This window comes from Chlorocebus sabaeus, chromosome 25 (assembly GCF_047675955.1).
Source record: "Chlorocebus sabaeus isolate Y175 chromosome 25, mChlSab1.0.hap1, whole genome shotgun sequence".
Lineage (NCBI taxonomy): Eukaryota > Metazoa > Chordata > Mammalia > Primates > Cercopithecidae > Chlorocebus > Chlorocebus sabaeus.
Window position 1 is genome coordinate 86,385,431 of NC_132928.1, and position 72,089 is coordinate 86,457,519.

At 39.5% G+C, this 72,089-nt stretch overlaps 4 protein-coding genes across 4 annotated transcripts; all 4 read left to right on the forward strand.

The window, feature by feature from the left end:
• Positions 1–8,811: 8,811 nt before the first annotated feature.
• LOC103230983 (olfactory receptor 2T27) lies at positions 8,812–14,590 on the forward strand. Its single transcript, XM_073011443.1, has 3 exons — positions 8,812–8,894; positions 12,655–12,800; positions 13,293–14,590. Exon 3 carries the CDS (start codon positions 13,297–13,299, stop codon positions 14,248–14,250), a length of 954 nt encoding a protein of 317 aa, XP_072867544.1. The 5' UTR covers positions 8,812–8,894; positions 12,655–12,800; positions 13,293–13,296; the 3' UTR covers positions 14,251–14,590.
• Positions 14,591–24,094: 9,504 nt separating this feature from the next.
• LOC103247756 (olfactory receptor 2T2-like) lies at positions 24,095–25,061 on the forward strand. The gene is given in 3 exon segments (XM_073011412.1): positions 24,095–24,581; positions 24,583–24,624; positions 24,626–25,061. Coding segments are annotated over 3 exon segments (954 nt in total). The 5' UTR covers positions 24,095–24,105.
• Positions 25,062–55,839: 30,778 nt separating this feature from the next.
• On the forward strand, positions 55,840–57,052 carry LOC140710221 (olfactory receptor 2T10-like). The gene is given in 3 exon segments (XM_073011444.1): positions 55,840–56,191; positions 56,379–56,447; positions 56,450–57,052. Coding segments are annotated over 3 exon segments (951 nt in total). The 5' UTR covers positions 55,840–55,912.
• An 11,844-nt stretch (positions 57,053–68,896) lies between these two features.
• Positions 68,897–69,835, forward strand: LOC103230975 (olfactory receptor 2T5). The gene has a single exon (XM_037986139.2). It carries the CDS (start codon positions 68,906–68,908, stop codon positions 69,833–69,835), a length of 930 nt encoding a protein of 309 aa, XP_037842067.2. The 5' UTR covers positions 68,897–68,905.
• The last annotated feature ends 2,254 nt before the right edge of the window (positions 69,836–72,089 follow it).

Consider the following 72,089-nt stretch of genomic DNA (forward strand, 5'->3'; position numbering starts at 1 on the left):
ACAACGTCATCGATAGTCTAGATCTCTTTGGAAGGATAACATTGGAGCAGTCTTGAGGAGATAAAGAATTTAGCCCTGTAGATAGTGTTGGGGTGGGAGGGATCCCACGTAGAGGAAAAAAAAAACAAAAACAAAAAACTAGTAGGACAGCCCCGAAGTGAGAGTGTACACAGCTTATTCAAAGAGTGACAAGAAGCCAGGATGACTGGAGCAGTGAGGGAAACAATGGTACGTGCAGACATCTATGTCTGGTAATGGGGAGGGGAGAATCGAAAGGGCCCCTTATAGCTTACTGTAAGAATTTTAGATTTTACTCCCAATAAACGGTGAGCTACAATGGGGTTTTAATCACCAAAGTGGCATGATCTGATGTTTCTTCAACTGCTGCTTTAGAAATAAGCCTTAGAGGATTTAGGTGAAGCAGGAACATACCGTAGAAATGGTTGGAACCTAGGTGTATTCTGAAGGTAGAGCCAACAGGATTCCTTTACTAGTTGGATATTGGTTTCAAGGGAAAGAGAAGCACCAGGGGCAACTCTAAGGGCTTGGATTGAGCGACTGAAATTGGGGACCTCCTACTAGGGGGGCTAAGGAAAGACACAACTGCAGGAAGTTTAGGGGGGGAAGAAAGAAGCACAGATCCGTTCAGTTTGGTGAATGCCAAGTTTGTTTTGAACTGAAGTCATTAATATATAGATATTATATAGATACATGGTTATAGCTAAGAACCCCAATGAGCTTGACAGAGAAAAGGTACAGAGAAAAAAAAAAAAAGAAGAGGACCAGTAACTGAGCTAGGATCCCTCCAGTACTAAGTGAACCTGGGGAAATGACACAAGGAGAAAAAAAATTAAAAGGAAAAACAAAACAGTGGGTTAGGAAACTCAATCACAGTTTGATGGACTTGAAGACAGATGAAAATGCAACAAAACAAAACACACATCTTCAGTTGAGGGAATAGACAGTTATATCAAAACAAGGAAAAAACCAGACAAACAAAACTGTGTTGATGGCCCTAGTACAATAAGGCCTGAAAGGTTTGATTTATCCACATAAAGATCATTGAAATGAGAGGTAAATATCCTGAATAGAGAGGACAGTGGAGGAACTGGGGAGACTAAAAACAGGCAAAGCTTTTGGAGAATGTGACTATAAAGGAGCAGAGATGTCATTGCAGATCTGGGAAAAATAAATTCATCAAGTTGTATTGGGAAAACTGTTTGTTCATATGGAAAATGGAACATTTGCCTAAGGTCACATACTGTACCACAAATATGTTTTAGGTGAGTTAAAAACTAAAAGGTGAAGAAAGGAAAAATAAACTATGAGCTTTTACAAGATAAGATAGGATAATATTTTCTTGACTTTAAGTTATGAACACATTGCTTAAGACACAAAAAGAACTAATATAAAGTAAAATATTGGTAATTCGATTTACAAATGAACAATTTAAACACTTGGATAGGTCACAAACTAGCAGATGTGTAACAAAACTGAAAACAAAATATCCAGCACATGTATAAAAAAATTCTTATGTGTCTATAACAAAAGGCCAAAATTTGATAGCAAATGGGAAAAATACTTGAATAAAAACAAATGTATCTGTCTCAACTTATTAAAGATACCATTCAACAGAATTTCAAAATTATTTTTGAATTTCAAAATTATTTTTGAAATTCAAAAGAATTAAAATCATGAACTCAGAAAATTGTGCAACAGTATTCATAGCTCCATTATTTACAATAGCCAAAAGGTTGTGTCCATCAATAGACAAATACATAAGCAAAATGTGATGTATACAAACAATGTGACACTATTCCACCTTCAAAAGGAATGAAACTCTGATATTTTCTGCCACATGAACGAACCTTGAAAATGTTATGTGAAGTGAAATAAGCATAAAGGCAAACATTGTATGATTCCATTCATATGAGATTCCCTGTTGGAGGCCTAAAGAGTGAGGGTCATCATCGACTCAGGATACCACGGGAGGCTAAGTAAGCCACAAAACTGCTTCTCATAAATGCAGAATGTTGGCAAACGGACAAACCGCGTTTGCTGCGCAGAGGTTATACTGAGGGCAGCCACGCTCCAGGCACAAGTGTTTGTCATTAGGTACGTCTGAAAGTCTGATGGCAATAATGTGAACCTGTGATCTATCACGTGGCTGACCAATCGTGACGTCCTCCTCCCTGCTCTTTCTACTCAATAAATACGGAGGGTTGTAGACGCTCGGGTGGCTGCCCTTGCTCACTCGAAGCTGGGATCTCTCTTCTTCCTTCAAGCTTAGCCTTTCCTTCAGATAGTTGTCTTTTGTCTTTTGTTACCATTTCCTACGTTCATTTCTCGTTTCAGTCCTGTAATGACAGTCTCAAGCGGTAACAGTAACTGCTGTAGTGATGGTCTCAAGTAGTAATAGTACGGGTCTGTCACAAGTGGTGCCTGAGCAAGGGACATCCAGGGACAAGCAGAGGCCTGAAGGGACCTGAAGAGGCCTGGAGGGACAAATAGAGATAAGTAGGGATAAAGACAGGAACTAGCAGGGACCATGGGGGACAGATAAGGATAACGACTAGCAGGGACTTGCAGGGACAGACAGGGTCCTATAGGGACTTGAACGAGGAAGGTCGGCTGGAACTTTTTTGTTGCTAAAACCAACCAGATGAACGAGAAAACCCCATTACAAGTCTGCCAGCAGCAACATATGGCCAGTGCTCTCAAAAGGTACTGGTCAGTGCGCCTAGAGGTATGAAGAACGGGGAGTTCTTGAATCAGGGTAACATGGGGAAGAATTTGGTTATTTTTTTCTTTTGTTTGGAGTTTGGTGCATGCCATCTTGTTTCAGGGCCTGAGAATTTATTCCCCACTTACAGCACCTATCAAAAGTGGTAGACGAGAGGGAGAATGAAAACTGGCTTGTGCCATCTTCTGTGGCTACAGAAAGGCTGACTTTGACTGTGGCTCATGAGAATACGAATGTGGGTTGTGAACGTGCAGTGGCACCTGTGAGGTCTGCAGGAAGTTGAGGTTTTCTTAGAACTTGTCAAGATGTGGGAACTCGGCCTCATTGCTTTACAATGTTGACTCCGGCAATGGCTAATTCTGGTAGTTGACGGATCTGAAAGGAGCCCAGGGTTGAGCCCAGGAGTGGGAAAATGTAAGTGTAGAAAAATCGGACGTTTCAGAAAATGCCGCCAGACCTCTGGGCGGAAGGGATCTCAACAGTTCTCGCTACAGAAAAAGCACCAGGACGTTGCCCTTGTTGCCATTAGGGAAATCATTGGGCTAATCAGTCCCACTGAAGATTTCATCATAAACGGCAACCCCTGTTGGGAAACAAGCAGGCCTGGACCTGGGCACCTCGAACAAGGGGGCGTCCCCAGGTTAGGCCACAACGCCCTTTCAGGGGGGCGGTTCCCGAGGTGCCTTGACTCCCCCTCAAACACCTGGAAGCACAGGATTAGATCCGCCAAAGAATGAGTTAAGTTAGAGAACACACTTGACACTGGCATTTCGGGACCTTTGCCAACAGGATAGATGGGATTTTAGGCAAAAGTCATGTGAACTTTCAGGGCCTTCCTGAAGTCCCAGGAGTTCTTGCTCTGGGTTATGGAGAAATTCGGGTAGTGGTAACGTCACAAGCTCTCTGGGTTTTTAACCAGGAGAATATATTACACAACTGTTGCTTATTCCCTGTAAATCGTGCCCTTCTCTACGTAAGAAGCGAGGTGGTCAGGGATTTAGAAGCACACGTAGGAGAAAGATTTGTTTATCACAACTCAGAGCGTCTAATAGACCCGCCTGTGTAAGTGCGAATTGAAGGTTTCAGGACAGCTTTTTTGCTGTACTGTTGCATGAGAAGGATAAGTCTCAATTTGTTTTGTTTTCTCTGTGCCTTCTGTTCATCGGAAAAAGCTTGTCTTTCGTTATCAACAAAGTTTTACCCCCCAGCAATTCTGCAAAGAGGCAGAAGCTGAGCTGCAGCTTGTGGAGTGGATGCTTCAGCAAGGGCATTGCCTCCCGGCTGCAGCCACAGAAACCTTTGCTTCTGTAGATTTACTACTAACGTGGGGACAAGCGTGGTGTGCCTGTGTCTTTACAGGAGATGAACAAACCGTGTGGGTGTCCTCGGGCCCGAGGACTGACCGGAGTCACGCTGACATCAACTCCCATGATACAGGGACAGATCTTATTCAATTGAAAAAACAAAAAGGAAAGGTTGGAAGCCAAAAGGAAGGGTCGTGATCAAGTCAGTAACTCGGTATACTCCGGAGGCTGAGTAAGCAGCAAAACTGCTTCTCATAAAGGCAGAATATTGGCAAACTGACAAACTGTGATTGCCACGCAAAGGTTATGCTGAGGGCAGTCACGCCCCAGGCCACAAGTGTTATTAGTACATCTGAAAGTCTGATGGCAATAATGTGAACCTGTGATCAATCACACAGCTCACCAGTGGTGACGGCCTCCTCCCTGCTATTGCTACTCAATAAATAGAGGCCTGAGAGGCTGGGGCGGCTGCCCTTGCTCACTCAAAGCTGGGATCTCTCTTCCCTCAAGCTAGCTTTTCCTTGAAAGTTTTTTAAAATACCATTCCTACGTTCATTTGTTTCAGTCCTGTAATGATGGTCTCAAGCAGTAACAGTAACTGCTGCAGTGATGGTCTCAAGTAGTAATAGTACAAGTCTGTCACAAGTGGTGCCTGAGCAGGGACATCCAGGGACAAGCAGAGGCCTGGAGGGACAAAGAGATAAGTAGGGATAGAGACAGAGTGTGCATAGGGAAAGGTAGGAACTGGCCAGGGACCATGGGGGACAGATAGGGATAAGACCAGCAGAGTCTAGTAGAAACTTGCAAGGACAGACAGGGTCCTATAGGGACTTGAACGAGGAAGGTCTAGAACAGAAAACAAACCAACCAGACGAACGAGAAACCCCATTACAAGTCTGCCAGCAGCAACATATGGCCAGTGCTCTAAAAAGGTACTGGTCAGTGCCCCTAGAGGTATGAAGAATGTTGTGGGAGGTTTTTGAATCAGGGTAACATGGGGGAATTTTTTTTCCCCTTTTGTTTGGAATTTGGTGCTTACCATCTCGGCCTGAGAACTTTTTGCCCCAGTCACAGCACCTATGAAAAGTGGTAGACGAGAGAGGGAGAATGAAAATTGGCTTGTGCCATCTTCTGTGGCTACAGAAAGGCTCACTGATTATGGCTCATGAGAATATGAATGTGGGTTGTGAACGTGCAGTGGCACCTGTGAGGTGTGCAGGAAGTTTAGGTTTTCTTAGAACTTGTTAAGATGTGGGAGCTCAGCCTCATTGTTTTACAGTGTTGACTCCGGCAATAGCTAATTTTGGTAGTTGACAGATCTGAAAGGGAGCCCAGGGTTGAGCTCTGAAGTGAGAAACTAAGTGTAGAAAAATCGGACATTTCAGAACAGAATGCCGCCAGACATCTGGGCCGAAAGAATCTCACAGCAGTTCTCACTACAGAAAAAGTACCAGGACGTTGCCCTTGTTTGCCATTAGGGAAATCATTGGGCTAATCAGTCCCACTCAAAATTTCATCAAAACGACACCTCCTGTTGGGAAACAAGCGGGCCTGGACCTGGGCACCTGGAAGAAGGGGCGTCCCCAGGCCAGGCCACGACTCCGTTTTGGGGGGGTCTCCGGAGGTGCCTTAACTCCCCCTCAAACACCTGGAAACGCAGGATTAGATCCCCCAAAGAACGGGTTATGTTTGGAGGAAACAAACTTGATTGACACTGGCATTTGGGGACCTTTGCCAACAGGAAGATGGGATTAATTTTAGGCGAAAGTCATGTGAACTTGCGGGGACATTCCTGAAGTCCCAGGAGTTCTTGCTCCGGGTTATGGAAAATTTCAGGTGTAGTGGTAGGCCAGGGATTTAAAAGCATGACTAGGAGAAAGATTTATCACAACCCATAGCGTCTTAATGGACCCGCCTGTGTAAGTGCGAATTGAAGGTTCAGGACGGCTTTTTTGCTGTACTGTTTCGTGAGAAGGATAAGCCTCAATTTGTTTGTTTTCTCTGCCTTCTGTTCATCAGAAAAAGCTGCTTTCATTATCAATAGAAAGTTTTACCCGCAGCAATTCTGCAGAGGCAGAAGCTGAGTTGCAGCTCGTGGAGCGGATGCTTCATCCAGGGCGTTGCCTCCCGGCTGCAGCCACAGAAACCTTTGCTTCTGTAGATTTACTACTAACGGGGGGACAAGGGCTGCCTGTGTCTTTACAGGAGACGAACAAACCATGTGGTGGGTGTGTGTTCAGGCCCGAGGACTGACCGGAGTCACGCTGACATCAACCCCCATAATACAGGGACAGATCTTATCCAATTCAAAAAACAGGAAAGGTTGGAGACAGAAAGAGGGTTGTGATCAACTCAGTTATACCCTTGGAGGCTGAGTAAGCAGCAAAACTGCTTCTCACAAATGCAGAATGTTGGCAAACGGACAAACTGCGATTGCCACGCAGGTTATGCTGAGGGCAGTCACGCCCCAGGCACCAGTGTTTATTATGTACGTCTGAAAGTCTGATGGCAATAATGTGAACCTGCCATCAATCACACAGCTGACCAGTCATGACGGCCTCCTCCCTGCTCTTAATAAATGCGGAGGCCTGAGAAGCTCGGGCGGCTGCCCTTGCTCACTCGAAGCTGGGAACTCTCTCCTTCCCCAAGCTGGCCTTGCCTTAGAAGTTCTATTTTTTTCTCACCATTTCTATGTTCATCCCTTGTTCAGTCCTGTTGTAATGACGGTCTGGAGCAGTAACAGTAACCGCTGTAGTGATGGTCTCGAGTAGTAGTTGGACAAGTTTGCTACAGTACCTAGAATAGGAAAATCCAAGAAACAAAATAGAATTAGATGTTACCAGAGACTTAAGAAAAGGAGAAAGTTAATGTTAATGGGTGTACAGAGGATTTGTTTGTGATGAGAAAGTTCTGGAGATGGTGTGGAGATGGTTGTCAACCTAAAGGAAAAAACCTGAGGCAAAATCAACGTAAGTAGGGTTTACTTGGGCCAAGACTGAGAAACACAATCTGAGAGATTCTCGTAGCCCTAAATAAATGCTCCAACTAACAGCAGTTATGGGGCGTTTAAGGGAGGAAAGAAGTTCTAAAGCCGACGTGAGCTATTGATCAGCTATACCTTGTGTTTATATCTCAAATTCCCGGAACATGAAGATAATTGGTAAAGGTCACATTGTACAACTTGTAACATTTTAGGTAATTAATCAGCTAGTCTGGAAACCACGGTGGATAAAAGTATAAAATTCCTTTAAACAACCCCCCAGGCTTGTGCCTTTGAGCTGGGCTGGGTAGGGAAGTTATTCTCATGCTCGCATGTCTCAGCCTAAAACATTTTGCAAAGCTCATTCTTCAGACTGCTTGCAATCATTTTTCTTAGTTTCAAATATTTTCTAAAGTCAACTCTTGGTGGGAGGAAAGCTAAGGGGCAGGTCATACAAAAGTAATTTAACAGTGGTTTTCTCAGATTGGACCTCAATCCTAAACAAAGTGGAAGACAATTTTATAAAGTACCAAATTTTTAAAATTTTCAACCAACCATACTAGGATTGAACCATCTCTTGCTATAGAAAATATCTTGGAGTACATAGTATGTAGCCATTTGGGGGAAAAAATGGGAACTGGTGTAGGTCAACCAGTTTAAGATAGTGTTATATATTTGTGGTACTCATCAGCTTCTTAAAGGTGTAATTTGTTTTCACTGAGGAGTATTATACCCGTGCAATCGTGATTGTTGTAGCCTTTTAAGCCCCAGATTGCATAAGCTTCAGTCTCAGAAAACCTGAATTCCAACCCTCACTAATCTTAAACACCAGTGAGGTAAATAATGAATTGCATGAAAGCCAAGATCATGCAGGCATAGATTGCAGCACAGCAAGACTGCAGGGTCTGGGATTCCCCCTCCCCTCCCCCACCAGGAATTGGTGTGGGCCCTTGTGAGAGTACTGGAATGAGGAAAGGTCTTTATTTTGAAGTAACTCAGATCAGCTTATTTTACTAATCTGTGTATATATTTTTAAATGCTTGCAATGCTGAAAGTTTTCTTACGTATTACAAGTTACAAGAAAGACAGGATGATGACATATTACTTGAGAGAGATGGGGAATGGCCCAAAATGCAAGACTACTAATACTTAGAAATCCAGTGTTTCTATTTCAAGAGAAATGCCTAAAAGTTGGAAGTATGGGAAAAACTTTCAGAACAATGTCATGAACGAAGTAAAAGCAATTTCATTGCAGCTGCCTGCAACCTAACTTTATCTGGGTGTTTAATTTGTAAATTGAGGTTACATTTTTCTTAAGGTGAGTTTTGTCACATTTGCATGAACGGTGTAAATTGCAGGCTAGGGACAAGGACCCCAGAGACATACTGACGTCAATTATCTCCTGAACGGGAGTACTAGCCATCGCCATGATGCAAGCTCTCCTGTGTAAGTCGCTGGATCTCTATCTTAGCAGCCTGCATATAACGTAGCTGCTGTCAACTTTGCATTAGTATTAGGCATTTACAGATTCAGGCTGGTCTGTTGCTAGATCTTCAAAGTTTTCACCTATCACTGTATTCTAAAACCTTAAAATAGTTAGGGACTGACCCTTATCTTTCTGCCAACAAGATGTAATTCCATGCCTTATCCACTGTACCTTGTTTGAATTCAGACACTCCCTGCCTGCACTCTTCTGTTTCAGCTCAGAAAACAAGTTTGAAATACAGAATATAGAATAATGTATGCCTCTTAGTTCCCCACACTTACTACATAAAAGGAAATGCTGAACAACTGTTTACTACCTTAGTTCTGTAAGGTTTTTCTCTAAATATTCAGATCATCGTGTTTGGGGAAGATACTGTGTAAGGTAAGTTTGCAGTCTTGATGCTGATCAATCGCAGGATGCTTCAGATTCTGGACTAGAAAGTTGGTTCAAATCAAATACTGGAGAAGGCTGAAGCTGATAGGTCTGACTTTGAACTGTAGATACTTGTGGATAGTGCTACTCTTAAATAATTTGATCCTGTTCTGTTATAGACGCGGTTATCTTTTGTGTACATCAGAATGTAGCAGATTACTTGGGAATTCCAGACAGATTTGTAATTCCAACAAAGTGTTTATTGCAACATATATTCACCTATACAATTTTAACATCTTTATAAAGAGCTTATCTAATTTGTAGTATGCCACCTTCTTAGGCACCTCATAAGTATCTAAAAAAGGTTTAGGAAGACCCTCCCTATCCTCCAAGAAACCATTGCCCCATACTTAGAAATTCCCAGAGGCTGAAAGAGAACAGAATGTAAGTGGCTTGCCAGACATCCAGAAGCTTATCAATGATGAAGATGGGATTACAAACCCGGCTTTCTGATTAAAAATTGTGTTTAATGTTCACAATGCTACATAGCAAATGCCAAGAATAAAGTTTCAAGGGTAGGAATAGACAGGGGAAGAACTCAGTTCAACTTCTCTAGAGACTGAAGGTGATCATGCCCTTGGTCTGCTTCAAGACAATCTCTCGGCCTTAAAACTTGACCGTTCTAAAGATTCCCCAAATTGATCTTAATTTAGAAAATGTGTTTTCCACAACTAGAAGTGACACTTCATGTGAAGATACTTCTGGGGAGGAAACATAATGAATCTCATTATACAGAGAATTTAATGTCTTAGTCTGGGTCACCATTGCCCTGTTCTGATCTCTCAAGATATTTTTTATGCCTGTTGTCCTCATCTCCTGTCTAGCTTAGCCTTTTAGCACTCAAACATATTCTGAGTTAGATGGTCACCAAGAATTGTTGCCAATCTGATGCCGAGCAAGAGTCGGACAGAATGACAACAAAAATGAAAAAGTAGAAGAAACTTGGCTACCTGCTGTTGGATCTGCTATTTGAGAGAAACATGGACAGCAGAGGGTGAGATCCCCAAAATTAATTGTTGCTGCTATTACTATCTTGCTTAAGGCTAACCTGGCGCTCACTTATTTAGTACCTACTTATACCGGAATTTACGCACGCGACGAGGGTGTTCCCACATCCACAAGGAGAACTGTTGGAACTTAGGTCATTCCTGCTCATCACACTTGGACTCGTGCTTATTTGAACTACAATTAGATACTCACCGGCATGATCTTAAGGTACAAATTCATGATGATTGGATTGACCTCATAAACCAATAGTTGCATAATTTTTAATGTCTAGACCAAAGATTTTAAATGCATAAAAATATGCATTTTAAAAATTCAAGTAAAATTGTACACATCACATACCTGGATGGAAAATATTTTTAAATTCGGCATACAGAATGATAAATGTCTTGAAATATTTCAAAACTTTTTGGCCTAAACATCAAAGTTACAATTGTAAGTAACCTTGGGGGCAAAATAGCTGCACTAAATAGTACATCAGAATATCACTAAATATTAAACAATGTTCTTCTATAGAAGACACTAATTTTAACAAATCACCTATATAGAAATGGTCATGAAAAATAGACAAAAATATGTTCAATTTTCTTAGTAATCAAAGAAATCCCTATTAACGTGAGTTTAGATACTAGTGCTAAACACGGGCAAGCACAATGCGGCCGCCAAGTGTGCTCTATTACTGTTAAGCATCTAACGATTTGGTGATGGGCTTCTAAAGCATCGTACACTGTTCTCCATGAGCTACACCGGAGAATCAACCTCACAATATTGTATATTATAAGCAAACTTGGTTTACATTCATGTTTCTAAGTTGAGTGTCATATTCAGTCACAGCAATAGTCTGTATAAAGACTATGTGGGAAAGGTGCTAAATATTAAGTATATATATAGTTAGAAGTTTACTAAAGCTTGAAATTATGCATAGACATAAAAAGTTATTACATGGGGGCATGGAGTAACCCAGTTGATTCCTTTTTTCTTTCCCAAGTATTAAATGTTATACTGGGTAATTTTTAAAATACAGGTAATGAATCGACACTGACAAGAGTGGAAGATGGTTTTAAAATCTGAGTGGTTACGGAGCCACTCACATCTCCCCTTTCCCTTTGTGAAGAAAGCTGGGGAGATCCTCGGGGTCTCATTAACAAGTTTCAGGGCCAGGAGTATTCATGGTCAGGGTTTGGGACACAGCTGCCCTGATAAGCATATTTTTGGACCCATTTTTTCCTCTTGAGCTGTAATATTCCCAGTGGACCAATAGCAGTCGCTGTGGCTGGTCTCCAGTGGGTTCCACCATTCTCTGAATTTACTGTGAAGTAACAAGCATAGCCCTCCAAGGATCTTGTTCTTAGTAAATTGTGGACAACCAGGTCTGGGTTGAGCATTTACCTCTCCATCATATGAATTGCTGCTAAATGTTTGCCTTTAATTTCCCCAATGGTTTAACACGGTTAAAAAAAAAAGCTTGTGGAAAGCTCTGGCATAAAGCTTGGTAACATTTCAAGAATGAGAACTGAAAAATGCATAAGGATATAATGTGGGTTTCATCAGTAAAAATCTGGCTGAGAACTTAATTTTCATTTTCCATCTGTCCATTGTGGCCTGGTTGTGGTGGAATGTACCGAGGAGCCCTGGTGTGAGTTTCCTGTCTACCAGCCAGTGGGCTGCAGCTTCCATCATTTTTATTGTCCTTTCTTCACATGCCAAATAAGTCAAAACTACAGAGGTCTTCAAACCATTCTGAAAGTGCACCTGTGGTCACACATACTACATACATTTACATGCCTTGATTCTAGGCTTCCTGAAGACAGATGATGTCTTACATTCTTTCAGGTCCTTTTGGAATACCAAACTTTGGCTTACCCAGTGTGCCTCTCGGGAACGTTTGTGGGAGGAATGAATTGATGTCTACTTTGTCCTGTTGGAGAACAGCATAGAACAATTACACTGTCACTGTTTGAAGAGAACCATGTTCCTCTGGGGAAGTTTCCTTAAGCCTCGTTTTTCAACTGTAGAATGGTCTAGTATCTTACAAGGTTGTTCAGAAATGTGAAATTTATGAATTGGTTATGACTATTTGCAGGTGAATGCACACACAAGTAGACGTTTTTCTAGTTTGGTGTCGCACCTGAATTTGGCTCAATTCTAATTTGGGTTGCTTAATTCTGGAGGACTTGTTTGGATGAAGGTACTTGGAGCCGTTGTATTCTCAGAAAGGGGTGATACCTCTAGACCAGTGCTGTCTCGTAGAAACCCTAAGGGAGCCACAGATAATTCTAAATTTTCTAGTAACCACATCAAAAATGTAAAATAAGTGAATTTTAATCTATATCCAAATGTATCTAAAACATTTACCACATAATCAATATGAAGTTTTAAGGAGCTGTGCTGCGTATATTAACAAGATTTGGAATTCTTAGTGTAACTTGTACTGACGGCACATCTTGACTTGGAGCATCATGTCTCGGGCTCCACGGCTTCCTGAGACTCATGGCTCCACACTGGACAGTGCAGCTCCGTATGATGCAGAGAAGCTATCCACATACCGCATTTAGGGACACATGAGTTAAGATTGATATGGATACACATGCATAATCTAACTTCGAGCTTGAGATCTCTTTTGGGATACACTATCTCTAATATTCATAAAATGTTTATACTACCATTTAACTTACTTGTTAACGAGTCGTATGTTAACCAGTAGTTTTCTGCTGCAAGAAGAAAGCAAACACGGCTTGACCCTAAACATTTTCTCCCGTGATTTCTTCCTATGAATTCTTGAATGACTTCTCATAACTCAGCTCTTTTTATTCAATGCAGGCTCGTTTTCAAATATGCTGCCTGATAGAAGTTGAGCACTCGCATTTGACAATGTACAAACGTGTCCAGAATGGTAGAAATTAAGTCAGATCAATGCAGTTATTCAATAGGCAACATATGTACTCTTGGTGATATTCAAACTGTGAACTCGAATCTAGTATAAGGAGAACAGTCTAGGACGGGGACAATCCTCCTTTCCTCCCACCACCCTCTCCTATTCAATCAGGCTGGTTCCTCAAGTGCATCCCCCCGATGTAAGGTGGTACTCGAAAGATAGAAGTGAATGTGGTCATGAACAGAAAGATTGTTTCATCATGAACTCTAAATAGTAGTCACCAAATCAAGAAAATCATCCTGAACTATGATATGAGATGTAGCACAATCCTGCTCAGGCAGCTCTCAGGAAATTGTTATGAGCTTCAGGAAGATGACTTGACCTTAATTTGTTCATGACTGCTTCATAATGTTTTAGGTAAATCAGATACCTTTCCAACTTTATCATGTCTCTTGTGTACCCTACAGAGCTATGGAGTGGGGCAATTATTCCGTGTATGCCGACTTCACCCTCTTGGGTTTGTTCAGCAACGCCCGTTTCCCCTGGCTTCTCTTTGCCCTCGTTCTCCTGGTCTTTGTGACCTCTGTAGCCAGCAACATGGCCATGATCATTCTCATCCACATAGACTCCCGCCTCCACACCCCCATGTACTTCCTGCTCAGCCAGCTCTCCCTCATGGACATCCTGTACATTTCCACCATTGTGCCCAAAATGCTGGTGGACCAGGTGATGAGCCAGAGAGCCATTTCCTTTGCAGGATGCACTGCCCAACACTTCCTCTACCTGACCTTAGCAGGGGCTGAGTTCTTCCTCCTAGGACTCATGTCCTATGATCGCTACATAGCCGTCTGCAACCCTCTTCGCTACCCTGTCCTCATGAGCCGCAGGGTCTGCTGGCTGATTGTGGCGGCAGCCTGGCTGGGAGGGTCTGTGGATGGTTTCCTGCTCACCCCCGTCACCATGCAGTTCCCCTTCTGTGCCTCTCGGGAGATCAACCACTTCTTCTGCGAGGTCCCTGCCCTTCTGAAGCTCTCCTGCACGGACACGTCAGCCTACGAGACAGCCATGTATGTCTGCTGCATCATGATGCTCCTCATCCCTTTTTCTGTCATCTCAGCCTCGTACACAAGAATTCTCATTACTGTTTATAGGATGAGTGAGGCAGAGGGGAGGCGAAAGGCTGTGGCCACCTGCTCCTCACACATGGTGGTTGTGGGCCTCTTCTATGGGGCTGCCATGTACACATACATGCTGCCTCACTCTTACCACACCCCTGAGCAGGACAAAGCTGTGTCTGCCTTCTACACCATCCTCACTCCCATGCTCAACCCACTCATTTATAGCCTTAGGAACAAGGATGTCACAGGGGCCCTACAGAAGGTGGTGGGGAGGTGTGTGTCCTCAGGAAAGGTAACCACTTTCTAAACTGCATATGCTGCTAGAGATTTGAAATGAAGGATACAAGACTTTGTTGTTGCCCTTGAACTTAAATATTCTCTGCCTGGAAACAAGTCGCCCCCATGCCAGCAACTGTGGGGCATTTATGAGGTTTGGAAAGCTGCCTGGGATTTTAAGGATTTCATTTTTGAGAGGAATGAAGGTTCTGAACAACGAACAGCTTGGGATGGCGTAGGCATAAAGTTGGGGTTTAGTAGTCACCCATCAGATTTTAACAAGGTTGTGCATTCCAGTAAAAATCATGGAGTAGCCTGTTTCTGGCTCCGCTCAGTCACAACAAAGGAAACAGTCATCTTCACCTGCTTCCCTGACTTCTCCTGACTTCTCCCCTTTAGACACTGTCCATTGACCATTATAAAGAATCAACTCATCAAATATATTTCAAAGATAGCAGTCACCATCTTATCCTCAGGGGCTGTGTTCTAAGACTCCCGGGGGAAGCCTGAAACCATAAGCATAGAACCTGATGTCGGTCACAACACATTTGCTCATCTTCTACCATAAATGTAATGCATTTTTTTCTTACCCTAAACACTTATAACACACCATGACTATAAGTTTTGCAGTTTGAGGTGTGACAGCAAAATTACCACAAATGTTTTTTCCTTCTACACAATTTCAAAGATAGAAGATGATTCTTACTGTAGATCTCAGCAACCTCAGCATATAACTTTTTTCTTGCCAGAACCTCCAGTTAAGAACTTATTGGAATGTGTCTGATAAGGGTTGACTGTGTCCCCACCCAAATATCATCTTGAATTCTAGCTCCTATAATCCCCATATAGTGCGAGGGGCCTCGTGGGAGGTAATTGAATCCTGGGGTTGGGGGGAAGGGGGGCTTTCCCATGCTGTTTTCATGATGAATAAGTCTCATAAGATCGGATGGTTTTACCAAGGGCTGTTCCCCTGCACATGCCTCTTGCCTGCTGCCATGTAAGACATGCCTTTGCTTCTCCTTCACTTTCCAGCGTGGTTGTGAGGCCTCCACAGCCATGTGGAACTCTGAGCCCATTTAACACTTTTCTTTATAAAGTTACCCAGTCTTGGGTATTTTATAGCAGTGTGAAAATGGATTGTCTTTCAGACGTGAGCAGAGGGCCAATATCTTTAGAAATTTAGAAAGAACACTTAGGCCGGGCGCGGTGGCTCAAGCCTGTAATCCCAGCACTTTGGGAGGCCGAGACGGGCGGATCACGAGGTCAGGAGATCAAGACCATCCTGGCTAACACGGTGAAACCCTGTCTCTACTAAAAAATACAAAAAACTAGCTGGGCGCGGTGGCGGCGCCTGTAGTCCCAGCTACTCGGGAGGCTGAGGCAGGAGAATGGCGTGAACCCGGGGGGCGGAGCTTGCAGTGAGCTGAGATCCGGCCACTGCACTCCAGCCTGGACGACAGAGAGAGACTCCGCCTCAAAAAAAAAAAAAAAAAAAACAAAAAAAAACACTTAAAAATTCTTATAGTAACTAGCAGGGTTTTTCCAAATAGATTCACCCTAAATGTCAAGCGGCACTTCGGAGTGGAGTGAGTTGAGCAGGCAGAATTATTTGCAAATTAAAACACTGAGAATCTAAACTCCAACCTGTGGGAGTCGCTCTCGGCTTGTAGCAACGAAGTCTATACCTACTGATATAAAATGACTACTTCTTGAAAAGTTGAAGGAAGAGAAGCGAAAAATGAAAGAAAACATGAAAAGATTGAGATGCCACAAAATACCTTTTATAGAAATAATGTAGACTCTATTTTCACAAGATAACTAAATTCAACACTAGACAAAACATTGTGACATGTGAGTTAGAAACTAATACCAATCAATACCTTGTTCACAGGTCTTATTTTTCCTTAGGTTGGGCTTGTATTAACTTTCCTAATTGATACAGCAGCACTTCTCAAACACTTTCATGACAACTGTAAAGTTTTATGGCACATTGAGGGAAAACTGGCTGTTGACAGCAAAATCAACTCCCCTGTGGCTATAGCCAAATCGGGCACTGAGACCAATCCAGGGTTGTAGAGGATCAATATTGATCATAACCCATTTGTGGCTCTGTAGAAAGACATATCACACTAGAGGGAAGAGTCTATCCAATCAATCCAATAGCTACTTGGAGAACTTTTATGGATGACATAAAAAATTTTTAGGAAGAATTATTGAATCACATTCTAAAGGCTGAAAGAGGTACAGGGTTTTCTGTTTATCTGTAACATTAGGAGGACATAAGGAATTAAGGCATGTGTCTAATGGATTTGTGATGACTAGAAATGATCATGTGCCCATTAGCTGACTTAAGTCATGAAAAGCACTCAGTGTTATTACTCTTATGGAAGTTGTTCTGCTCCCCAAACAAGACCACTTTTCCCCATTAGAGAAACAAATGTTAGGAAGTTCAGTTTTCCTAAACTTTAAGTATCTTGATATACTCTTATGAAAAATTTTAGAAAACGTGTAACTTGTTTTACCCTCACTTTTCTCTACCCATTGCATCCTTTCTTCTAGTTTCCCATGTCTCCTTTATTCCTACTGAATTCAACGTTCTTCTGTACTATGCATAAGACAAATTAATTCTGAAGAACACTTAACCTGTGTGACAAATACCACTTTTGTGAAAATAGAAGGTAGGAGAAAGTAGAAGGAAAATAACTCTCGGGACCCAAACTCAGCCAAAGGAAAAAGTCAAGCTTGGGAACTGTCATGCAAAAAACTTTCATATTGTTCCTGACTGGATAGCTACAGATTCCGTACTGTTCCCAAATGGATAGCTACACAGGTAGAAGGCTACATACTTCCCCAAGGAACCTCCCTCACAATTTGCTCCCAAGGAAATTCCTTGCCGGCCCAAAGATCTTTACTCTTAAAACCATTCTGTTGAATGTTGTGCTGATAATGTAAATGAGCGGCTTATCTTCAGAGGCAGTGGACAGACAGACCTGGGGGTCATCCCTCCACTTCCCTGAAAGAAATGCGTATTTGACTCTTTCCTCTGTGTCCCTTTAATATACAAATCCAGACTGAGCAGGAGATGAATGCCCAGCTGACTGTTCCTCTAAACCCTCTTTCATATCTAAAGTGCGAATTCAGTGAACACTGATCAAAGCCTTGAAAGAAGGCAACCGCTTACTCCATTTACCCACGCTTCCCACCCTTTTTTTTTTTTTCTCAAATGTCCACTGTTTCCCTTTTAAATATTGAAGTCTCCCAACCCTCTTTGGAAGAAGCATAAATCTCAGATGCTCCTGTCATTTTGTGTTCCTTTTTCCGAGGTGCATCCTCAACCTTGGCACCAGAAACCTCTACACTGAGACTTGGCTCCAATGCTCTTTGGTTCACACTTATATTTTATAACTTGAAATATTTCTCCCCAAACAAAATAGGCCAGTGACGGAGAGTTTTAGTTTGTCATAGCTTGTATTTGTAAAGATTTAAAATCTAATTTTCAATTTAGAGCAAGGCTCTTATCCCCATATCACCTCTCCATCTCTGGAGAGATGCCAAGATTCAGTAAGACATTTTCATGATGAAATAGCAAGAAACAATTCTAGTCCTTCACTTGAAAACAATGCACCCTCTGCAAGAAAGGATGGGCTGCTTCTAAAATTCATGGTAAACCCAGTCAACCTGGATTAATTGCTAACCCAGAAATTCTTCCTGGGGGATGTGGGAATCTATTAGTGAAAAGACTTTCTGACCTAGCCTCACCCCCACACACATGTATTTAAGAAGTCTGACTTTCCACTGCTGCTTTAGAAAGACCTGGACCCAGATTCTCTGAGGTAGGATCTTAGATTTCATGAAAACTAGAACATTACCCAGATTGGGATGTTTTCTTTAGGTATTACTGTGTAACTGTTAGAAGGCCACCTTACTGTGAGCTTATCTGCTGATGACTGAGGCAGTGGTCCTTCTCAGGATTAAGAAGCATAAATGCATATATTCACTAATCGGCAAGCAGATTGACTGAAAAGGGGCATTTAGCATGAAACGTGGGAAGCTAAGGGAAATCTAATAGTTTAGAATAATATGAAGAGATTTACTGGAGGAAAATGGCGTGTGAGAGCTGACAGCTGGAAGAAAGTTTCAGACTTTAACTGGTAGCAAGGGTGCATATTGGATAAGCATAGATTGCCCTCTGAATATTTTTACAATTTTAATTTACATTTTAAGTTAAATGACAATTGCTGCCTTTCATATGTATTTAGGTGTGACTGAAGACTTTCTGCATGCTTGGAGGAAAATTTGATTTTTTCCTTTTTTTTTTCCCTAACCTCCTTGCTCTTTTATTTACCCTATAAGGCATCCACATGTGCCTTAAGATAAAATCCTTAAAAGTATGCAGGTAGAGTGGGATATCTATGGCAGTATGTAATTAGAACTGGAGATACAAGGTAAAGGGAAAGAGAAATTCACATCCTTGGATACTAGGTGGCTGTGGAGAGACTAAAACTGCTAGATCTTTTGTACGTACCTGTTTCGGCATATGTAACTTTCTTACTGAAACAATTCCCATTTACACCTTATTTCTCAACACTGAGCTCTGGTCTCTCCACCTTCACTTTCCAGCCGCGCTCCACCCCACACACCTCAGCTCTCCACGGGCTCTTCAGCTGTGGTTAGACTGGACTTTCCCCTTTCTTTCACCCCAGGTGCCTAATTCCTGCTTTCGAGCCTTTTCTGACATGATTTACACTGTCTTTGATCATGTCCCCTTGCAGTCTCGAGTTTTGGAATCAGACCGGTTTCCCTCTCCAGTGTTGCACTGTTTAACTGGACTGACTCCTGTCTTCTGGTTCTTGCAATACACTGTCTTCAAAGCAGTGATCACTTAGATTCTCTTTAAAAGTTTCGTGCTTTAAGATCATTTCAGTCCCTCTAGCCCTTGGGTTGAAACTTTTGAGATAAGAGGAAAACTGTCAGAATTCTTTAACACTTTCATTTCCAGTTTTAGTTACCTGCAATCTGCCAGCTTCCTGCTATCTACCATGTTTAAAAAAATATTAAATGAAAAATCTCAACTCAAATTTTAAATTGCACACCATCTTGTATGATGAACTCTTGTCTTGCAGAGGACATGTATCGTCCTTTTGTCTGGCTTATTCACGCTGTGTGTGCTACTGAGTCAATCGGTAGCTGTCTGGGTCATCGACTGTGGTGGGCTCACAGTGCTTGGATTCAAGTAACTCAGTAATTTTTCTTAACGGCCCCGAAGAGATGGAGCCGTGAAGCAACTTAGATGTGCCGGAGAGAGGCTGTAAGGTGCTTTAAGTAAAAAGGTTGAAAGTTCTTGACTTAAACCTCAAGCTGAGTTTGCCAAGATCTACGTTAAGAAAAACTTTCTAGGAAATCACGAAGGAAGAAAACGGCAAGTTTTGCTGTGACACATCAAACTAAGTTATAGCCACAGTATATTGTCTTAGGTGTTCTATTTTATTGTCAATCCCTTCCTTACTGTGCCTAATCTATAAATTAAACTTGATCATAGGTATATGCATGGATAGAATATGGTGGATGTATAGGGCTCAGTGCTGTCTGCAGTTCCAGACATCCATGGGGGTGGGCCAGGGGGGTCTTAAACTGTCTCCCACAGATAAGGGGAATCTGTACCTTTTTGTCCACTACTCAAGCTGATGTGTAGCATCTTCTGGTTTGCTGTGACTTCATGTACGTTGTAAAACTAAACTACCCAGCACATGTAAAGCCCTGTTCTTTATGATTTGGGGAATATCACAACTTCCTGTTTCTCTTCCTCCATCTTCTTAGTGCCTTTCACACCATTTATCTTCTCTTTACAAGCTTTAATCAAAGCAGAAAGACCCCAATATACTAGGCCCCCTTTTTCTCATTGACAAATGATGACTTAGAGCTATGTGGCACTTTGGCGTGTCACCAACATGTTACTAATCCATTCTTTTACTGAAAGAACACCTGAGGTCTGGAGAAGTAACTATGCATGTCATCCCCAAAGTGATTTTGACAGCTGAGTAAAGCACAATGGCATTAGCTGTTATTTGTGGTGAAACACCTTTTAAAATAGTCCCCAACATATTTTCATTTTTAGAAATCCCCACTTTAGACTTAAAATGGTTTGCTTTTATGAGAATTTTTGATGATACTTTAATCGAACTTAGCTATAGACCCCTTAAGAATATTGTCAGTTGCTATTAATCTTAGCTCACACAGTACTAGGTGAGAATCTTGAACACAGAATGTGTTTGCACTTGAGGCGTTCTGTCTCCAAGGATGGAATGGAAAACCCCTCCCTTTAAAGCTCTGCAGGTTACATTGTGTCAAGTGGAGAAGGTCAGTTCTGGTTAGCTTGATTGCCACAGAAGGGACACTGGCTGATTCTTCTTGTAGCTCTGGTCATGCTGAATTCCCGTAAAGGGGGTGTCAATGAATTGCACGAAGCTCTTCCTGGTAGAATAACATCTGACCTCTTGGAGATCTTCATACAATTTTCAGTGAGTCACCCATGTGCTTGATTTCTATGGCTTCTCCCAGAACAACCCCAGGACTGTTCTGAAACATCCAGCTTTGATCACCTGGCACCCTGCAGGGAGATTCTCCTCATTCTTTCCCGCTTCTCTCCATGTGGCTGACCACAGGTAGAATAAATGCCTCTTGGTGAGCTCACTCATCCCTTACCCATCAGCCCCAAGTGTGCAGATAACGGATGCAGAGCTCCCGTGCACGGTGTCCTCCACCTCTGGGCTTGATCTTCCCACCCTCCCGTTCCTGCCAGATAATTATGCTGCAACACTGGGTGATGTTATAACTGGTCCTGGGGGTCAGGGTTTCTGGGTTATGCTCTAACCTGCACTGGGGACAAAGCATTCCCAGCCTTGAATAGCAGAAAGACCTGAAGCTTTGACCGATGGAAATAAAAGCTTTTTTGTCTTCCTCCTTTCTTTTAAAAGTCGTGGGTTTTTTTTTGTTTTTGTTTTTGTTTTTGTTGTTGTTTTTTGTTTTTTGTTTGTTTTTTTTGAAAGACTAGTCGATGAGGGAAACAGGAAAAAACCCAAGGGTCTTAGAGTGGAGAATAATGATAGTGGAGGAAAGATGACCTGATGGGGAATGGAATCTAGGAATCTTGTGTGTGAATAAGCCAAACCACACATCATGTTAAATAGCATCAACTCGAATGTTAACATTTAGATGCCCGGAACTGACTTAAACAAGTAACTGATAACAAATTTTTTCATAATGCAGATACTTAATGCCCAGTGTCCTACGGAACAATATCAGGCTCGCATTTGAACATGTCACATTTGGTTTTCAATATTGGCTTCATTTGAAATGGGTGAATTGCTCTTTTGTGCCGAGCAGTGTAGTGTTCTGCTCTTCAGCGGGGCTGCGCCCTACACACATGGCCACCCATACCATGCTCACTCACATATGAACTCTACACATGTACACACAACACACTCAAGCAATCTCTCATCTCTTTTAAACAGCCTTGGTTGTATAAAAATAAGGGAGGTGGCTAAAATCACATTTTTCTCCTACTGCAGCTTTTTTTACACTCCCCCTCTGGGATCTACAATGAGATAAGATCTGGGCGTTGGAAATGGTTTACTCTATCAGACATTTGAGGCAATAGATTGTTTTGCCTCCCCTTTGAATACCTTGTGAAGTGTCTGATTATTTACATGAAACAAAAATGCTTTGACTTGTGTTCTGATTCAAAAGTAATTATTTTAAGTCACTTTCATTTGTCTCATTCTTACCTATTTCAGTTTCTCAAAGTATATTTTTAAAGGATGATTGTAAGCTAACACTATAGTAACTGTGTAATACCCATAATGCATTTAAGTGAAACAATAGATATGGGTCAAGATAAACTTATTGTCTGCCGGATTAATACTTTTCATTTCCAACAAGCTGTTGCAAAAGCCACTGTAAATGGAATTTTATATTTAAATAGTCTCTTGACCCATGACTCAAAGCTGTGGCTATCACAAGAAAATCTTCCACCTATTAGAGAAGGCAAAAGTAGCTGACTCTTACCAAGCTTGATAGGAGTTAATATTTGATGCTCATGTATTTTTTTTCTCCTCAACCAAGGTGTGACTAATTGAAGTTTCAGCACAGACCAACAAAAAAAATTGCTTTTCTTCTCCCTTTGAAAGTTTACTCATCTTTTTAGGTCTATTACTCACATCTCCATCTTTGAGCACTAAGAAGGAAAACTGTTTACTGTTTCTATTGTTTGCTTCAATGTAAGGGGAGTTTATTCCTTACTGATGCTTCAGAGACTGTAAATTTGACTATTCTGGAACTAAAAGATTCAGATATATTTGTAGTATTGGTGGCCAAAACGTTTTACAGAAACGTTTCTTCAGTAATCCTGTCACTAAAATGAGAAGAGATACACCATAATCTAAAAGGAACAATTCATCCCTCAATATCCCTGAACATATCAAAAGAACACGCATTCACGTTACTCAACATGAGAATTTATTCCATTTAGTTCAAGGAATGCTTGATACTGCTTTCTTCTGAGTTCAGAAATGTCTTTACCATCTATAGATTCTTGATGTTTTATTTTTTGAGACGAAGTCTCACTCTTGTCCCCCAGGCTGGAGTGCAATGGCACGATCTCGTCTCACTGCAACCTCCGCCTCCTGGGTTCAAGCGATTCTCCTTCCTCAGCCTCCCGAGTAGCTGGGATTTTATAGGCACCTGCCATCACACCTGACTAATTTTCATATTTTTGGTAGAAATGAGGTTTCACCATGTTGGCCAGGCTGGTCTCGAAGTCCTGACTTTGAGTGACCTGCCCGCCTCGGTCACCCAAAGTGCTAGGATCACAGGTGTGAGCCACTGTTCCCAACTGTAGTTATTCTTAGAGACATTGAAGGATCAGCAAAATGGTGGAGAAATTTGAGGAAAAAATGCAGCTAGCAGTGGATTCCTAGGATGAGATAACACTAGAACAGCTTCAGAATGCTACTGTCAGAAATGCTAGCATTTTGGCTAAACAATATTTTAAGAGAATATTAGGTCATCATTGAGTGATATGATGCAGTATTTAGTCATAAAACGAGCAGAATTCATGGTGTCAACCAGAAGGGACCACCATGATAAGGAAACTAAAGCCCTGCTCTGAAGCAGTTTGTGGTGGTCCTTCCAGATTTATGATCCCCAAATTCTGTGAGAACAAATAGACACAAGATCTCACAGCAATCCATGACTAAAGCATGAACTCGCTTTGCAGGACAAAAGTCTAACCACAAGACAGCAGCTCCTGACCTCAAATGAGGCCATCTGTACTGCTTTTTGAGGTTGCAGACTTTCGTAGGGCTGTTTAGTAACAGCAGCCAAAAAAGTCAGTTATCTAGATATCTACTTGTGACTTACGAAATTGGTAGAATGTCTGTGTATGATCTTAATGCAATCATCTTAATGGAGATAGAGAGCAATTTAAACCCAAACCATGTATTACAAGGCAAAATGGGAAATAAGGCACGGTAACCACCCTCAGAAAACTTACAATCTAAAGTGGTAAGGATTATAAAATGTATTCAGAAGATAGTTCAAAATAAAAAGCCGATTCTAAACCAGGTACTGTATGAATTATTACATTTACATCTCACATCCAGCCTGTATAGAACTAGGATGACTTTTCACAGATGATGAAACTGAGTTGAGATTAATTTTCTGTCCAGTATCATACAGATCATTAACACTGAAACTGGGATTTCAAATGATCCTGAAGTAGGTGATCTTTGCTTTATCACACGCTGCTGACATACTATTTCCTACATGTCAGGTCATTAAATAAGCTGCCAGATTTCTGCCTTGACAGCCCACGGAGCTCTCATGGACCATGGGCATGGAGGGCCTTCTCCAGAACTCCACTAACTTCGTCCTCATAGGCCTCATCACCCATCCTGCCTTCCCCGGGCTTCTCTTTGCAATAGTCTTCTCCATCTTTGTGGTGGCAATAGCAGCCAACGTGGTCATGATTCTGCTCATCCATGTGGACTCCCGCCTGCACACTCCCATGTACTTCTTGCTCAGCCAGCTCTCCATCATGGACACCATCTACATCTGTATCACGGTCCCCAAGATGCTCCAGGACCTCCTGTCCCAGGACAAGACCATTTCCTTCCTGGGCTGCGCACTTCAGATCTTCCTCTACCTGACCCTGATTGGAGGGGAATTCTTCCTGCTGGGTCTCATGGCCTATGACCGGTACGTGGCTGTGTGCCACCCTCTCCGGTACCCTCTCCTCATGAACCGCAGGCTCTGCTTATTCATGGTGGGCGGCTCCTTGGATGGGTTCATGCTGACTCCTGTCACTGAGTTTCCCCTTCTGTAGCTCCCGAGAGATCAATCACTTTTTCTGAGATCCCAGCCGTGCTGAGGTTGTCGTGCACAGACACGTCGCTCTACGAGACCCTGATGTATGCCTGCTGCGTGCTGATGCTGCTGCTCCCTCTGTCCGTCATCTCCGTGTCCTACACGCGCATCCTCCTGACTGTCCACCGGATGAACTCTGCCGAGGGCCGGCGCAAAGCCTTTGCTACGTGTTCCTCCCACGTCATGGTGGTGAGCATTTTCTACGGGGCGGCCTTCTACACCAACGTGCTGCCCCACTCCTACCACACCCCAGAGAAGGACAAAGTGGTGTCCGCCTTCTACACCATCCTCACCCCCATGCTCAACCCACTCATCTACAGCTTGAGGAATCAAGAGGTGGCCGCGGCTCTGAGGAAAGTGCTGGGGAGATGTGGCTCCTCCCAGAGCATCAGGGTGGGGACTGTGATCAGGAAGGACTAGCGGGGACTCGGCGAACATCTGCGGTGCTGCGGCCAATGATGCAGCTATTCCAGAAAATACGGTATTGGTTCTGAAGCTCGGGGTGGCGACTGTGACCAGGAAGGACTAGCGGGGACTCCCAGGGCATCAGGGTGGTGACTGTGATCAGGAAGGACTAGCGGGGACTCCGCAAACATCTGCGATGCTGCGGCTAATGATGCAGCTATTCTAGAAAATACGGTATTGGTTCTGAAGCTCAGGGTGGCGACTGTGACCAGGAAGGACTAGCGGGGACTCCCAGGGCATCAGGGTGGGGACTGTGATCAGGGAGGACTAGTGGGGACTCTGCAAACCTCCGCGGTGCTGCAACCAATAACGCAGCTATTCCAGAAAATACGGTATTGCTTCTGAGGACTGTTCAGTGTCACTTTTAGCTAATTCAAAATTAACAGGCAAAATCCTGTTGCAAGGATTACTTGGGAACAAAGCAAAGCTGGGGAGCATCTCTGCATTAGCCAACTTGTTCAACTGGATTCACCAAGAAACCTTTCCAGAGGGCATTCTCAGGCAGGCAGCCCTAGAAACCGTTCCTGGCAAGCCCAGCCGCCCTCTGGAGTGCCCGTGTTAACCTGTGATCATGATCCTTCTGTCTGCATTGCTGACCATCCTCTGAATGGAAATCGGAGCATTTGCCACCTCCTTGATTTACTTTCAAACATTCAATACAAGTAAAATATTTTCCAGTGCTAAACGGGTAGCAGTTTTGTTTAGAAAACTTTTAGGAAGGTGATACTATCGTATTTTGATTCTGTAGTCTTACATTTTATGAATGTTCTTTCCAGTGGTAAGTGATAAAACATTATAAATACTTGCCCTGTCTTTATTCCCATGGAGTCCAATATATTCCTGGAAATAAATATTGATTCATTGATTGAAAATTGACTCTGCCATTAAGATTGTTACATGGCCAAAAACCTACAAAACTGCCATTTACGCTTAAATGGTAATAGATAAAATGTCTTGGTTTATTCATTCTACATTAGCTAACTTAGTTCCCTTTGGAATAGGTTGCTCAATTTTCTTATTCTCAACATCTTCACTGATATGCTAAAGACAAGTATTTCTGTAATGAGTTGGAGTTGGGTGTGGTGCTTTGATAGACGTGTGACTGGTGGAATAAATAAGCCAAGACTGCACTCACCCCACCATTTAACTTTAGCTGCTTCTGTGTGTAAGGTCCTGAAATAGAAATAAAAAATATTGAGGGATCTGGTGTTTTATTGATACAAGGTTTAGAATAACACTGGACAAAGTGGTTACACAGTTGACGAAGACTAAGCAAAGGTTCCTTATGTTCTAGTGTCAACACAGAAGGAACAATGTTTCTTCCATTGTTGATGTAGATAATATTCCCTTCAACATGCTAATCTCTAGGTTTTTTATTCAGAAGGTCCCTAATAATTTGATCTTGACCCTGAAACCAAACACATGGAAAAGAGATGGAAGAATGTCCTGGAGGGATTAAGTGAAGAAATGGACCAGGATTCATCTATGAAATATCCTCAGTGTTGTTTCAATTCAGCTCCATTCACATGTAATTCCTTTGTTATCTGCACCAATGCCCTCCCCCTTCTGCATTCTCCTGCCTTATCTAGCACCCCTTGATCTTTCTTCCCTCTACAACACTCCTCCAATTCACACTGCCTCTGCTCTATTCTGGGAGATGTGTGTTTTTGTTCCCATTTCCTCAGTTGCTATATATTAAAAAATAGGACTTTTGTTATTTCCAAGATTAATTCTCTGCACATTTAGCTAGAATATTTAACTAACACTGACAGACATTTCAAAAGTATTCCTGAAGCAATAAGTGAGGTGCATCTTGACAAGTTTCTAGGGATATTATGGACTTGAGTGATCCGGGACGTGGAAGGAGGTGACTTATTCAATGTTTAAGAGTCTATTCAACCAACTCCGTGGTGGTTACATCAACATGTTCTTTTCCTGGTGATTTACCAATCTTTCCACTGTTGACGTGTGCACTTTTCTTGTTGTAGGCTCTTTAATATAACTTTAAAAAATTTAAATCTCATTTTACACATGGTGGGTACCCACTCTTCACACATAAAACTAGTCCCACTGTAAAAGGGAGTGACCAAGGATTTTTCCCCAGTCATCTCAGCAAATTCTTTATAAGGTAATTTGTGGTCACCAGATTTGCTTATTAAAATATATGAATTATTTTAGTAATATACATAATTTAGTAACTTAATATTATTGTATACCTGAAACATGGCATGCACTAATCCAAGTAATGAGGAAAACATAGACTCCCCAGGACCATCCCTAGTTTTGAAAACATTTAACTACATTATCTGATTTTTGATTCTGATCTTCACAAAATATTAAAGAATTGGCCCCATGGGAGATGAAGAAGCTGATGTTCCCAGCAAATTATTGCCCCATTCAAGCGAGAGGCAGGTGTGGCTTCAGAACTACGTCTTCTAACCTCTGGTGTTTTGTGCCAAGCCATGATACTTGATAATCTACAAAGGGGAGAAGCGGCCGGGCACAGTGGCTCAGGCCTGTAATCCCAGCATTTTAGGTTGGCAGAAGCAGGTGGATCACTTGAGGCCAGGAGTTTGAGACTAGCCTGGCCAACATGGCGAAACCCTGTCTCTACTAAAAATACAAAAAATTGGCGTGGTTGGCACATGCCTGTAATCCCAGCTACTTGGTCGGCTGAGGCAGGAGAAATGCTTGAACTCAGAGTGGAGGCTACAATGGGCCGAGATCGTGCCACTGCACTCCGGCCTTGGCAACAGCAAGACTGTCTCAAAAACCCAAAGGGGAGAAGCACATGGCACGATGTGCAGCTGCCAGCTTAACCCTCATATGACCTGGGGACAAAGGTCCCTTCAGAGCAACATGCTGTTGAAAGCCATGTTCATTTGCTGATGGAGGCCAGTTAGGCTGGTCTAGCGAGGAGCCAATGACCCACGTCGAGGGGTAATCGGATTCCCTGTGGGGTCTTTCTGCAGGTGAGGGGTATGGATATAAAGTTCACTGAACGCTTGCTTCTAGAGACTTGTTTTATTTATACAGCAAGCTTCTATTTATGCAATATAAAATTGTAATAGAAGAAAGCATAAAATATACTTATTAAATACCTTATTTAACTGCCTTATTCAATACTCAGGAAGATATCGGGCAAAAAGGAATGATCAGAGAAACTGAAGGTAATTAGATAACAAAGAAAATGCAGACTTCTGTATCCACAAAAATTAAAAACTGAAAATTGAAAAAATTAAAGTGATAGAACATCCCTGTCAAGTCAAACTGACTTTAAATGAAGTCTGAGAATTCTGACAACTATGTGAAAGCCAAATGACCAAAACGTCAGGTCCTGACTCGACAAAGTTCCATACATGAAACAATTGTATTAATAGATAATCGTATGGCATTGATAGCTTATTTAGTTAATAGGCTGATTCTTACACAAATGATAAAAGCCAGATGCATTTTTAAGCTTTTTTCCAGTTGGATTGTATCGAGGGTAGATTTCTTAAACCTGGGTGACTCCCGAGACCATGCACACATTTTCCAGCATTTCACTGTATGCTTCCTTCTAAATCCCAGGTCATCAAAGGCCAAGAAAACATTTAGTTTGTTTTGACTACATTCCTTTGGTTTATACAACTAGTTAAGAATATAAAATGGTAAATAAATACCTGTAGCTTCAACTCTGGTTATTTCACATTGTATTTTTATGAGCACTTTAAGTTGCTTTGGTTTTATTAAATCATCACAAACCTAAAAACAAGGATCTTTATCTTGTGATGCATCCCAAGGACCTAAAAACTATCCTGATAGAAAATCTGCCCTTAATAAATGAGTGTAAGAAATGAATGAAAAGTTATTTCACTTTAGAAGGCGTAGTTACCCCAAAGTACAAACTCTAGTTTCTAAAAATCCTTAAAAAAAAAAAAAAAAAACTTGCCATCTCAGGTTTGAAGAGATGTCATGGAAACTGGAGATTAACAAAGTTAGATGACTTGTACAGGCTCATATAGAACTGCAAGTCGGGGTGATGCTAGAAGCAAAAAAAAAAAAAAAAAACCCAAAAACTATACTTAATTTCCGGCTTCACTAAGTGATTTCTAACTGTTTTTAAATTGCAGCTTATGTTAAAAAAAAAAAAAAAAAAAAATCATTGGCTTTCGCTAGATTCTTCATACATTCTTTCTTCGAAGCAAACGGCAGGGGGTAAGTTCCATTAGGGGCATTTGCTCAAGGGTGGAAGCAGAAAACTCATCACTGAATTTACTTGCAAGGTTTAGGATTACATATGTCAGCTGATGTCGTCAAAATTCTTTCCCTGGAATTCCAAAGTGCTTAATTGAAATGATCAGTGATGTTAAGTATTCTATAAACTTGGAAAAATTAATCAGAAAACATGTTTTGAACATAGTTAAAACTATATCTTTGTGCCTCAGCTTCTGAATATGAAGGTTTAATGAAGAGAACTGCTTTGCTGTCTCCCTGGATCAACTGTGGGAAAACGACTTCAAAGGGAGAAAGGATAATTTTGGCCCAAGGCGGGGATGCTTGGAAATAATGGCTTTGTGTAATTTGAAAAACTAAAAATCTTCCTTTTGATTATTTCTAAGGACAGGACAGAATTATAATACATGCTGTATATGTATTAAGGGATTTCAGTTCAAAGGTAGAGAGTAGAGTTGTAAAGAGATTACATACATATATATACATACATATATACACACACGTGCACATGTATATATATTATAGAGATTCAAAATATGCCACCTTTTCACTTAAGAATACAATGAACCTACTATATGGTGATGAATGTAGATCACCTTACATTCCAGTGGTCACTTAGAACTCTATTATGTACTAAAACCTAAATTATCTAGTATGTGTCCAGTTGGCAGATGCTTAGGTTACTTTCACTTTCTTATTGCAAAATACCGGGATGGGTTTTTTAAATAAGTTGTCCACTCATTTGATTATTTCCATACTACACTTTCCTAGTTTCCTAGGAGTGAAAGCTTGTACATATTTTTTAAACTCCTGGCATTGATTTGGTGCTCTCTCAAAAAAAAAAAAAAACCAAAAAACAAAAAACAAAACAGAAAACAAGACAGAAAACCTATTCTAATTTCCACCAGCAGTTTGAGGTTCCCCCCTTTATCAATGTTGAATACAACCCAGCTCTCACGTAGAAGTTCGTTGAATAAGATTGACAAACTATTTCTGCATTGTGGCCATTCTACATTGCTATTTCAGGAAGCTTCATGGTTGCATGCCCTAGGAAAGAATAAAATTAAGTTCAAGCCCCCTGCCTCTGGCAAGCCAGTGCCCAGCTGAGGGTATTCACGTTTCACTGTATTTCATCGCCTCATAAGAGTAAGAAGAATGTGATCCTAACTGCACAGTGATAGACACGTATTAGGAGGGAGTGATGAGATTTTGACTCCACCTGAGAGGCCTGAAAAGACCACTTGATTGGCAAAAGAGGCCAAAAACACCTTTAGTTTTCCAAAGATGTTTAGTTCAATAAGTCTAGATAATCTGATCTGGCTCAAGTTGTGAATAATCATATCAAAAATGGTCCCATGACTGTCCTTGATCCATAGTAGACTGTCCTGTAACTTAGAGTTCCCCCATACCCCCAACTTTAGGGAACTTCTAAGAAAGTGATCTAGTGTGTTACAACAAAATTAAACATAAGACTAGTAAAGTCTGACTACGGCATTGGCCCTTTAAATTGTCTTTTAAAACTGTTTAAAAAATCTCTCTCCTGCCCATTGGGGGTCTTCAGTACCTGGGAAAACATTGTATACAAGGGCAATTATGTTGAAAAAATGTTTCATAAATCATTAATAGGATCACTCTAGTACCATTTCAATGCATTGCATGAGTATTTAAATTCAGTTCACATTTCTGTAACTTTTTTGAAATGAATTTATTTCAACTAATCAAGGGTCATTCTGTTTTTTTTGTAAGGTACACATAATACAGTCATATGATTTGTAAAGATCAGATCAATGTAATTGATATCCATTACCTTAAATATATATTTGTCTTGTCTTTATGCTAGAGACATCGGAGTTGTTCTCTCCTTAGGTGAACTCTGCCACATTAGAGATCTTCAAATCTGAAATCCCAACAGGGCATAGAATGCATAGGGCTGTGTGTTAACAGCAGCAACGCTGTGTGTGACTGGAGACGTGCCTGTCGAATGGGGCATTGCCCCCCGCAGTCTCACAGTAGTGACATGTGTGAGGGGCATTGGCAAGACCTTTCTTGGGGTACATTTGAGATTTTTTTTTTTTCATGGACCCCAATATAAAGCCAGACACCTGCAGGCAGGCGTGTAATGACTGAGAATTGCCCAGGAGTTAGGGAGAATTTTGAGTTTCTGGAAAATTAACTTCATTTTGTCACTTTATTACTTTGACAACTTGTGATCAGAAATTCAAATTTTCCTTGAGTGTGTTTATGGCCTTGTACCCTGTATTCATTTAGCTTCTCTTTTGTTGGTTGTAAACTTAAGTGATGCTCAAAGGGATATTGTCTTTGGGGAGTAGCTAAGGCAGAAAGCAGGAAAAACAAAAGCTGAGTCCTTGAGCCTGGGTCCAGCTCTCCCACCTGACTCCGAGCCTCAGTTTTGCCAACTGTGAGGTGGGGATAAGTCCAGTGATGGAGCCGTGGAGGTGCTGTGAGGAGCAGGTGGAGACGTTGGCACCCGTGCCGTGGTGCCTGGGACCCAGCAAGCACTACACAAGTGCTGGCCCATTTATTGTTGCAACACGTCTCCATTTTGTCTAAAAACTAAGAAAATCATTTATTGGCGTAGAAGTTCCCTATGGCTGTGGTACCAAATGACCAAGTTTTTATAATATCACAGCCTGGAGGTCAGAAGTTGGAAGCTGGTCTCGCTGCATTGAAATCACGATGTTGGGAAGACTACCTTCTTTTCTACGAGGTTGTAAGAGAATCTTTCTTAGCCGTCTCCAGTTTCTAGAGACCACCTACATTCCTTGGCTTGGGGTCCCCTCTATCGTCAAACCCGGAGACCGACTGAGTCCCCCAGACCCGACCTGTTTTCATATCACGTCTGACTCTCCTGCCTCCCCTCTCCTGTGTAAGGCCTTGTGGTGTTTACATTGAGTCCAACAGCATAATTCAGAATAATCTCATCTCAGAATTCTTAATCACACCTGCAAAGTCTTTGCCACTTAAGAGAGCATATTCATTGGTTCCAGATGTTAGCACATGAGGACCTTTTGCTGGAGACGGAAGATTATTCTGCCCATATGGTTATATTTAACATTAAACTAAGGATTACAGCATCATTCAATTTAAGCAGCAAATTAAGCCCTATGGCATTATTTAAGACAACTATTCTAATCATAAAAGGCAGATGGAATTCTGCAACAAATCATACACAATGATTTTCTTTTTGTCTGTTTAACGTAAGGTGAATTCTAACTATTAACATCTACAGTACAATCTCTGGATGTGTAATAACACTTGAAGCTAAAGTTATTTCAACCTACTTGGAAACCTACCTGAGTGAAGACCTGTCGTAGCAAGGACAGATTCAGAAGGCAGAGGAAGTGGAGAGTTGATCCTTTTTTGTGAATTATGCTGACATCTTAGTTACTCTAGGTATATTTATTTTAAACCACAGCATAATTCTCAAATTTGTACTGTATATAAACTAATGATTTAGAAGTAAGTTATATTGCTGTCTGATCTCAAACTTGTGATTTCTTTTTGTTTCTTAGAATGAAGTTTTTTTTTTTAATCAAATGTGAGTGGATCCCATTTTTTGTCAATTTTGCATTGACGCTAAACACAAGTGCCTGACATGAAAATTATTTCTCTTTAGCACCTTTTATAAAATCAGGAGGTGTTTTGAAGGAATTCTAGAGATATATCTTAAAAAGCATAAAAATAATTTGCACTTTTTGCTGGCTGCATGTGTTTAAAAACGATTTATTCAACCAAGATTTACAATGTGCCAGTTGTTTCTTTTAGATGGTGAGAGTTCTCAGTTAACAAAATCGGCAACACCCCTTATTCACATGAAGTTTACTTTCCAGCTTGAGATAAACACAAAACACAGTGTAGTGTGTCAGACGGTGTGAAGAAAAGTGAAGAAAAACAATCCTAGGACCAGAATAGGCTCCTCTGAGCAGGTGGCTTTTGAGCAAAGCCTGAAGGACATGAGGGGATGGCCTTGCATGGATGGAGGAGGAGCCCAGGCAGGGGAGCAGCAGACGCAAAGGCCTGGGCTCAGGGCTCTTGCAAAGTGGGGACAGAGGACAAGCAAGGAAGCGACCGTCGCTGCAGCCCAGGGACAAACAGGCTGGAGTTGGCAGGAGATGATTTCAGAGGATGAAACGTTCAGAACGTGACGGGCCTTAACGCGTGATGTGAAGCACAACGGCAGGGTTTCAAGTGGAAAGTGGCGTGATGCGGGGTCCCACTGTGACTTGGATGGTTGTGTTGAGACTAGACGGGGGGATTCACGAGACAGCAGGGAGATCGTGGGAAAGTTCGTGGAACAACCAGGTAAAATGTCACGATGGATTAAGCCAGGCACCTACGAGCTATGGACACGAGAAATGCTCTAGATGTTTGTTATAAATGTTTTACTTATTCTTTTCTTTTTTAGAGACAGGGTCTTGCTCTGTCACCCAGGCTGGAGTGCAGTGGCACAATCCTAGCTCTCTCTAACCTCAAACGCCTAGCCTCAAGCAGTTCTCCCAGCTCAGCCTCCTGAGTTGCTGGGACGACAGATGTGCCACCACCACGCCTGGCTAGTTCATGTTTTTGTAAAGACGAGCTCTGCTGTGTTGCCCAGGCTCATCTCAAACTCCTGGCTTCAAGTGATCCTTGGCCTCCCTAACTGCTGGGGTCACAGGCATGAACCACCACACCGGCCTGTTTTTAGTGTTTTATACATTTTGGATAAAATATTTGAATTTGTTTAATATGACAGAGATGTGCTCTCTTCTCCTTTGTGGATTCTAGGAAGTTTTTGGAGTCTAAAATAGAATGTTTTATATTTTTGGACTTGGAATTAGCAGAATATATTTAGACAATATTTGTGTTCAGTTATCCCCAGGAAATTGAATAGAATTTTATTTATTTTTGCTCCGTAATCAGCACTGTCTTTATTCAAGAACCATTTTAAAGTAATTCTTGTATCTTGATACTTCTATTATGTTTCTATGGATAATTTTCCTTTTTCAAAAAATACAAGCCCAGATAATAGCTTATATTTTTTCACTGAAATGAAAAATTCATCAGAACCCCAGAGTATTCTTCAATGTTGTGAGGTAAAAAAACAACTATGCCTTATTCCAAAATAACTGCAGCAGCTAAAAATTAGGGAAGCAATACCCAAATGACTGAAAAATAAACAGAGAATTGAGAACTTTTTAATGTGGAGTTTGTAGCCTGAGCTCAAGTTGTAAATATCAGCAAATGTTCTACCATGCTTCACAGCGTTCCTCTAGTGCAATTTGTTTAGTGCTTTGAGATATGAGACAGCTATATATTTTACTCACTGCTAGTAGTCAATTTGCAAGAAAGCATGTAACATAAAAATGGCTATTTACTCTGTTCCAAGTGGTACAGTCCATTATCACTCTCCACTGATGTCGTTACAAAGATAGCAAATCAATAATCAGTTCTCATTCCCTAACTCGGTAAACCATCTGCTTCCATTATTGTAAACCATGCTCTGTTTGGATGCAACCTTTACTGCCATGCTAGCAGTTGATTCCTTTGACAGACCACAAGCATCACCACAGGAAAATTATTCCTTAATTACCTATCTCTAACCATTTAAATGGTTAAGTGCTAGGGAATTTCTTTGCAGTGGGAGAAACCAAAATTGCAAAATATTGTAAATGTATCAACCCAAGTGAAAGACTTGGTCTAAATTGTTAAATTAGAGTCCATCTTGCACACCTTTTTGAATTAAGATTGCTCAAGTAAACATTGGCTCTATATAGAAAACCTCAGTTAGATATTTCATCATAGCCTTTAAAAAACATTGCTTTCAGAGCAACCATTGAGATCCACTGCAAAATCCTGAAAAGTGAGATGGAAATTGTGGACATATTGCAAGTTAAAAATTCAATGGTCCCAAGCTCAAGTGTATGCAGTATAACTCTGTTTTAAATGTGTTTAATTGCTAATTCCAAGCCTCCATTGTACCTGATACAGAAAATGTCAAATATTAACTTCCAAGTAGATTCACTAAAATTCTATTTTCTTATATTTTTTTGTTTTTCCATCATTGTTTTTATTTTATTTTTATACTTTAAGTTGTAGGGTACATGTGCATAAAGTGCAGAGTTGTTACATATGTATACTTGTGCCATGTTGGTGTGCTGCACCCATCAACCCGTCAGCACCCATCAACTCGTCCTTTACATCAGGTATAACTCCCAATGCAATACCGCCCCCCGCCCCCTTCCCCCCACCCCCCTCCACATGATAGGCCCCAGTGTGTGATGTTTCCCTTCCCGTGTCCAAGTGATCTCATTGTTCAGTTCCCACCTATAAGTGAGAACATGTGGTGTTTGGTTTTCTGTTCTTGAGATAGTTTGCTGAGAATGATGGTTTCCAGCTGCATCCATGTCCCTGCAAAGGACACAAACTCATCCTTTTTTATGGCTGCATAGTATTCCATGGTGTATATGTGCCACATTTTCTTAATCCAGTCTGTCACTGATGGACATTTGGGTTGATTCCAAGTCTTTGCTATTGTGAATAGTGCCGCAATAAATATATGTGTGCATGTGTCTTTATAACAGCATGATTTATAATCCTCTGGGTATATACCCAGTAATAGGATGGCTGGGTCATATGGTACTTCTAGATCTTTGAGGAATCGCCATACTGTTTTCCACAATGGTTGAACTAGTTCGCAATCCCACCAACAGTGTAAAAGTGTTCCTATTTCTCCACATCCTCTCCACTACCTGTTGTTTCCTGACTTTTTAATGATTGCCATTCTAACTGGTGTGAGATGGTATCTCATTGTGGTTTTGATTTGCATTTCTGTGGCCAGTGATGATGAGCATTTTTTTCATGTGTCTGTTGGCTGTATGAATGTCTTCTTTTGAGAACTGTCTGTTCATATCCTTTGCCCACTTTTTGATGGGGTTATTTTCTTGTAAATTGTAAATTTGAGTTCTTTGTAGGTTCTGGATATTAGCCCTTTGTCAGATGAGTAGATTGTAAAAATTTTCTCCCATTCTGTAGGTTGCCTGTTCACTCTGATGGCAGTTTCTTTTGCTGTGCAGAAGCTCTTTAATTAGATCCTGTTTGTCAATTTTGGCTTTTGTTGCCATTGCTTTTGGTGTTTTAGACATGAAGTCCTTGCCCATGCCTATGTCCTGAATGGTACTACCTAGGTTTTCTTCTAGGGTTTTTATGGTAGTAGGACTAACATTTAAGTCTCTAATCCATCTTGAATTAATTTTCATATAAGGAGTAAGGAAAGGATCCAGTCTCAGCTTTCTGCTTATGGCTAGCCAATTTTCCCAGCACCATTTATTAAATAGGGAATCCTTTCCCCATTTCTTGTTTTTCTCAGGTTTATCAAAGATCAGATGGCTGTAGATGTGTGGTATTATTTCTGAGGACTCTGTTCTGTTTCATTGGTCTATATCTCTGTTTTGGTACCAGTACCATGCTGTTTTGGTTACTGTAGCCTTGTAGTATAGTTTGAAGTCAGGTAGTGTGATGCCTCCAGCTTTGTTCTTTTGACTTAGGATTGTCTTGGCAATGTGGGGTCTTTTTTGGTTCCATATGAACTTTCAAGCAGTTTTTTCCAATTCAGTGAAGAAACTCGTTGGTAGCTTGATGGGGATGGTATTGAATCTATAAATTACCTTGGGCAGTATGGCCATTTTCATGATATTGATTCTTCCTATCCATGAGCATGGTATGTTCTTCCATTTGTTTGTGTCCTCTTTGATTTCACTGAGCAGTGGTTTGTTGTTCTCCTTGAAGAGGTCCTTTACATCCCTTTGTAAGTTAGATTCCCAGGTACTTTATTCTCTTTGAAGCAATTGTGAATGGAACTTCATTCATAAGTTGGCTCTGGTTGTCTGTTACTGGTGTATAAGAATGCTTGTGATTTTTGCACGTTAATTTTGTATCCTGAGACTTTGCTGAAGTTGCTTATCAGCTTAAGGAGATTTTGGGCTGAGACAATGGGGTTTTCTAAATATTACAATCATGTCATATGCAAACAGGGACAATTTGACTTCTTCTTTTCCTAACTGAATACCCTTTATTTCTTTCCCTTGCCTGATTGCCCTAGCCAGAACTTCCAACACTATGTTGAATAGGAGTGGTGAGAGGGCATGCCTGTCTTGTGCCAGTTTTCAAAGGGAAAGCCTCCAGTTTTTGCCCACTCAGTATGATATTGGCTGTGGGTTTGTTATAAATAACTCTTCTTTTGAGATACGTTCCATCCATATTAGCATGAAGGTCTGTTGAATTTTGTCAAAGTCCTTTTCTGCGTCTATTGAGATAATCATGTGGTTTTTGTCTTTGCTTCTGTTTATATGCTGGATTACATTTATTGATTTGCGAATGTTGGACCAGCCTTGCATCCCAGGGATGAAGCCCACTTGATCATGGTGGATAAACTTTTTGATGTGCTGCTGGATCCAGTTTGCCAGTATTTTATTGAGGATTTTTGCATTGATGTTCATCAGGGATACTGGTCTAAAATTCTTTTTTTGTTGTTGTTGTGTCTCTGCCAGGCTTTGGTAATAGGATGATGTTGGCCTCATAAAATGAGTTAGGGAGGATTCCCTCTTTTTCTATTGATTTGGAATAGTTTCAGAAGGAATGGTACCATCTCCTCCTTGTACCTCTGGTAGAATTCAGCTGTGAATCCATCTGGTCCTGGACTTTTTTTGGTTGGTAGGCTATTATTGCCTCAATTTCAGAGCCTGCTATTGGTTTATTCAGGGATTCAGCTTCTTCCTGGTTTAGTCTTGGGAGAGTGTAAGTGTCCAGGAAATTATCCATTTCTTCTAGATTTTCTAGTTTGTTTATGTAGAAGTGTTTATAGTATTCTCTGATGGTAGTTTGTATTTCTGTAGGGTCAGTGGTGATATCCTCTATCATTTTTTATTGTGTCTATTTGATTCTTCTCTCTTTAGTAGTCTTGCTAGTGGTCTATCAATTTTGTTGATCTTTTCAAAAAACCACCTCCTGGATTCACTTTTTTTTCTTTTTTTGAAGGGTTTTTTATGTCTCTAACTCCTTCAGTTCTGCTCTGATCTTAGTTATTTGTTGCCTTCTGCCAACTTTTGAATGTCTCTGCTCTTGCTTCTCTAGTTCTTTTAATTGTGAAGTTAGGGTGTCAAATTTAGATCTTTCCTGCTTTCTCTTGTGGGCATTTAGTGCTATACATTTCCCTCTACATACTGCTTTAAAAGTGTCCCAGGAATTCTGGTATGTTGTACCTTTGTTCTCATTGATTTCAAAGAATATCTTTATTTCTGCCTTCATTTTATGTACCCAGTATTCATTCAGGAGCAGGTTGTTCAGTTTCCATGTAGTTGAGCAGTTTCGAGTGAATTTCTTAGTCCTGAGTTCTAGTTTGATTGCACTGTGGTCTGAGACAGTTTGTTAATATTTCTGTTCCTTTACATTTGCTGAGGAGTGCTTTACTTCCAACAATGTGATCAATTTTGGAATAAGTGTGATGTGGTGCTGAGAAGAATGTATATTCTGTTGATTTGAGGGTGGAGAGTTCTGTAGATGTCTATTAGGTCTGCTTGTTGCAGAGTTGAATTCAATTCCTGGATATCCTGTTAACTTTGTCTCGATCTGTCTAATGTTGACAGTGGGGTGTTAAAGTCTCCCATTATTATTGTATGGGAGTCTGTCTCTTTGTAAGTCTCTAAGGACTTGCTTTATGAATCTGGGTGCTCCTGTATTGGGTGCATATATATTTAGGTTAGTTAGCTGCTCTTGTTGAATTGATCCCTTTACCATTATGTAATGGCCTTCTTTGTCTCTTTTGATCTTTGTTGGTTTAAAGTGTGTTTTATCAGAGACTAGGATTGCAACCCCTTTTTGTTTCATTTTCTTGGTAGATCTTCCCCCATCCCTTTATTTTGAGCCTATTTGTGTGTCTGCAAGTGAGATATGGGTCTCCTGAATACAGCAAACTGATGGGTCTTGACTCATTATCCAATTTGCCAGTCTGTGTCTTTTAATTGGACCATTTAGCCCATTTACATTTAAGGTTAATATAATATGTGAACTTGATCCTGTCATTGTGATATTAGCTGATTATTTTGCCCGTTAGTTGATGCAGTTTCTTCCTGGCATCAATGATCTTTATATTTTGGCATTTTTTTTTTGCAATGGCTGGCACCAGTTGTTCCTTTCCATTTTTAGTGCTTCCTTCAGGATCTCTTGTAGGGCAGGCCTGGTGGTGACAAAATCTCTAAGCATTTGCATGTCTGTAAAGGATTTCATTTCTCTTTCACTTATTAAACTTAGTTTGGCTGGATATGAAATTCTGGGTTGAAAATTCTTTAAGAATGTTGAATATTGGCCCCCACTCTCTTCTGCCTTGTAGTTTCTGCTGAGAGATCTGCTGTTAATCTGACGGGCTTCCCTTTGTGGGTAACCTGACCTTTATCTCTGGCTGCCCTTAACATTTTTTCCTTCATTTCAGCTTTGGTGAATCTGACGATTTTGTGTCTTGGAGTTGCTCTTCTCCAGGAGTATCTTTGTGGCATTCTCTGTATTTCCTGAATGTGAATGTTGGCCTGGCCTTGCTAGGTTGGGGAAGTTTTCCTGGATAATATCCTGCAGAGTGTTTTCCAACTTGGTTTCATTCTTCTCATCACTTTCAGGCACACCAATCAGATGTAGGTTTGGTCTTTTCACATAATTCCATATTTCTTGGAGGCTTTGTTCATTTCTTTTTACTCTTTTTTTTCTCTACACTTCTCTTCTCACTTCATGTCATTCATTTGATCTTCAATCGCTGATACTTTCTTCCAGTTGATCCAGTTGGTTACTGAGGCTTGTGCATTTGTCATGTAGTTCTCATGTCATGGTTTTCATCTTTTAAAACATCTTTTCACTCTATTTGTGAGTGCTATAGATAATTTAAGACATAGATATAACTAAAAGAAAGGTATCTCTAATCCCACCACATTTTATTTATTGTAAAAGTTTGTTCTTTGTAAAATTTCAGTTTTTTTAACCAACTCAAAAAATGTTTTTACAGGGTATGGGGTGATGTTTTGATATGTTGTATAATCAAATCAGAATAATTAAAATTTTCAAAATAAGTAGAACCCAGGATTTTGAATATTTCACTGACAAATGTATATATTTGGGGGTTACAGTGAGATGTTTCATTACATGTATACATTGTGGAATGACCATGTCATAATTAACATATCCATCTCACATCTTTTGTGGGAGAACATATTTTTAATATATAGATGGATACATAGATACAAAAATACAATATAATCATGCTGTATATAGCTCTACATCTGCATAAATATACTTGTTATCCATATTTTCAGTGTTTAAATACTTTTTAGAAATATCAGTTTTGAATATAACTTCATAATATTTTACCTTAACAGAATCTAAGAGTTTTCTTATTTCCAATGTAGATTTCTTCTGATTTTTTTTACTAAAGTAATACTATAATGAATCTGTAAGGAATTCCTTTATCAGTTTTTACATTTTTATTAAATAGTGTCCCTTTCATATTCATATATTCGGGTTGTACCCACCAGGGAATGATCCCGACATATCACAAAAGGCTGCACTGGTGTTTCCACTGTACTCACAGTAACACTGATAATCATACATTTTTTGCCTGTTATTCAACAAATTAAAAAATGGACATTTTGGTGCTTTTTATCATTGTCTTATTTTGTATGTACAAGTCTTCCACAAATTCTTTACTAACATGTTTGTGTCATTTTAAAAATTGACATGTCTATCTTATTAATATGCAAGACAATCTTACACATTACCGATCCTTAGCCTTTCATTTGTCATATGAACCATAAATTTCCTAATTAGAAAAAATTATTCAGAGATTGTTTTCATTTTTCTAAAGCTAATTTTACTTTCCATGTTTTATTCATTGCCTTTGCTCATAGTTTAGATCTTTACCCATTCATGTGTCTTGTTTTATATTTTCATTTTCCATATCTAAACATTTAATTGATATTTTAAACAATGTGATAACAGGATCTAGTTTCACCTGACTTTTTACTAAATTTTCATAATAATTTACTTTAATGCTGCTTTAGTTCACTGAATTGCAATGGAAATTTTGAGACTTGTGTTTTCCCAGAATTGTGTTGCAATCATGCCAAGGAACAACACGTTTCATTGGTTAATTTTTTTTTTTTTTTTTTTACCATAAACATTGACAATCTATTGAGGAGAAACATCTCTCCTGTTTTCATCAGATTATGGCACTAGAAATCTTCAGTGACTTGAGTAACATTTAATAGCTTAATATGCAGGTTTCTGTTCTAAGTAGACCAAAGCTTCATTAAGGCTGACCCTGATTAGTATATATGAGATGTTCAAACTTGTAAAATACTTTTTAATGTCTTTTAAAATGATACTTTAGTAAACAATTCACTACCTAACTCTTCATGCCTTTGAATGTTGAGATATTTTAAAAATTCACAGCTGAAATATGAAAAATAAAAATGTACAGTAACATTTCTGCAACAAGTCACAAATACAGTAATGTGGTGGCTTGAGTGTGGGTGTGTTTTAACATGCAAATTCTACAATAAATTTATAGCACAAGATCTTTGTGGCAGAATAGAGCAGCACAATGATAACTTAAGCATCTTAAGTTCTATAGAACTTAATATAGTTCCCTTCAACTCCAGGGAAATGTTGTGCCTCCTAAATGTATACAAGTCTATTTTTTCTTAATTTTCTAATAGTTTCACCTTGGAAGTTGTAAGTAGCTTACCTGGATGGGAAAGCAAGTCAGTGGCAGGGCTGGCCAGGTCGTGGGCCGGCCTGCCCTGGAATCCCCTGCACATCTTGCTTGTCTCGATCTCTTATCTCAGGCTCTCCCACTCTGAGTCTCCAGCCAAATACAAGGCATTATGGAGGATTAGGAAATGGAAAGAAAGGTGTGCAATCACTTTGTTTTTCCACAACGGGGAAAAAGCATAAGGAACACGCAGGAATTTGGGCTTCCTTGCAGGTAATTAGGGGCTAGTCCTGAAAGGTTATAAAGACCAAGGGAATTTTTAAAAATGCTTCCTTTGTTTTCAGTAAACAAACTGAGCTATCATTTTAACTGTTTTCAGGTGATTGTTTTAATTCTCTTAATATAAGGAAGTAGTCGATTTGCCCGTTATAAATTCTAAATGTTGCCAGGCATTGGTTTATTCAGTCAAGTGCCTGCTTTGTGCCCCTTCCTATGCTTGTCACTGGGGGCACAGTAAGGACAAGAGAGGCAAAAAGATTAGAGACAATATCCTTTAACCGTCTGAATTAAATTGCGTGTGTTATTAGATAACTAAACACAGGGGACACTGAAGAATTCAAAGCAAGGTTTGCAGAAAAGAAATGGAGATGAGGATGAGGTTCTGATGTTTAAGAGAAATGATAAAAACAGCCAAATTTGGTCTCAGACATGTAATAATGTATAGGACAGGAATATACAAGACTTTAAAACATTTCATCACTTACTGTCCTATGAAAGCTACATAGGATATATAAAGGATCCAAAAGGCTTTAAACACATTTCAAAACTCTGCCTAAAACACATAGGTAGCTAGTAATGGAAACACATTTAAATAAAGTATTTCATTTTACACAATATCATATCAAAAGTAAAAAAGCAAAATAGAAAACATACGAATCTACTACAATTATGAAAAGTTGGTTCCCTTGAAATAAAGTTGCAATGAAATATTTCTTTGTAATATAATTGAAATGCTACATATTAGGGTCAAAGAAATCAGTATCAAGCAAAAATAGAAATTAATACTGAGGTGACAGATGTTAGGTAATAAAAGATAAAAGCTAAATAAAAAATGTTAAGAACAAATGAAGAGAAACAGCTTAAAACAATGAAGGACCAGAAAAAGGCTTAAAAATCCTGAGGAAAATAATAAAAGTTAGAGGTTAAAAAGTTTTGATGGATTTGGAAACCAACAAAAAAGGTCAAACACAAATACTGGGTTGAAAAATACATGTAAATCATTGGAATGAAAATGTACATGCAGACATTTTTCGAAATGTGATATAGTATTTTTTATATCTATATATGTTCTGCAAAAATATGGTACTGTGTCTGTTAGGAAATCTAGGCAAAAATATCACAATATACTAGTATTAGGCTGATTTTTGAATTTTATTTATATTAAATGATAAAAATAGAGCAATACTTAATATTTTAGTGGAATATCTTTTAAAAAGCAAAGCCATTCTTTAAGATTTAAGAGAAAGGAAAAGTAGAATAGCCATATATACATCACAATAAAACAGGTTGAGGACAAACCTTAACCCACCAAGGGTTACCTGGAGAAATGATAATGAAAAGGTTCCTGATAATATGTAAAAGCATTTAATAGCACATGAGAAAATATGACTATATATGAATAAATGAAGATATGAGTAAAATAGAAATGTAAAACTGAGACAATGTAGACTGATAACAATATAAAAGCTAGAAATTGGGGAGGTGGATGTTGAAATTGACTAATAGATGCCTCCTCCTACTAGTATTTACATGTCTTTACTTTTTTATATCTTCACAAAATCAATACATTCCTTGGCAGACCAAACTATTTACAATTTATGCTTGATGAATCAGTTAATATAGATATAATTACATGATTGAAGTCTTTATAGGGATATTCTAAAAGGTTTTAAGAGGAATAATGTAATTGAAAAACTAAAATTGAGTGCATGGTAGAGAGTGGCAAATGTGTAGATGTACTTAAAAAAGGAATTAGATACTGTGGAGAAAATTGAAATTGACATTTAAGCGTATTATTTGAAATGTGAGTAATCCAAAGATCTAAAAGAACGATGTGCTCTTATGTCAGAAAAATGAATAAAATGAAAAAGTAAATTCAAAAACATTTTTAAATGGAGCTCTCAAACACAAATAATTAACTATACATGGGGAGAAAGAAAAAGTTGAAGCCTAGCTAGCAAAAATAAGGTGTCAGAAAAGAGTCCAACCATTTCTAATTTGCATCAATTGAAATTTCATAATTTACATAAATTGAATGGACAGACCTATTGAAAGAGAAAGGGTATTGAAGTAAAGGTGCAAAACCTAAATTTATGTTGCAGAAGCCAAGGATACTGTAGTTGGCTTGTTTGCTTTCATCCCAACTTCTTCAAATGTCTTCTTTTGGCTGGTAAAGTGGGAAAACAAAAATGTATGTATACAAACTCCATGGTATCTGAGATTCACCTGTCATTTAGGTTTTATTAATGAGGTACTCGTGAGGAGATTTACATGGTGGAAGTGTAGAGGCCGCCTTGTTCTTTTCTCTTTTAGCACGGAGATCCTTTACTTTGTGTACAGCAGCTCACAGAATCGGGCAGTATGAACAATAGAACCAGCATATCAAGAACAATAAATCAACAAAGCTTGACAAAAGTCATTATTGGGATTTTTTTTTTTTTTACTATTTTAAGTGAAATCTACATGTGTACCATGTAGAGACTTCCATCCAACTTTTTGTCCAGTTTGAAGAGTGTGATAACGCTTCACCACAGATACTGCACATGTTGTGAACCTTTAATTCTAGGCCTTTATTTCTAGGCTCACTTTTTGGAGTAGGTTTCCTCTCGTTCTGTTTTAGAATTGGCTTTTCCTGGCTTATGGGGAAACATACTGATTAATCAGTAGCCTACTCATTGAAATCTTACTAGGTTGCTTTTTATGGATTGTGTAGTTCCTGCTATGATTTATGGGAGATTTTGAATCTAAATCTTTTAACAACACTGGTAGAAATGATTATTATCCCTGCCAAACCCTCTAGGGTCTGCCTTTAGTACACCTCTCCAGAAATCTTTGGCATTCTCCATCTCACTCTCTAGGCGAAGTATATTGCACTTCCTCCCATTTGGGGGCCACATCAAGATTATTATACTCCAGGGCTATAGTAACCAAACAGCATGGCACTCATTCAAAACAGACACCTAGAGCAAGAGAATAGAGAACTCAGAAACAAGGCCACAAACCAACAACCATCTGATCTTTGACAAAGCTTAAAACACAAGCTACGGGGAGAGGACTCCCTATTCAATAAATGGTACTGGGATAACTGGCTACCCATATGCAAAAGATTAGAACTGGACCCCTTCCTCACACCATTTACAAAACTCAACTCAAGATGGTTTAAAGACTTACATGCAAAACTCAAACCTATAGAAACCCCAGAAGACAACCTTGGCAATATCTTCCCAGGATATAAGAATGGGTAAAGATTTCATGATGTAGATGCCAAAAGCAATTGCAACAAAAGCAAGAACTGACAAATGGAATCTAAACAGCTGCTGCACAGCAAAAGAAACTATCAACAGAATAAACAGACAACTTACAGAATGGGAGAAAATATTTACAAACTATGCATCTGACAAAGGTCTAATGTGTCCAGTATCTATAGGAAACTTACAAGAAAAAAAAAATTTAAAGTAGGCAAAGGACATGAGCAGACACTTTTCAAAAGACACACCTGTGGCCAAAAAGCATGTAAGAAAAATCTCAACATCCATGATCGTTAGATAAATAAAAATCAAATGCACAATGAGAAGCCATCTTACACCAGTCAGAATGGTTATTGTGTTTCTGGATTTGGTTTGCCAGTATTCAGGATTTTTGCATCAATGTTCATTAGGGATATACGTCTAAAATTCTTTTTGTTGTGTCTTTACCAGGCTTTGGTATCAGCATGATGGTGGCCTCATAAAATGAGTTAGGGAGGATTCCCTCTTTTTCTGTTGATTGGAATAGTTTCAGAAGGAATGGTACCAGCTCGTAGCTCTGGTAGAATTTGGCTGTGAATTCATCTGGTCCTGGACTTTTTTTGGTTGGTAGGCTCTTAATTATTGCCTCAATTTCAGAGCCTGTTATTGGTCTCTTCAGGGATTCAACTTCCTGGTTTAGTCTTGGGAGGGTGTATGTGTCTAGGAATTTATCCATTTCTTCTAGATTTTCTAGTTTATTTGGGATTTTCTTTTCTTGTAAATTTGTTTAACTTTCTTGTAAATTTGTTTAACTTTCTTGTAGATTCTGGATATTAGACCTTTGTCAGATGGGTAGCTTGCAAAAATTTTCTCCCATTCTGTAGGTCGGTCTCCTGTTCACTCTGATAGTTTCTTTTGCTGTGCAGAAAGCCTTTAGTTTATTAAACCCCATTTGTTGATTTTGGCTTCATTGTAATCACTTTTGGTGTTTTAGTCATGCCCATCCCTATGTCCTGAATGGTATTACTAGGTTTTCTTCTAGGGTTTTTATGGTTTGGGGTTTTACATTTAAATCTTTGAGTTAATTTTTGTATATTGTGTAAGGAAGGTGTCCAGTTTCAGTTTTCTGCATATGGCTAGCCAGTTTTCCCAGCACCACTTACTAAATAGGGAATCCTTGCCCCATTGCTTGTTTTTATCAGGTTTATCGAATAACAGATGGTAGTAGATGGGTGGTGGTATTGCTGGGGTCTGTGTTCTGTTCCATTGGTCTATATATCTGTTTTGGTTGTAAGTACCATGCTGTTTTGGTTACTGTAGCCTTGTAGTATAGTTTGAATTTAGGCAGTGTGATGCCTCCAGATTCTTTTTCTTAGGATTGTCTTGGCTATACTGGCTCTTTTTTGGTTCTATATGAAATTTCAAATAGTTCTTCTAATTCTGTTAAAGTCATTAGTAGCTTGATTGGAATAGCATTGGATCTATAAATTACTTTGGGCAGTATGGCCATTTTCATGATATTGATTCTTCCTATCCATGAACATGGAATGTTTTTACATTTGTGTCTTACTTTCTTAAGGTAGTGGTTTAGTAGCTCTCCTTGAAGAGGCCCTTCACATCCCTTGTAAATTGTATTGCTAGGTATTTTATTCTTTGTAGTAATTGTGAATGGGGTTCACTCATGATTTTGTTCTTGGCTTGTCTATTGTTGGTGTACAGAATTGCTTGTGATTGTTGCACATTGATTTTTGTATCCTGAGACTTTGCTGAAGTTGCTTATCAGCTTAAGGAGTTCTGGGGCTGAGTTGATGGGGTTTTCTAAATATACAATTGTGTCCTCTGCACACAGACAATTGGACTCTCTCCTCCTATTTGAATACTCTTTATTTCTCTTGCCTGATTGTCCTGGCTAGAACATCCAATACTATGTAGAATAGGAGTGGTAAGAGAGGCTGGACCAAGTGGACTGAACAGACACCTACAGAACTCTCCACCCCAAATGAACAGAAAATACATTCTCAGTGCCACATAGCACGTATGCTAAAATTGGCCACATAACTGGATCTAAAACACTCCTCAGCAATTCCAAAAGAACAGAAACCATAAGTCTCTCAAATCGCAGTACAATCAAATTAGAACTCAGGATTAAGAAACGCACTCAAAACCGCACACCTACATGGAAACTGAACAACCTGCTCTTGAATGACTGAGTAATGAAATTAAGGCAGAAATAACTTATTTGAACCCAATGAGTACAAAACACAACATACCGGAATCTCTAGGACACAGCTCAAGCACTGCTAAGAGGGAAATTTTATAGCACTAAAGGCCCACAAAAGAAAGCTGGAAAGATCTAAAATTAACACCCTAACATCACAATTACAATAGAACTAGAGGAGCAAGAGCAAACACATTCAAAAGCTAGCAGAAGACAAGAAATAATTAAGATGAGAGCAAGACTGAATAGAATAGAAACACAAAAATCCCTTCAAAAAAACCAATGAATCTGGGAGCTGGTTTTTAAAAAAGATTAACAAAATAGATGGACCACTAGCTAGACTAATAGAAGAATCAAATACACAATGAAAAATGATAAAGGGGGCTATCATCACTGATCCCACAAAAATACAAACTACCATTAACATTTAGAAACCAAGATCTAGGCACTCCATGTGCTCATTCATTGCTACTGGAATGTCACTGCTTTCGGAACATTCACTCCTTTATGTGAACAATTAAATATGACTGGTGGTCCAACAACTTTACACCCAGCCTTGCACAGGTCATTAAAACCGAAACCCTGAAGTTCATGACTATGAATAAATTTTCAAATTCTGGAGAATCCAAACCTTCAAATTCATCCACTGACTCCTTCACAAAGCACACTTTAATTTCCATATTAATAACACTTTGTATGATTTTTTTCATGTGAATTTCCAGGACAACTTTGTTTTATCTTCCTAACAAAGAGTTCCATTATATTAAAAGTCTTTAAGCCTCTTATAAATTCTTGCTTTCCAGGTTCTTGAATCAATATCACTCACTTCCATCTGAGGCATTTATTCTTCAAAATATGAAGAGTTTTCTTTGGAGGTTTCAGTAAATTTGAGAATTGAAAATGGAAGAGTCAGCCAAGTTAATGTCCCCAGTGATGGATATTAACACATTATTTCCAGCCATTGTTTGTACTCTTCTTAATGAGCACTCTCAAACATAGCCCTGGGAGTTCCTCCTCTTCAAATGCCAACTCACAGATACCACCATTCTTTGCTGGTGGCCACCACAGCCAATTCCCGTTTGCTTGACTTTATACCAATTGATATGGGGTGATGTCTGTGCAAATTGTCAAATGAACAGATGGAACAGAACATAAAGCCTAGAAATGGATCAGCACCTACACGTACATCAGGTTTATGACAAGGGCAGCCGTTCAGAGTGGGAAACGGAGTATCCTTTTAATAAATAGCTCTGACTCCACTGCACATCCACATGGAAAAAATGAATATTGATCCCTATATTACAGGGTAAGAAAATACAGTTCAGATGCGCTGTAGATTGAAATATAAAAGGTAAAATAATCTCTTAGAAGAAAATGTAGAATAACACATTATAATCATGAGGTAAGCAAGTATTTCTTAAACAGGAAAGTGCTAACCTTAAAAGAAAACAGTAAATGGACTTCATTAAATAAGAATTTATTTTTAAAAATATTCATTGTAAAAATAACACATAGAAAACAAGGAAATGTTTACAATAGATATATCTATGAAGGATTCACATAGAACATAGAGGAGAAATTCCTACAAATCAATACAGAAACAGAAAATCCACTTTCAAATGGCAAAAAACGAACAGGAATGTACAAATATGATAGCCATGATTCCAGTAAATTCCAATAAATGCACGAAAAGTTGCTCAACTTGGCTAGTTGTCAAAAAATGACACTTTAAAACCACAATGAAATAGCACATCTGTCAGTGTGGTTATGATTAAAATAACTGCTAATGAGACTAAATTGATAAAACCTCTGGAAAACTGTTTGACACAGTATCTGATAGAGCTGAACCATGTGCCCATCTATGACCCAGATATCCCACTCCTGGTTATATATGCAACAGAAATGCAAATGTGTGTTTACCAAAATATATGTTTTAAATGTAGGTGAAATATTAAATAATTTTTTTGTAGTGGTTAATATGTATTTTTAAAAGCATATGGTTTTATAAAATTTAAACGATTGCAACGCATTTCTCCAATTAACAAAAATCAAAATGGCCAATTTAGCGGCTGTATTTTTGTTATCATTTTAGCTTGTACGATGCAATTTGTGTTTTATTAGTGGATGTAAAGGTGTGCTGATTATTTCATCATTAAGTTATGAGTTTCAACTTAAAAATGATCATAGGGTATTATTTATAATCATAAATAGAAAAGCTGCCATGAACAACAAAACAAATTGGTCTTTATTCTTATAGTCGCATACATACAATACAGGGTAAGAATGAACAAACCACCACCATAACTACATGTAAATGTGGTTGAATCTTACATAATGTTTAGTAAAAGATGCTAGGCATGAAAGAGTGCATGTTTTGTGACTACACAAATCTCAAATCCAGACAAAACTAATTTATAGGAAGGCAGAGTTGGTTTCTTTGGGGAGGGTATTGGGATGCAGGCTGGGGTCTCCTTGGGGGCTAACCCACTTCTGATTGTGTATCTTTGGGCAGGCTGTGGTGAGTTCAGTTTGTAAAAATTACTTGAGCTGTACACTAATGACTTTTGCATTTTGTGTCTATTTTCTAAAAAGTTTACTAAATACAGACTACAATATGATCAGAGAATATCCTTCAGCTGTTACCAGGAAGTGCAATTAGGGAGTTTAGTGCAGCATTGTGGTTCTAGGGGCATGTTCTTGAGTCCAGCTGTCCTGTCACTCATCTGTCTGACTTGGGGGAAATTCCCTGATGCCCTTTGCGTCTCCGTGTCTGCATCCTCACTCGGGGTAGGGTTGATTAGCACCTACTCTGCGTGACTCCTGATTGGATCAATCACTGAACACATTCTGTGTACTTGGAATGTATCTGCATGTGACATGCACATACTTTTTGGAGGTGGATTTATGTTACCACTGACACGGTAAAGTATGTTTGATATACTTTTCAGTATAAAACGCTAGAATACTCAATGGCACATTCAATTTCTGTAGATTATTCCTTCCTTGAAGTTTGTATTTGTAAATTTTTTATAATGAATGTGTTTTGGGACCACAAATAACTGTAAAACTTTTAATGGTTACATTTTGGAAAGTTAGTGTTCTAAGAGGTATATATCCTCTGACCATGACACCTGGAATTTCAAATTTGTAACTCCACCAAAATACATTGAACAGAGAACTGTTTATTGAACTATCACTCATGTTACAAAATGTGAAACACTCTGAAGACTTAAGACACAGGTCATATAATTTGTTTACTCAGCCAATGTTCTACATGAATTATTTCAAAGTCATATGCTACAGTGTAAAGACCATTCTATAATCTTCTGCTTGAAATGCAAAAGCCAAATTTTTGGATATGATATATATCAGTTGTCTCCAAACACATCCTGGAGGGAAATCTTACATTATTCCTCAATTGGTGCCTCTAAGGGTTAAAAGTAAAAGAAAATGTTATTTTGTATTATTTATGTAATTCTATGCTTTTCAAATTTTCAGCAATAACCCTAACCCTATCTTATGAAAATTTCAGTTAAAAGGGTTTATACATTTAACAAAGCAATTTCAATTACAAATGTCCATTTTCATAATTTAAAAAGTTTCTTATGTGCAATTGTTTGGGTTAAATAAGAAAAATTAGAAATAACACAAATCTCTAATAGTTTTACATTTTATGGACACTCAAATACACACTTTGGTTTAAAATGTCATATTTTCAAAGACAAATAGATACAAAATTCTATAGAGAAAATCATATGAAAATGCCTAAAAGCAAGGAAAATTCAAACTAGTTATCTTTGGCTTTCTAGAGTATATATTATTTCTCTTTTTTATAATACTTAGTTTTTAAATTTTCTACAGTTATTACTATGAAAACCAATAAACATGGAAGAATATACTCTACCAAATGTGTTAACAATTGTCTAATTCGGGTTTGTGTCACTTTTTTCCGTCATGGCAACATGATGCAATGATTTGAGCTGTGAGAGGAGTGGTCTTCAAGGAAACATTCTGGTGCAGTCTGTGTGCCATTAGTAGATGCTTATTTTCCTTTGGAGGGTTACAGGAGTTAGGCAATTAGAAAAGTCTAGAGAATCAGGCCCGACAACTCAACAAAGGCCAAGGAGTCTCCTCCAGGGCTGCTCCCATGGAGGCCACCACAGCCCTGGGAGGGTCCCTGAGGAGAGCATAGTTCTTTGAGTTTGTTGTCCCAGGACTGCACATATGAGACTTGGCAACATCAGCTGCTCTTCAGGGAGAGTCATTGAGTTTGTAAGTGTTTCCTTCATAGAAAAGCAGGCTGGTGTTTCACTGACAAAGTGGACAGATCACAGTGAAAATGACAAGGCTGTAACTCATCGAGACAACTGTACTGGAAGAACCTTCTTGGAAATAGAATTCCTCAGGGTATCACATTTCTTCCTTTGCTCCAGTAAGAAAGAAAGAAAGAAAGAAATGGTCATTTTAACTTTTAATCCATAAATGTATGCATTATAGAACTATCAGCTGATATTAATCACCAATATAACCTAATATATATTACAGCAAATATAATTGATAAAATATACTAATGTGTTATATATTACAGATCACATAAAATAACTCGTATTTATTATAAGCATATTTAACTTAATACTACACACAAAGCTATAACTTAGAAAGTACTTGCTGTGCATATTATCTCTGAAACTCTCTGCAATCCTATCAGGCTATAGAAATAAGTAGTGAGTATCCCTACAGGTATAAATGGAAAAAAAGATATTCAAAAGTTTTAGGTGACTTGCAACGTCCCTCAGAAAAGAAAGAAACTCAAACATAACTGATTTCAGATCTTGAGGCTTTTCCTCCTGGTGATATATTTTTCCACACAAATCTGACTTAATACTTTTTTTTCCTCTGAAAATTGGAGCAATGTTGAATATTAGTTTTCCTCTTTTTTCTTCCTTTCTTCCCTTTATTAAAAAAACAAACACACACTGATCTCGAAGACCCTGAAAGAGGAACACATGGATGAGTGAGAGATGGTTGATAACAGGTTTAAGCCTCATGGTGAGCAACATAATTCTCCTTCCTGGGTGAAGCATGACCATCACTTTGGAGTGTGAACGCCCGCTCAAGAGGGAGGCGCGCTCTCCTTCCTACAGTGCAGAGTTACTAGTGGGAAGCCTGTCACAACTGGTTTGCTTTGTCATGAAGGTTTACTTTTGGCAAGAGCAATTCTTCTTTAAAATATTTTATTGCTTTGAAGGAACCTAATTGCTGTTCTTTGCCTTGCATGGCTGTCTGTGCTGGTGTCATTTGTTTCCTACAAGTGGACAAATTAATTTGGTTAAGGAGAGTTTTTGCTCTGCAGCTTTATGGACTGAATCCCCGTGTTTCAGTGTCTGTGGAAGAACAGTAGATTGAACTATATGGCCAAGAAATGCAATATCCACTCTGACTTTTGTTCTCTTGAAAAAACCTGAGACATGCTCACCCTGACTAGCTCATGTCCATCTCACTACTGATTTGCATAACTATACTCATTGTAAACCACCTGTTCAACTTGGGAAAGGGCCTCCTTGCATAGACCTACAGTTAATTAGCTCTGGCAGGCACCAATCTTATCCCGGACACTGTCCCTATAAGGACTCCATTTTTGGGAGTGGACATTTAATATACTTATTTCACTGAGAAGCCGGGCAACAAGTGAAAATGCTTATCTTCTATATTGTGGAAATTCCGTTGAGTCTTTTTCCTTACACCTTTTCCGTCTACTTCCTGAGTTTTGAGACATGATGTAATACAGATAATGATTATCATTCAATTTGGCACGTGTGTGTTTTGTCTCAGGTTTTGCCTTCAGTCCAGGTGTACCATGACACTCACATTTTAGTTGTTTTGTCTTATTTGACGGGACAGATGCTGACTGACATTGGCTGGAGCACGGCTGATAGTGAATTTCTGAAACGGTTTACCTGATTCTCTGCTTTCTCAGTTCTTGGATATCTGAGACAGGGCCTCTATGCTGTTTCACTGCTGGATATATGCTTCATTTGTGGACCATAATTGTTTTTTCAAATTTTTCTAGATGTTGCTTCATTGTCTTTTGGAATCTACTAAACGATTCCACTGAAGTTTTGAAGTTTATTGGGAATTCTTTATTTTGCCTTTATACTTAGAAAATTACCTTCTGCTCCAGGAAAAAAATAGTTTATTAGTCTAGTAATTTATTTAGTCTAGTAATTTATTGACTAAAATCTACCATTTGTTATGGCCAATGATACGATGTTTACTGAAAATACCTTCAGTCCCTTTGGTTTTAAATCTCTTAACATAAGACAAGAATTTGTTAAAAGCTGACATTACTTTACTCTCATGCTTTCTGTGTCCTTTGTGCTAAGTATCTCCAAAACAAAATGAAAACCCACGAGATTAGTCTTGGCCAGGGCAAGATATTGGAAATAAAAAAGGAAATAATAGTACCAATTGCAATAATTCTTATTTATAAATTTTAAGTTAATGATAAAGAATAATATAAAGTGTAAGTTACAATGTAAAGGTTACATAAGAGAAGTTACAATATAGAAAGGACGAATGTGTTTGACTTAAACATTTTACACGTTATTAATATATTGAACATTAGTATCTAAAACTTATAAAGGATAGATAAGCATTTTCTTCAGAGAATAATAGCATCCACATGTAAATCACAGAATTCTGAACAAAAGAGTGCTATCAACTGAAAAGGGCTGACCAGCACCACTGATCCCCAAAAATAACCAGATAGAAGAATTCTACAGTCTATTACAATGTTATTAATTGACTAGATGCTCTGAGAAGAAATTGGAACTTGGATGATCTGAAGGATAGCTATCTCGATTGTACAGCCAGTTACAGGTAGAATTCCTTGTTCTATGTTTTCCTCCCTCTCACTAGTACGTTTGAGAAGTCTTTTAAAAATTGCAACTTCAGGGGACCCCTGAAGATATAGCTATCATTTTTTTGATATCTTGAAAGACTGGCAGAACCACAACAGATCAGAACATCTTGATGGAAATCATGAAAATATGAATAAATAACTCACAAGATTAATGTCTTTGTAATAGGATAAGTGGAAGTATAAAAATGTATTTTACAAATCGTGGTAAAAGTATTTAATTTTAGAAAAATTGACAAGTTGTGCTAGTGTCTTTAATACATTTAAAGAAATTTGACTAAATTTGTACCTGTTATATAAAAGTTTGGAATTTTGTTTAAAATGTCTACAATTACTGGTTGCTTAATATATTGCTTTTATATATTGAAAAATTGTATGTTCATAGATTTGTAACAAGATATTTAATAAGAAACCACAAGTATTACTAATCCTTTTTTGCAGAAATGACTCTTGAGGGTCAAATATATAGAAATACTTATATTGATTATTAGTTCTGTAAAATCCCATGAGAATGGAATTCGGGCAATACAGGCACATGCAACTGTAAGATACACAAAAAAATAACCAATGTGAACATATACAAGTAAAAATAACAAATATTAGTGACTATATCATTTCCTGTAGGAAATATTTTAATGTCAACTGTATGGACCTCTTCACTGAGAATATAAATATTTCATTCCTACTCTAGATGAGAATCAGATTCGCAATCTAACGTGCTCTTTTTAGTGCAAACTCACAGCTGATGTCGGAAATAAACTGATTTTTTTTTTTTTTTTTTTTTTGAGACGAGTCTCACTCTGTGGCCCAGGTGGGAGTGCAGTGGCCGGATCTCAGCTCACTGCAAGCTCCGCCTCCTGGGTTCACGCCATTCTCCTGCCTCAGCCTCCCGAGTAGCTGGGACTACAGGCGCCCGCCACCTTGCCCGGCTAGTTTTTTTATACTTTTTAGTAGAGATGGGGTTTCACCGTGTTCGCCAGGATGGTCTCGATCTCCTGACCTCGTGATCCGCCCATCTCGGCCTCCCAAAGTGCTGGGATTACAGGCTTGAGCCACTGCGCCCGGCCTTAAACTCTGATTTTTACATGGAATTTTAAAAGTTGAAGTGAAGCAAACATACTTTGATGTGGTGCACACAGGATTATAAAATAACGTTTACTTTTGTCCTCCAGGTAAAGCCACTTCAAGCGATCATACCACATGTGGCTGGCCAACCAGACCCTGGGTGGTGACTTTTTCCTGTTGGGAATCTTTAGCCAGATCTCACACCCTGGCCACCTCTGCTTGCTTATCTTCAGTATATTTTTGATGGCTGTGACTTGGAATATTACACTGATACTTCTGATCCACATTGACTCCTCTCTGCATACTCCCATGTACTTCTTTATAAACCAGCTCTCTCTCATAGACTTGACATATATTTCTGTCACTGTCCCCAAAATGCTGGTGAACCAGCTGGCCAAAGAGAAGACCATCTCAGTCCTTGCTCTATTACAGTAATCGTATTCATGTCACTGGCTGCCCGACCTTCTTAGGGACTTGGTGGGCACCCTTTGAAAGGACTTTCAAGCCCTTTCTGTCACTGGTGAAGTTGGAATTGTTCAGTGCCTATCACGCTGCTCACTTCCGCACCTCCAGCAGTGCCTAGACTCAAGTGATTTCATAGGGAAGTGTGGATGTCCTTGGGTGTGGGACCCAGATGTACTTCTACCTGCAGTTGGGAGGTGCAGAGTGTACTGCCTTCTAGCTGCCATGGCCTATGACCGCTACGTGGCCATCTGTCATCCTCTCCGTTACTCTGTGCTCACGAGCCAGAGGGTATGTCTCCTCCTGGCATCAGGTTGCTGGTTCGTGGGCTCAGTGGATGGCTTCATGCTCACTCCCATCACCATGACCTTCCCCTTCTGCACATCCCATGAGATTCACCACTTCTTCTGTGAGGTCCCTGCTGTTTTGAAGCTCTCTTGCTCAGACACCTCACTTTACAAGATTTTCATGTACTTGTGCTGTGTCATCATGCTCTTGATCCCTGTGACAGTCATTTCAGTGTCTTACTACTTTATCATCCTCACCATCCATAAGATGAACTCAGCTGAGGGTCGGAAGAAGGCCTTCACCACCTGCTCCTCCCACATGACAGTGGTCAGCCTCTTCTATGGAGCTGCTATTTACAACTACATGCTCCCCAGCTCCCACCACACCCCGGAGAAAGATATGATGGTGTCCTTTTTCTACACTATCCTTACACCTGTGTTGAATCCTATCATTTACAGTTTCAGGAATAAGGATGTCACAGGGGCTTTGAAAAAAATGCTAAGAATGCAGAAAGCTCCATATTAAAGTGTGAAAGAACTTAAGTTGGTCCTCTCTTCTTAGGGTCTCTCTCTTCACTTTAGGTGTCCTTCCTATAAACAATCAGCACATCGTGGTGGTGTCTGGCTCCCTGAGTTGCCATTCAGGGGGTTTCAGCCCACTGTTCTTCTCTCCTATAATCACACTTGAGATGATGATCACTTATCCCCCTCTTCCCTCATAGCATTGATCTCTAGTCCAGTCCTTTGGGGCCAACAGTCCTTTTTTAGATTGCAGTTGATAAATATGAAAAGAAATGTGTTTATGACCCTTGAGCACCTTGTGCCAGAGAGAAAATTTGTTTTGATATCATGGGCTCATTGAGTATGAAATAACACCATATTCAGATTGTTCCTCAGCATCTACTCTTTGCTAAACACTTGTCATTCACCACCTCATTTGACCCTCACCCTCTGTGGTTGAAGCTAAGGTCATCCACATTTCACAAGTGACAAAACAGCCTTTGAGGCTTCCCCTGACTTGCCCCAAGCAGGAGATCCTCAGGGGAAGGAGGTTCATTCATCCACTAGGCATTTGGGTCTAAACACATTCAAGACCTCAGAGATGCTAAATGTACAGTTGAGATTTTTCTTCCATCAGAATTTTTAGAATGTGTTCTCAATCAAGTTATTTTCTGTGAGCATATAAAAAGTCCAACCTCAAATTAGACCACAGACATGGGCTATACAGAACACATTTGTTTGGAGTAGAATGGGTTCATTCATAGACTTCCTTAACCAGAGAACTATGGAAGTATCTCACAGTTCTCCCTGTTCAAGCCAAAGGTGACACATACTTAGAATATAATTTCAAATCAGTTTTATGTATGTGCATGGTTGTATTTGTATTAATTTATTTAACAAATAACAATTATAACCTCTTGTGTGATTATCACGATCTGGCACCATTTTTAGTGTGTGACATGGATGGAACACTTTTATTTTCACAGCCTATTAGCCTTATTCTAGTTGATTTAACTGAGATTCCGTGGGTTTGAGAAACTTGAACAAGGGTATGCAGCTTATAAAGTGCTCAACAGGGATTTAAGCCCAGGCAAGCAGGCTGGAGTCCCTGCCCCTGACCACTGCATGTGCCACCTCTTGTGGAGTCTGTGGCCTTTTCCACACTGCATTGCCTCTCCATCTGGGAGGGCCATACTCCAATGCTGGAAACACTATAGTTCTTTCCATACCCAATGTTTTCACATAGCTTTCCCTCTCTTCGGAATGTTCTTTTTCATCTGTAAGTACAAGGATACAAAGATAACTTTCCATGACTCTGTTATCTTCCTTTAGGCCCCAAGTCATTCATTCATTCATTCATTCATTCATTCATTCATTCATTCAACAAGTAACTACTGACCCCCCTATACTTTGCCAGGCCCTGTTCTACAAACTGAGGTTATATCAATGAGCAAAACAAAGAAAAATCTTCATCTTTTTAGCACTTAGAGGGTGTATACAGAATATAAATTTGGTAATTGAGAAGAATACATGGAATATTATCAGAAAAGTGCATGCACGGGGGCTCCAGTGGCCGTGATGTGTAGGCGTCTTCTGCCTGCTTGGTGTCCTCATCCTCCTCCTGGGGCTACAGCGGCGTCCTGGCTGGATCTGACGGGCTGCTGGCGGGGAACGAGCTTACCACGCAGAACCTCAGCACCGCTTGGCTCCTGCCTGGACAAGGTGTACATCCTGAAGGTGCGGCCCATGGTGACGGAGGCAAAGATCCGCGACTGGTACCAGAAGCAGGGGCCTGGGCCCGGGCCCTCCTGCGACTCCAGCCGCTCCTACAAGACCATCGAGGACCTGCAGGAAAAGATATTCTCGGGGCCACCACTGAGAACCGCAGGACTGTCCCGCAGATCGACAACGCCCGCGTGGCCGCAGAGGACTTCCGGGCCAAGCCTGAGACAGAAAGCTCTGCGCATGCGCTTGGAGGGCGCCATCAAAGTGCGCAGGTGCGGGACGAGCTGACCTAGGCAGGACCCGCCTGGAGATGCAGATCCAAGGCCTGAAAGAGGAGCTGGCCTCCCTGAAAAAGAACCACGAGGAGCAAGTCGGTGGCTGAGGTGCCAAGCGGGAGGCCAGGTCAGTGTGGAGGTGGATTCGGCTCCTGGCACCGATCTGGCCAGATCCCGAGTGACCTGCGAAGCCAATGTGAGGTCATGGCAGAGTGGAACCGGAAGGAGCTGGCGTCCGGTTCACCAGCGGGCCTGAGGAGCTGAACCGGGAGGTCGCTGGCTGCACGAAGCAGCTCCAGATGAGCAGGTCCAATGTCACTCACCTGCGGGGCACCCTCCAGGGTCTTGAGATTGAGCTGCAGTTGCAGCTCGGCCTGAAAGCTGCCTTGGAAGGCACACTGGTGGAAAGCCCGGTGCGCTTTGGGGCCCAGCTGGCGCAGATCTGGACGCTGAGGAGACGTATTGAAGGACCAGTTGGCCACTGTGCGAGCTGACAGCGGCTGGGGCAGGAGGTCGCCACTTACCGCAGCCTGCTCAAGAGCCAGGAAGATCACTCCATAAAACCTATCCACCTCCAAGGGCCTCTGAGGCGGCAGGCTCCGAGGCTTCTGCCCTCCTTCAGAGGGTGTCTCCTGGTAGGGGACAGGAAGGAAGGGCTCTTCCCCTGAACTGGCAATAAAATTCTTTGGCCCAAGGGGGGAAAAAAATAATGAAAGATGTAGCAGACAATAACCAAAGAATGAAAAATGTTTTTTTAAAAAAATGCAATTAATGTGAAATAATGCAGCATTTGAGACAACAAGCACTAGTAGAGATAGTGATGACTGGAACCAACAACCAGGAAAATATTGCAAGTCTAATCTTGCATAGAACTGATACCAAATCTTCACGATACATAAGAAAATGAAAAAATGGAAATCCGTAATCACAATGGCAGATTTTTTTTGGTATGTGATTCATCTGGCTTATTTTCAACCTGATTGAGGTACAGTTGATGAATAGAAATTGTACAGATGAAAGCTGTGCATATTGATTTTTATATATGTAGATGTTATGAAATAATGACCACCATCAAGCTCGTTAACACTTCCATCACCTCAGTTATTTTTTTTTGGGGGGGGGAGGGTGTGGTTAGAACACTTAAGATATCCTCTCAACAAATGTCAAGTATACAAGATTTATTCTCTTAACAGATGTCAAGTCTACAAGACTATTGCTAACTGTAGTCACCATGCTGTACATTAGCCCTCTAGAAATTATTCATTTTTGCGTGACTGAACTTTGTACCATTTGACCAATCCCTATTCATTTCCCTAAACTCCTAATCACTGGGCACCAACATGCTACTCTGTTTCTATGAGCTAGTCTACTATTTTAGATAAGTGAGAATATATGGTACTCGTATTTCTGTGTATTTTTCACTTAGCATAGTATCGTTCAGGTTCATTCATGTTGTCCCAAATGGCAGGACTAACTTTGGGGCTAAGAAATAAAGAATATTTCATTGTGCTAATATGTGTATGTGTATTTTCATTCATTCATTTAGTTATTTTTCTATTTTTGCTATTGTGAATACTGCAATAAACACTGGTGTGCTGCTACCTCTTTGAGATCCCGATTTCACTTCTTTGGGTGAACCATGACCTAGAAGCATGATTGCTAGATCATACGATAGTACTATTTTTAACTCTTTGAAGAAACACTATACTGTTTGCTTATAATTGCTGTGCCAATTTTCATTCTCACCAACGATGTTCAAAGGTTTCTTTTTCCCCACTTTCCCTCTCTTGTTTCATCTGTAATGAGGGCTATTCTAACAGGTGGGAGGTGATACCTCGTTGTGGTTTTAGTTTGCATTTGCCTGATGCTTAGTGATGTTGAGCTCTTTTTATTTACCCGATGGCCATTTTTATGTCTTTTGAGAAATGCCTACCCAGGTCATTTACTTATTTTAAATCAAGGTAATTGGTTTTTGCTATTGAGTCGTTTGAGCTCCTTATAAGTTTTGGATATTACCCCCTTTACAGATACATGGTTTGCAGATATTTTCTCCCATTCTGTAGGTTGTCTTTTCACTTTGTTGATCAGTTGGCCAAATATGCTCAGGTTGCTTTCTGTTCTCCCTATTGTTGTTTCATTGGTCTATATGTCCATTTTTCTTTTATGACAGTTCTTTACTGTGATAATTCCCATATCTTTGTGTGATATATTTTGAAATAAATGTGATGCCTCTAGTTTTGCTCTTGTTCAAGATTGATTTGGCTATTTCAGATCTTTTGTGGTTCTAGATGTATTTTCTTATTGGTTTTTTATTTCTGTAAAGAAATACCACTGATATTTTATAGAAATTGCTATTTATAGATTGTTTTGCTTAATAAGGACATTTTTAACAATGTTAATTCTTCAAATCTACAAATTTGAAGATTTGTTAATTTTCAAATCAGTGAATACAGTGCCTTTCCATGTTATTTGTCTCCTTCAATATCTTTGACTCTAATGTATTATGATTCTTAGTGTAGAAGTCTTATGTCCCATTGGATAAGTATTCCTAAATATATTATTTTTTGCTATTTTAAATGGGATTGCTTTCTTATTTTCCTTCCAAATAACTCATTGTTTGCAGAAGTGTCACTGATTTTTGTGTGCTATTTTATGTTCTGCAACTTTACTGAATTTGTTTATTAGTTCGAATAGTTTTTTGGTGTAATCTTATATATAAAAACCCTAAGGCCATGTCATCTGCAAATAGAAATGATTTTAATATTTTTCCAATTTTGATGCTTTTTTGTCTAATTGCTCTGGCTAGGACTTTCAGTAGCATGTTAAATAGAAGTGGTGACAATGGACATCCTCGTTTTGTACCAGATCATAGGAGAAACTTTTTCATTTTTTATTATGTTAACTGTGGGCTTTTCACACATGATAGGTTATGTTGAAGTAAGTTCATTCCCTCTGTTACTATTGTTGCTAATAAAGTTAAAAATAAGTAGAAAGCTGAAACTGGATCCTTTCCTTACTCCTTATACAAAAATTAATTCAAGATGGATTAGAGACTTAAATGTTAGACCTAATACCATAAAAACCCTAGAAGAAAACCTAGGTAATACCATTCAGGACATAGGCATGGGCAAGGACTTCATGTCTAAAACACCAAAAGCAATGGCAACAAAAGCCAAAATTGACAAACAGGATCTAATTAAACTAAAGAGCTTCTGCACAGCAAAAGAAACTACCATCAGAGTGAACAGGCAACCTACAAAATGGGAGAAAATTTTTGCAATCTACTCATCTGACAAAGGGCTAATATTCAGAACCTATAAAGAACTCAATCAAATTTACAAGAAAAAACCAACCCCATCAAAAAGTGGGCAAAGGATATGAACAGACATTTCTCAAAAGAAGACATGCATACAGCCAACAGACACATGAAAAAATGCTCGTCATCACTGGCCATCAGAGAAATGCAAATCAAAGCCACAATGAGATACCATCTCACACCAGCTAGAACTAGATGTACCATATGACCCAGCCATCCCATTACTAGGTATATACCCAAAGGATTATAAATTATGCTGCTATAAAGACACATGCACACGTATGTTTATTGCAGCACTATTCACAATAGCAAAGACTTGGAATCAACCCAAATGTCCATCAGTGACAGATTGGATTAAGAAAATGTGGCACATATACACCATGGAATACTATGCAGCCATAAAAAAGGATGAATTTGTGTCCTTTGTAGGGACATGGATGCAGCTGGAAACCATCATTCTTAGCAAACTATCACAAGAACAGAAAACCAAACACCGCATGTTCTCACTCATAGGTGGGAACTGAACAATGAGATCACTTGGACTCGGGAAGGGGAACATCACACACCGGGGCCTATCATGGGGAGGGGGGAGGGGGGAGGGATTGCATTGGGAGTTATACCTTATGTAAATGAAGGGTTGATGGGTGCAGCACAGCAACATGGCACAAGTATACATATGTAGCAAACCTGCACATTGTGCACATGTACCCTACAACTTGAAGTTTAATAATAAATAAATTAAAAAAAAAAAAAAAAGAATGGCAATCATTAAAAAGTCAGGAAATGAACAAAGTGCTTTGAGGATCAAATGATTTCTTTTGTCTTTCCCCTAAATAATTCTAGCTCAAATGACGATGGTTTTACACAATTCCTCATCACAGAGGGTTTTTGTATAGCTTCATTCTCTTAAGGAAAAGAAAGTCTTAAATTCCACAACTTCTGGCCTCAAAGAAATCTATATGTAGTTACAGAAATAACGCAATCTCCGAATTGCCCCCTAATTATATCATGTACACACAAACATAAAAACATAAACATATTGGAAAATTACAAAAATCATAGAGTGTAAGTTACCTATTAGCTTAATATTTGTTCAGTTTCTCTTTCTCCCCTGCTACTAAAGTTACACACAATTAAAACGCCTGATTTGGCATCATCTTTTGTGACTTCAGAAGGTAGGGAAGCACTCTGTGCTCCACACACAGCTATGGAATTTTTCTTGGTCTTTTCACTTACTTTTAAAAACTGATTTTGCGAAAGCATTCCTATTTCTCCACCTCCTCTCCAGCATCTGTTTCCTGAATTTTTAGTGAACGCCATTCTAACTGGTGTGAGATGGTATCTCATTGTGGTTTTGATTTGCATTTCTCTAAAGACCAGTGATGATGAGCTTTTTTTCTTGTTTGTTAGCTGCATAAATGTCTTTTGAGAAGTGTCTGTCCATATCCTTCACCTACTTTTGAGGGTTTTTTTTTTTTTTTTCTTGTGAGGTCTTGCCTTCTCAAAATAGCTCTTTTCAGTGCTGGGATTCACCACAGTTTTGACACTTCCTACCAAGATCCAGAAGTTCCCAGCAAGGGACTTTTGTGCCTGGTTGGCTGCTATATTATTGCTGCTTTGAGGGGATACAATTATAGGAGCTCCTCTTCTACCATCATGCTAATATTTTTAATCTTTGTGTTAAGAATAGTTCTCTAGCACATTATTCAACTTGGATTTTACTCAGTAAGTTAATTTAAAACCTGTGAAACCAGACAGCAAGTTATCTGCGGTCAAGATACAACAGTGACACTGATGTGTAGGATGGACATTCCTATTCTGAAAAAGAGAAATTGGAAGTAATAAAGAAATCTTGGAGCCAAAGCAAGCCTGAAACCTGTCAGGGCAAGTTTCATTAGATTTTAGGACTTGAGGTCCTCTTTGGCTTGATATCCTGACCTCCAGTCCATAAAGGTGGTGGCCCCTCTTCCTTTGTTCTGGGCATGTATCTTTCCATTTCTTTATATCTCTGATGGTGTCTTCAGGATCGTTTACAAAATTTTTGACATGTTTTATATGTTTATAGCTCTTAACATTTTATTTTTGCTTTTAGAAATTCTCAGTTTACATTTAAAATGTAAAAAAGGTAAAACTTAAGCAGGGTTTCCACCATAAATATTACTGTTGAAAAAATATATATCAATAGCTCTTGTCATTGTTAATACATTTTAAGTATTTTTAAATAAAAATGTTCTCTTCAAAAAATATAAAAATATCTCAATAATCTGAATTATTGTGGAAGAATTTTATTAAAATTATTTTAAAATCCATACTCGACTTCTAAGTGTTTGGATGCCTGGGAGACCTATCATGCTTGTTTATAAAAATCTGCAACATTTTAACAATATCAGCTCTTTCCAAATATATTTTATTATATTCCAATCAGTACGATTAGTTAGATCTTTTGAACCTAGCCAAATAGATCAACTGAAAGGAAAAAATAACTGTTAAAAGCTTGACTATTTTGAACATGAACATACAGGAAGACAAGAATTGTTTCATAAATGTTTAAAATCGTCATGAGGGGAACACCCAATAAAACAAGGTATTTTAAAGGAATCCAGTGAAAGACCAATGGAAAAGAGTTCATGTGGAAACTTAGCCTCCCCTGCTCTGGCTTCTGGGATAGGATGTTGACCCTCCTTCCTTGTGCAATCCCATTGTTTCCTCCATACACACTGGTTCTCACACCCATGATTTCAGGACTGCCTTCTCTTATGAACTCTGGATTCATGGATGCACTAGCCTTGCATAATCTTCATGGTTGATGTGTACTGGGCAACTGGAGTCCCAAATTTGTTTCAGCATTCCATGCCAACCTGCCCAGCCCCCAAATTCCTGTGTGTATAAATAGCAATCCACCTTCACCTCCTCCACCACAAACCCCTTGCCCAGACACCGTATCTCTCATCAGGACTAGCTCTTATTCTATACATACATATAGAATATATACATCTTATTGTTCTATACATACATATAGAATATATTTTGTAAAGTGGAAAAGGCTAAGTCTATTAACTAACTCATGTTTCACAGATAAGATTTTGATGATGAGATCTGAGATTATTATAAATATTGGTTAAGAGTTTGCATTTAAAAACAGAGGTAAAAATTAGAAGAAAACCAGAATGGTTCAGGAGAGCTACCTACTGACTTCTTTAGCTCTCTTAATTGCATTCTTCTTCAAATCCCAGAGGTGATGTGTCAACGGAAAGCTTTCATCCACTCCCCTAGTGGACATGGTAAAACCAGGCATGATGTCACCTTCTTCTCTTTGTGCTCTTAACCTGACCACACACCACTAGCTCGTCTAGGTGAGGTTCAAGACAGCGTCTGATGGTGAGTTCTGCCAGAAGACAGGCAGTACTAGTAGAAGCAAGGGTAAGCTCTGCTCTGGACTTGTTCTGCTTCTGAAACATTCTATTAGGAACAAAAGGGTAATCACGGCTCTCCACTTGTTCTGCTTGTGAAACATTCTGTTAGTTCTTCACAGTATTTCCTCATTTTGTCTTAATTTTTTAATGGAGAAAAACACTTGTGATTCTTAAAACTTCTATATAACACTTATTTACTGTGACATAATTGTAAATGGATTTTTAATTTCTGTTTATTTATGGAAAAAAGCTTTTTCTATATTTTTGGATTTTTATACAAAGATGCATTTATTTTTCCTGTCACTGAAGTTTTATAGAGGAAAAGTGACTGATTTTCTTTTGAGTGGGGATGATTTCTGAGGGTTACAAAACTCTAGAAACAATGTCTCAATCATTTTATGTTTCCCTAATAAAACCCACAGAGTGTGGCCTAAACCCAAGTATAGACTGTGGAGGGAGGATGGTGTCCGTTAGAGAATTGAGGCAGAGTTACGTGCTCTGGGTCCCACTCTCGGGCTGAGACATGCATTCTTTCTCAGGTTAGGTGTGTTATATTAGGCAGGTACCCTGAGAACCTGAATTTTTATAATATGTATAAAGAGAAAATAATAATGAAGTAACTCGTAGGCCTTTGGGAAAGAAGAAATGTAAAGTATTAAACAATTTTAATATTGGTATTAGAACAATTCCTGGGATGGTGTCTGCTTCAAATAAAGATTTGATATGACTCCATTTATACTTATAATAAATCCCCAAGTTAAACATGCATTAAGCAATTTACATAAAATTCAAACAAGCGGATAGAGAAGAATAAGAATGAACAGGGGACCAGTCACTACGCGTGGACACAGTGTTTCCATATCTGTCCCGTGTCCTGGGTGAGCTTTCTGAGTGGCTTCATGATAGTGATCCCCATTTACCAAAGTGCAGCACAAAGATTTGCTTAGCAAACCCTGCATCTCCCTGCCCTCCTGTTCCCTCTGAATTTACTGAGCAAACACCTTTTAGGGCTTCACATGTGCTGGTCACTCCCCTGGTCCTTGCTTCACTTTGGCCACAAATACAGACGAGATCAGCAGTTGTGTTTTGCAGTTTATTGGAATGTTTTAAAATTGTACACAGATCTCGGCCACCATTTGCCAGTGGGGACCGTGTTTGACACAAATCATCTACTCCCCTACCTACCTATCTATTCATATATATAGAAATATATAGACACACAAAATGTCTCAGATTTGTTGGGTATTTATATTAAGGCATCAAAGCATCCCAGCATATAGGAACTTTTGGTGAATTGAATGTATTAACTAGTTTTTATAACTATAAGAATACAAAATGTATTTGAAACTTGTAAATTCATTCTAAAATGTCCCTGCATCATAACCACAGCTAAAGTCTTCCCAGAAAGAGGAGTTATTCTGTCCTTATTCTTGACTAGGGCTATCAAAATTTAACATTTAACATGTCAGAAGTTGAAAAGTTGGAAAGGTTTAATTTCTTTCGGAGAAAACGTGGAAGAAGCTGTTATGGACTATTTCAGAAAGGCCGGATATATTTTGTGTCTATTGCCCTTGTTTATTTTGTAGCTATTTAAAAATTCCGCTTTAAATCACATTTACAAAATAATTGTACCCTGAATAGACTCACTGTGACCTCCTTAAGTGCACTGAAGTTCAATTCATCTTTGATTCATCTTCAGCATATAACACAGACAGGCTGTGAGTGTCACGGTAGAGAAGGAAACAGTGAGTTGAAGTCAGAGGCATCTCAGTGTTTGATATTTCTCCCTGCCTCTCAGTGTGTATGAAAGATTGATTGTGGCAGGCAGTGAAGCACATGATGTTTGCAAAACCAACTAAAGCTTTGTCTGATAAACAGCAGTGACCCTCCAAATTCTAGTTCTTCCTTGCTGAGATTTAATGAGCTTTAAAATGAGGGGAACTATAAGGAGATGAGGTTGGAGGACCACATACTAGACAGGAAGGACATGGGATTCTCTGAAAAGCTCTGCATAACCAAGGTTAAAATAAGAAATGTAGAATATAGTTATATATTCACCTATGTATGTTTACATAAATATGTTTACATTATATTTACATAAAACCAGAATATTTACACATAAACACACAAATATAAAAACCAAAGTTGTTTTCTTCAAGTGGGTCATAAGCCTTATTTTGCAGACCTGCCATTTTTATTTTGAAAACTTCTTAAATGTATGAACAGGTACTGCATCTGGAGAATGGAAGTTAATGCATCTTATATAATAATCATAGTAGCAACCATCTTAGGTAGATTGTGCAGAATAATGTAGATATTAACTCTGTAAGCTAAGAGTATATGTGTTCATCAGAAACTGTACTGTTCTAAGCACTTTCATTACATTTCCTCATTTTACCCTCATCACACCTGAGCTCAGACATGATTTGTATCCTTTTTGATGTAGACTGGAGAAAGGAATGGCAGAGAAAAAGATGGACCTATGGCTGGGGTCTGTGTGCTCCTTACTCATGTCCCCCTCATGTCTAAAGGGTCAGTCATGTGTGAGGACCCTTCCCTGCTCACGAGAATGTGAGGCTCGCTTCATGCAATCACAGAGCCTCACAGCATGGCTTGATCCTGTGGAAGGAGAAGTTTCAAACATCTGGTATAACTTTTCCAAGTTACGCTTTAGTTACTTGCTACATCTTTCTTATATCAAATATACCCCTGAGTATTTTGAAGATGCCTATTTTCTTAAACCAGAGATGTTAATTCAATCCAGCCCTCTACGACAAAAACTCTAGAAATAACGAGTTTGATTTATCTTTCAATGAGTCACATTTGTGTTAGCAGAGGAGGGTGGTTCTGCAAATTTGCAGTACTTGTTGATAAATGACACTATGAGGAAAGTTTATTAATTTGAACCATGACAACCTTACTATTAGTTACCAATTCTTTTGGCCTATAGTTGTGAATTCTTTTCGTAAATTTGTCATATGTCATTTATATACTCAAATATCCAGACTCACAAGACTTACTCAGGTAGCACAATCGGCATACACGAACGTGAGTACTTACTAAACACTCGTTACAAAGGGATGCATTACGCTAACTCCAAAACTCTCCTTGGTGGCCTAGGTGAAACCTCATGGGCCAACACCACCTGGATGGCCAACCACACTGGATGGTCGGATTTCATCCTGATGGGACTCTTCAGACGATCCAAACATCCAGCTCTACTTTGTGTGGTTGTTTTTGTGGTTTTCCTGATGGCATTGTCTGGAAATGCTGTCCTGATCCTTCTGATACACTGTGACACCCACCTCCACACCCCCATGTACTTTTTCATCAGTCAATTGTCTCTCATGGACATGGTGTACATTTCTGTCACTGTGCCCAAAATGCTCCTGGACCAGGTCATGGGTGTGAATCAGATTTCAGCCCCTGAGTGTGGGATGCAGATGTTCCTCTATGTGACACTAGTAGGTTCGGAATTTTTCCTTTTAGCTGCCATGGCCTATGACCGCTACGTGGCCATCTGCCATCCTCTCCGTTACCCTGTCCTCATGACCCATAGGGCGTGTCTCTTCCTGGCATCGGGCTGCTGGCTCCTGGGCTCAGTGGATGGCTTCATGCTCACTCCCATCACCATGACCTACCCCTTCTGCGGATCCCGGGAGATTCATCATTTCTTCTGTGAAGTCCCTGCTATAACGGTCCTGTCCTGCTCGGACACCTCCCTCTATGAGAGCCTCATGTACCTATGCTGTGTCCTCATGCTCCTCATCCCTGTGGTGATCATTTCAAGCTCCTATTTACTCATCCTCCTCACCATCCACAGGATGAACTCAGCAGAGGGCCGGAAGAAGGCCTTTGCCACCTGCTCCTCCCACCTGACTGTGGTCATCCTCTTCTACGGGGCTGCCATCTACACCTACATGCTCCCCAGCTCCTTCCACACCCCTGAGAAGGACATGATGGTATCTGTCTTCTACACCATCCTCACTCCGGTGCTGAACCCTTTAATCTATAGTCTTAGGAATAAGGATGTCATGGGGGCTCTGAAGAAAATGTTAACTGTGAGAATTGTCCTTTAGGAAATTATAAAGTAGGACATTTGGATATAATGATTTATTTTCCTTTTCTCTACCCATCAGGTACTTAGGATTTTATCCCCGTGTTGTTCCTTAAACTCTCATACAATGATGTCTCATCTCATTTTCATCTCATGTTGAGGAATTCTTTCACTGTGTGGAAATTCTATTTTGCCATCCTTGTCCACCCAAAATTCTTATACAATTGTGTTGTAGTAATGTAACATTTTTGGAAGTGGATAACTGCTCTTTAATTTTGTGAAAAAGTATTCATAACCTTAGGAAATGCATAATAAAATATTTAGAGAAATAAAGGTCATGAGATGTTCAAATGAGAGGGAAGGAGGAAGGGGGGGGGGCAGTGAAACAAACTGAGCACAATGTTGCTGTCACAGGTGAGTCTAGGTGAATGGTATGTAGGTATTGTACTATTCTTTTTTAATGATAGTTTTCTGTAAATTTCAAATAATTTACAAATAAAGAATTAAATGCCAGGCTTTTCTTCCTTTTTGAAAATATTCTCTTTTCACTTGGAATTGTGACATCTTAGAAATCATGCTCATTTCATTGCGTCTAATAATTACTGAGAAAATCACCTCTTTATTGAGGGCTACCTTTTTATTGAGGGCTACCATCACCTCTTTATTGAGGGCTACCTTTTTCTGCATGGGTCCGATTCTGACAGCATCTAGTCGATATTGCCTCTCTGAAATATTCAGTGCCATATGGTATACTGAGGATGTAAGACCACATAATGAACTGCAGAAAAAATATTAAACCTAAGTGGAAGGAGTTTTAGAGAAGGTTACCTGCCTAGGGTGATTCCTGAGCTGAGATTTCAAACATGTAACTTGTTATACAAACAAGGAGAGTGATGGCATCAACATTCAATCCTTCGTTTATTCAACAAACATTTTGTGCTTTATTATAATTAAAAATAGCTAAATAAGATTAAATTTGGAATAGCACATGGCTACTTTTTTCCAAGGAATTGGAAAAATACATGTAGTTGTTTATGCAAACAAATGTAATACATTGTTTTGATACTCGTGTATGAAGGGTACAGCTCGTAAGGGCACATTAATTCCATCTGTGACAGCTGAGTTCAAACAAGGAGCTGAGAGGAGACTCTGCGGCTCAGTGCTGAATAGTGACTAGAAGTTACCCTCAGCTGAGTGTGTGACAGTGGAGCCAGGGAAACGTGCTCAGAGACATGCTGCAAGGGAAAAGCACAGCATGGGCAAAGACAGGCTCTCACCAAGCGAGAGATCAATGCTCCAGGAGATCCTTCTTTCTTATTTCATTTTAGCCTCCTTTCTTGCCTTTGTGTGGCCCAGGGTTTTAAAAACAATAGTGAGATTATCAGATTTGCATTTTGGAAATGTTATTTGTGTGGTAACCAATTGGAGATGTGCAAGACCAAAAACATGGACACTAGGTAAATGAGAACGGTGATCTAAGTGGAGTCGACTGTGCCTTTACACCGGGATAGGCTGATAGGAGGACATTTGAGGTGGGACCTGCTGAATCTGTTGCATAAAAGCACAAATGTGGTAGCTGCATGCCTATAATTTCCTAATTGACTATGTCCAACTCGTGAATTATCAGGCGGTTTCAAAAGTACAGATTCCTCTTCTCTCACCACATCCAATTATTTTATGACTATAACAAAGATTCTGTAGTGTTTTGGGAAAAATGTGAGAGAACTGGTTTTTAATATTTTTCCTGAACTCAGACAGTATAAAAGGCTACTCTGACTTGGATGAGTTAAAGAGCCTGTGTCAACTCTCAATTTGCTGGGTTATAATTACAGACACATTTGCCGGTTATCTTTAAAACATTTGTAACAGGAAATACAGCAAAATCTCTTAAAATGTTTTTTTGTAGAGTTTTATTGTGCTCAACATTAAGTTGTTTAGCAGATTAAAATAACCTGTTATAATATTTTTGGTAAGTCTTGTAACTACAAAGCAAAAACCTGTAGTACACAGACAAATAATATTTTAACACAAGGAACCAATGCATACCACTAGATAAAACATCACTTAGCCCCAAAAGAAGATAGGAAGGAAAAAAGACTCTATAAAATAACTGGAAAACAACAAAATTCTTATATTAAGTCCCTATGTATCAAAAGTTATCTTGAATGTAAATAAATTATCCAATCAAAAGACATACAGTGACAGAATGAATAAAAAATGTTACCTTCAACAATTACTTTAACTTGCAAGGACATATGTAGACTGAAGTGAAGTGG

Excerpts from the sequence above, each read along its gene's own strand:
- LOC103230975 (XM_037986139.2), top strand. The coding sequence starts at position 68,906 with ATGGCCAACCACACTGGATGGTCGGATTTCATCCTGATGGGACTCTTC.
- LOC103230983 (XM_073011443.1), top strand. The coding sequence starts at position 13,297 with ATGGAGTGGGGCAATTATTCCGTGTATGCCGACTTCACCCTCTTGGGT.